Below are 72,089 nucleotides of genomic sequence, written 5' to 3'. Positions count from 1 at the left end.
TTGCGCCTGTTTCAGTTAAACAAAATAAGTGACAGCCATTCACTGACTACTTCCTCAGGTCAATGCCTTGACCAATCAGGGTCAAACTGCCTGGTTTCAACTTCAAACAATGCTTGGCAGTTAACTGTCAGTCACCGTCACTGATGCATTCTCCATGACAACGCCTCTAGCAATTAGAGTCCACTTGCCAACCAAACAGGATTCTCTTTCACATACAGTATGAATTGTTGTCTTCCCCCTGTTTTGATATTCTTGCAAAGTGTCTCTTTTTTCAACAATAATCAAGTTTTGTACTACCAAATGACTATTTGCATCCCTGAGCTGGGGAGGTGATGGCGTAGTGGTATTGTCACTGAACTAGTAATCCAGAGACCCAAGGTAATGCTCTGGGGACCTGGGTTCAAATCCTGCCATGGCAGGTAATCGAAAAATAATTCAATAAAAATCTGGGATAAAAAGTCTAATGATGACCATGAAACGACTGTCGATTGTTGCTCATTAATACCCTTTAGGCATTACTCTGCTGTCTTTACCTGGCCTGGCCTACATATGGCTCCAGATCCACATGACTCTTAAATTCCCACTCAGGTCATCAACCATTAAAACGCCCTGCAAAGTCCTCCTTATTAACAGCTGGGGCCCTCTGCCAAAATGGGGACAGTTATCTCACAGGCTAATCACAGGTACCACCATCCCTGGGTATGTCCTGCCCCACCAACAGGACAGATGTGTCTGCACAGTGGTGTACAGTCAGGAGGGAGTTGCCCTGGGCGCTCTCAACATCAACTCCCATGAAGTCTCATGGTATCAAAGATGGGGAAAGAAACCTCCTGCTAATTACCACACACCACCACTGGTTGGAGTCATACCTAGCACAAAGGGAGATGGTTGTGGTTGTTCAAGGTCAGTCAGCTCAACTCCAGGACAACACTGCAAGTGTTCCTCAGGGTAGTGTCCTGGGCCCAACCATCTTCAGCTGCCTCATCAATGACCTTCCTTCCACCATAAGGTCAGAAGTGGGGATGTTCGCTGATGATTGCACAATGTTCAGCTCCATTCACGACTCCTCAGATACTGAAGCAGTCCATGTCCAAATGCAGCAAGATCTGGACAATACCCAGGCTTGGGCTGACAAGTGGCAAGTAACACTCGCACCACACAAGTGCCAAGCAATGACCATCTCCAACAAGAGAGAATCTAACCATCGCCACTTGACACTCACTGGCATTACCAGCACTGAATACCCCACTATCAACATCCTGGGTGCTACCATTGACCAGAAAGTGAACTGGAACAGCCATCTAAATAATGTGGCTATAAGAGCAGGTCAGAGGCTAGGAATCCTGTGACAAGTAACTCAAACTCCTGACTCCCCAAAACCTGTCCACCATCTACAAGGCACAAGTCAGGAGTGTGATGGAATACTCCCCACTTGCCTGGATGAGTGCAACTCCCACAACACACAAGAAGCTTGACACCATCCAGGACAAAGCAATCCACTTGATTGGCATCCCTTCCACAAACATTCATTCCCTCCTCCATCGGCGCACAGTAGCAGCAGTGTGTACCATCTACAAGATGCACTGCAAGAGTTCACCAAGGCTCCTTAGACAGCAACTTTCAAATCCACGACCACTACCATCTAGAATGACAAGGGCAGCAGATAGATGGAAACACCACCACCTGGAAGTTCCCCTCCAAGTCACTCACCATCCTGACTTGTAAATATATCACCGTTCCTTCATTATCACTAGGTCAAAATCCTGGAACTCCTTTCCTAACAGCACTGTGGGTGTACCTACACCACATGGGCTGCAGTGGTTCAAGAAGGCAGCTCACCACCACCTTCTCAAGGGCAACTAGGGGTGGGCAATAAATGTTGGCCAAGTCAGCGAAACCCACATAAATGAATGAATAAAAAAAAACAACAAAGACCAAATTTGAGATATCAACAACATAATTCAACTTACAGGTAAGTTAAGAACAGCTAAGCTATCTGTGGAATTTCTCCAAGCGTTTAGCAAACCCAAGGTTGTGCCAGTTTTCATTTCCAAATGTATCAATAATGCTCAAGTGAGACACAGTCCCACGTTTAAGCGAACGTTTATGCAGGATGATATTGAACAGGTTGGTAATAGGGTTACTAATTTACGCTTGCCCTACACTGCGATTGGTCTGAGGTGCGCAAATTTCTTTCATTTTACGATTTGATCCATTTATGCTGCTCTATTGCTTCAATAGGTGAACACACCATAAACAGTGCCCGTTTGAAACACATCCACACCATAAACTCACTTAAGTGGAAGCAGTTTGGCAACACAATTAATGATGAGACTAAACACGTAAGAAATCTCTCTAACCATGTACTCTCAGAAAGCGAGGAGTCTATTCATGATTTCAATTTTGGTGTACCTTCATCCCATATCAAACGGGAAGAGGTATTTGCTGAGTTTGAACTCCTGTACTCCCAATTATCCCGTCACAAACCAGTGTCCGCTGCAGACCCTGAATCCTTGGAAGTGTGCCTAGCTGATCTTGATTGCGAGATTCTGAATGATCTATCTGACTTTCACATGCAACGCAAATGTCCTACAGCGTTGCAAAGCCTTAAGACGAACGTGGACATACACATCAATAAACCTGACAAAGGGACAGGGAGAGTCATCCTTAACAAGTGTGACCATATCAACAAAACTCACGCCATTCTTAATGACAGGTCCAAATTCGTATCCATTGGACCTTCCACTCAACATGACCAGGCCGCCTTGCTCAAAAGCAAGCTAAAAATACGCTTGCTGGACTTGTATAAGAACGATGAGATACCGTGTGATATATATGACAGTGTTTGTCCTTATGGATTGCTGCATCCGCATATGTATGGGCTGCCCAAGACACACAAAAGTGATGTTCCTCTACGCCCTATCTGATCTATGACTGGTGTGACACAACATGAATTGGCCAAGTGGTTGGGCAAGTTGTTACAATCAGTTTTGACCAAGTTTCCCACATACACAGTGAAGGACTCCTTCACATTTGCGAAGGCCATACAGGACTTGCATATCGATAGCAATTCTGTGTCTGTGTGCTCATTTGACATTGCTAGCCTATTCACCAATGTTCCACTTAAGGAAGCCATAGATATTTGCGCGGCAGCACAATAACATGGCAATCTAGGCTCGTCACGATCGGTATTCATTGAACTTACAAACTCGGCAACTCGCGCAGTTGAGTTTAGTTTTAATGACACACTGCCTGCCCAAACAGATGGTGTTGCCATGGGATCCCCACTAGTCCCAGCTCTCACAAACATCTTTATTGGGTCCCATGAGAAATGTGTCTTCGATGGGATGACGGAATCATCCCAGATTTGCATGGTCTGGCAGCGGAACTTTTTACCCGCTGACCGCAATGGCGGCTTTTCACACCGTATCGTCCCAATCCCGCCTTATTAATCATGCGTTCCCAGGAAACACGCCGTTTTGCTGGTGGGCAGCATCCAATTCGCCCACCATGCCGTTAGCTCGCTGTTTCCTCATCCCGGGCATCATATTTAAAGTGCAGCCATTCACACACCTCTCAGCGCTTCCAGCCCAGGACTGCTGCACAGAAGAAATGGCCCCAAAAGGCAAGAAGAATGCAGCCCTCCCGATTCAGTGTCGCATCCCTGGGACGCCTTCTGGACACTGTTGGAGCCCGCCGTGATGTCCTCTACCCCCACTCTGGCCACAGGATGGGCAACAACATCACTAATCCAGCTTGCAAGGCAGTGGCAGCGGTGGTCAGTGCCAAAACCTGCAAAAGAGGACAGCCACCCAGTGCAGAAAGGGGATGTATGATCTCCTCCATTCTGCCAAGGTAAGTAACCCTTCTCATCACTCTCAAATCACACACTCACAAACCCATCGCACATCCACAGGGATCTCACTCACTGCCAGTTCAAGGGACATCACCATTCACTCTCTCACACTCACCGTCATTGTCCTCAACCTGTCCATGGGACCACTCACCACCCACACATGCCAGGCACCATCATCTGGTCTGGCAGGCATCCTGCTTACACTCTCTCCATCTCTATTCATGCAAGGCAAGCTGGCTCACAACAAGAGGGAGAGGTCGCAGGAGGAATGCCTGAAATCACGGACTTTGAAAACAGAGCTATCCAGCTGGCCGGCGAGGATCTGGACCAGTCTTGTGCTGATGGTGAGGTTGGCGCTGCTCTACCAAGTGAGGATCCAGCAGTGCAACATCCATCAGACAACCATGCTGTGAGTGATGTGTCCTGTTTCACAGGCCACTGCCATGCACTAATTATCTCTCCTTGCTTTCGCAGATACATCTGCCAAATAGCCAAGAGATTGCACAACCCAGGGCCTCCAATCAAGCCCTGAGAGAAGGTCAGAAGAAGAATCTGCTGAAATCCTCCCTGAAGACCCATCACAGCGTCACCCACATCCTCCACAGCGCAGAGACACACACCTCGGTGGGACCTAGCTTTAGAATGGCCTTGGGATCACAATATGCTGAGCACCTCAGACTGTCTGATCCAAAGCAGGTGGCGGCAGGGTCTTCCCAAGTCCCCGGCACCAGGAGGACTGCTGGAGGCCAGAAATTTGCTGAGTCCGAGTCAGATGATGAGCCTCTGGACTTGGTCATGTCACAGTTGCTGAAGCTGCAAAGGCAAGATCGGGAACATCAGGAAGGGATGTCCGCTGCACTCCTCAGATTGCAAGGAACAATGGGGGAGTCCGTCCGCTTTCAGTCTGATAGTGCCGGCATGCCAACACACCGAGGTCAACGTTGGTAGGATGGCGGCCACCATGGAGACCTTGGTCCAGGACATCGTTCCTGCACTGATGCACAGGTTGAACTCCATCGCTGATGCCATAGTTGGCCTCCAACAGAATGTACATGAGAGGGGTGCCGGGCAGCTCGATCTCACTCCAACTTCCCCATCTCCTCAAGGAATCAGCCAGGGGCCCTTGGGCATCCATAGGAAGGAGGGTCAGCAGGTGTACACCCTGGGGCCACCCACCCAGGTGACTCCGGGAGTGTCCGGCCCATTCGAATCCCCTCTTCATGTGACCTCAGCAGCTCCAGCTTCACAGGCCGAGGAGGGTGCCACTGCCGCACAGCAGGACCCCGAAAGCAGGCCATGGCCCTCCAGGTCTCTGTCCTCCTGAGGATGCCCGGAGGTCATCACAGACAGGGCGTAGCAGTCAGCAGGCTGCCTCCACCTCCGCTGTGGATGTCGGGGGAGCACCAAGACAGGGTTAGGAAAGTGAGGAAGATGTAACTCTTTCGAGTTATCAACAGTCACAGATTGTAACTCTTTCGAGTACATTCACAGTTCTTGGTTTCCGGGAGTGGGACATGAACCCACAACCTTCTGATTCAAAGGCGAGGGTGCTATGAACTGAGCCACAGCTGACACCTTGCACAGCCTGGGCACAGGTGTTAATCACTTGTACATAATGGTCACTCAGACGTGAAACTTTTCTGCACAAGATAAAGGCAGGTGTCTCAGTCCAGTGTCACATGAGCTGGGACATGTTTATGAATTGTCAGAAATGTGTTTATTTATTTAATAACCTCGTCCGCCCGTGGATGAGGTTTCATGAAAAACACAAAGGCCGCTAGGGCTCTTCGCCCGCCCGACAACCTTAAGGTTGGACGGGCAGCATTGAGAATTAGTTTAATTAGTTTATTAATGGCCTTAACAGGAAGATCGGAAAGATGCACGCTGACGTCGGGACACGCGCCCAATTTCACCGCGCGTCATTTTACGCGTTGATGAGCGGGACCCGCCCCCACACGCCGACAGGAAAATTCTCCCCTATGGAGAGAGAAACATATGAACGTTTTGAGTCAAATATGACTCTTCTTCAGTACTTATTTCAGATCTCCAGCATCCGCAGTATTTTGCTTTTAGTTTAGGGCATAACTTTAACTTGGTGCTTTATCAAACTTGCTGCCTATTATAAGCTCTGATTGATTTCACCTTCCGTTAACTATAACAAGTGGCTAATGCATTAGTGCCCATTTTACCTGAATACCTTTATCCCAAGGACACCGACTACATTTGTAGCACCCCCACAATTGTCGTGAATAAGATTTGCTCACTTTGCACAGAACAGCGAATGAAACTGGTTCCTCACTCATTGCCCTGCACTCTGCATTTACCTCCTGAATCGTTGAGGAGCTGGATATCTGAAGTGTGAAGGGTTAACATGAATGTATAAATTGACATGTTTATATGAACAACAACATTTGAGTTGCATTTAAATAAGCAATCCAACATTGTCAAAACACCCCAAAGGGTTTCACAGGTGCATTATCAGGCAAAATTTAGCACAGAGCCAGATAAGGAGATGTTAGGACAGGTGGCTGAAAGCTTTCTCAAAGAAGCAGATTTTCAGCAGCATCTTAGAGGAGAGAGCGAGGAAGAGAGTTGAAGATAATCAGGAAGGGAATCCTGGAACTTAGGGCCTGGAAAACTGAAAGCACAGCCAATACTCCTGGTGCAATGAAAACTGGGGAATATGCATGAGGCCAGAATTGGAGCAGCACAGAGAATTCAGCGGGTTGTCGTGCTGGAGGAAGTTACAGAGAGGCCGTGAAAGGATTCGAAAACAAGGAAGAAAATGTTATCATGGAGGTGTTGTCAAACCAGAAAGAAATGTAGATCAATGAACACTGGGGTGATGGTCGAATGAGATTTAGTATAAGTTTGGATACAAGCATTTTGGATGACATCAAGTTTACAAAGGGTCTGGTCCTCTGGTCCTGACTGACTTTGAATCCATATTCTGAGCTTATCTCATTAATACCATTTCATACTTTACAGAATCAATTTTAGGAGGACCTAGATAGCCAACAATGCATCACACACAACCTCAGAATATTGAACAATTGCAGGTGAATGCAATGGATGGAAAGTAATAGGCAGCACACCCCCAATTATCCAAAATGTCCTGACACCTTGGAGTCACAGAGAATTCACCTTTAATTAATTTGATGATGAGATGTTAAATGAAGTGTCATCTGTGTGGCACAACTTGCGGATAAACAGCAAGAGTCCTTTTGATGTTCTGGGTTTCCCTCAACCAACACCTACCATAAAGAGATTAATTTGTCATGCTTCATATATGTTATTTGTAGGATCTTGTTAAGAACAACTTGGCCCCCCCACATTGAACTAATTAACAACAGTGCTATGTTAATTCTATCAATTGAGGTTAAGTACATACAGGCGGAGGGCATTGATTGAATGGTTAATTGAACACATTTAAAGACATACTTACGCACATAGGAGTTGAGTAGATTCAGGAGATATATACTTGGAATATTTCTACTCTGTGAAAAAAAAATCTAATCCAAGCAAAGCCTGGCTTTGGATTCTTCCTTCACCAACTGGTTATCATATGCATATCATGCTATATCTGAAAAATGTATTGTTGGATGTGGAATGTGATGGAATGACCTGAGGTCATGGTCTGGCACTATATAAATGCACTTTCCCTTTCTTTTTATCTTTATTTCACTATCTCTTCCTTTTTCTCTCTAAACTGTGCAGTTGAGCAGCTCTTATCTTTCTTCATCTCATCCCCTTTACATTTAGGATTAGACTTGATGCTTCCCTTTGGGTCTTCACCCATGAATATAAAATGATTTTAAAAATTAGGCGTATAACATATGAAGGAAAATGCAAATGTTTTGATGTAGACTGGAGCCAAATTGTGCTCTATCCCCAGCCCTCGCTTTGAACAAATCTCCCATTTAGCATAAGTCTAACAAGGGTCACTACAGTATTGATGCAAGCACTTGCATGGATAATGTTTAGAGTGATATTAATAGATATTTATTTGAATGCAGACCTTGTGTAAAGTGTTGACTCACAGCAGGGATTCTCGGGGTGAGATCTAGGTGGAATTATTGGATAAACTAGGACCAGGTTTCTTTTGTTCCCATGGATCAGTTTTGGGATGGGTAGTGACTATTGGAGAGAATATTTCTATTCTAGTACACTGGTGATGACAGGCCTACAGCTACCTTTGGGTTTGAGTTTCACAAACACATAAAGCATGTGCTTGATCAGCCAGCACAGACCAGCCCAAGTTTCTTTTTTTTTTCCTGTCACACCAAAGAATGAAGCTTTCCTTGTAATTAGAAAATTCATGTGATAAGGTAATGATACCACATAAACTAATAGAGGATTAAAGTTGCTGGGAAGTGACAAGAGATTTTGACCTGTTAGATTATGAATGTAGCTTCTTACAGGCTCCCAGTCATTTTGTAATCCGGTATTTCTTTAGCCCATGAATTTTGTGCTCCTTTAATGTGAGAGTCCTAACCCCATTTCAGGTCCCCTGTTTATAATAGTTGTATGGTGAGTAAAACTCCCTCTACCCCATTCTCTTAATGAATCTTCAGTCAAAGCTCAGGAGAAAACCACCATGTTAGCTCAGTCCCCTCATCCTGTCACCCCACACTGTCATTGCAATATAAGGCAGAATTTAGGGAGCAATTTTATGATGTGGCCCTCTTCCCTGATATGGTAAACTAGTAGAAAGACACAAAGAAAAAGATCTGCATTTATGTATCACCTTCCATGATTCCAAAGCATATTACAGTCAATTAAGTACTTTTTGAAGCAAGGGCCAAACTTTAAGCTTACCCAAAACACATTCACTCAGAGTTAAAATCAGACCCTACGTAGTCAATGTTATAATGTAGGAAACATGGCTGCCAATTAATGTAGCAATTAAACAAGATTCAAATAACCCCTTTTATGTTATGTTGGTTGAGGGCTCAACCTCCTCTGCTGTTCTATGAACAGCACCTGATCTTTTATAGCCACCCAGTAGGTTCCCTATTTAACATCTCTAACAATGCAGCATTCCCTTTGAATTGCACTGGAGTGTTGACCTAGATTTTGTACTCATATGCCTGGAGTAGGACTTGATCCCACAATTTTATGATTCAGAAGTGAAAGTGCTACCACTGAGCCACAGCTACACCCCTGAGTTATTAAAGTAAAAGGTCATGAGTCCAAACCACACAGTAAAATAAAGTGAGATGTATAACAGGTCTCAAATTCATTAACGGCGAAAGCATGAATGACCCTGACTTACTCTCGTTCATTCACATACACCCACTCACCCGCTCACACCCTGTACACACTCAGACACTGAAGACTAAGTGCCAATCACAAAAGTTGGACTGAAGTATGTGTGGAATTCATGAACCAGTTCAGTACTGGAGTAAACATGACACTAGTGAAGGATTGAAGTCGGTATGGTATTAGGGAGATAGGGGAGGACTAAAACATTAGTAAATCAATGTGAGACTTGAGCAAATGTGACATTATTGACCCAGCTGGACATTTATAAATTTCTGGAAACTTCAATGGTCATTGAGTTTTACTCTTTCCTATTGTGGTATTATTATCTGTGGGTTGCGAGTCCAGTGTATTAACCAATAGGCTGTGTGCCCTTTCTCAGTATGTTTAATAGGGAAGAAACAACATTCAAAACCTGTGAAGGCCAGTGAGAGAAGATATCCGAAGCATAAAATCTCCCTTTTCACTCCAGGAACATAGCAACTGGAGTGGGTTATTTCGCCAACCGGGCCTGTTCTGCCATTCAGTTGGATCATGGTTGATCTGTATTTTAACTCCATCCAGCTATCTTGGTTTTGCACTAGGTGGTTATGTGGCTGAGTAGTTTAAGGTGCTAATCTAAGATAAAAACAGAATTACCTGGAAAAACTCAGCAGGTCTGGCAGCATCGGCGGAGAAGAGAAGAGTTGATGTTTCGAGTCCTCATGACCCTTCAGCAGACTCGAAACGTCAACTCTTTTCTTCTCCGCCGATGCTGCCAGACCTGCTGAGTTTTTCCAGGTAATTCTGTTTTTGTTTTGGATTTCCAGCATCCGCAGTAGTTTTTTGTTTTTATCTCTGTGCTAATCTAAGATGTTAGTCTCTTTGGAGCATGCGTTCAAATCACACAGTGAAATAAAGTGAGATATGTAACAGGTATCAAAAGATGAGATGATGACGTTGGCTCAAAGGCTGGTGATTTTGTTGGATTTCTTCACTGCAGAGAATTATGGAGGCTCGTTCATTGAGTATATTCAAATATGGGAAGGTGTAACTGAGGTAGAAGATCAGCCATGATTGTTTTGAATGGTGGAGCAAACTCAAGGAGCTGAATAACTTACTCTTGTATCTGTTCTATGTTCTAACCCTTTATACCATTGCTTAACAGACACCTATCAATCACAGTTTTTTGCATTTTTAATTGAACTAGCTTTTCCTGGGGGAAGAAATTCCCAATTTCTTTTGCCCATTGTGTAAAGTGCTTCTGGACATCAACCCTGAACAGCCTACCTCTAATTTTCAGGTTTTGTCCACTTGTTCTGGTCTCCTGGACCAGAAGAAATAGTTTCTATCTATCCTACCGAACCCTTTAATCTTCTTAAACAACTCAGTTAGATCACCCCTTAGGGGAATTCCCATAATTTATCCCTTTTAACCCCAGTGTCCACCTGGTGAAAAATGGCCCAGGTTGTTAGCCGGCTCCAAGTAGGAGACAGCTCAGTTCCTCAACCTCCCCAACGATGAGATTCATTGGAGCTCCAGCTTAGTGTGTGCAACTCAGTGACTCAAAGAAAACGAGTCCCAAACATCACAGCACAACAATGGGCAGGCGGCAGACAGCTGGCGCATTGCAACTGCCTATGATTTGCCAAAAGTTAAAACCAATCCCCATTGCCTGAGAGAGGTGGAAGTGCTATTCCCACATGCAACAACTGAAGATCTGTCACCACTTAAGTCACTGGTGCATTCACTGAGGGACAAGCAGTGTGTGATCCCTGGCAGTTTCATGTTGATACCTATGGCAGTACTATTGACTTTGAGCCATAGTGCGAAAAGGGCAATGGGATCAGCCACCCTTATACATCTCTCTCAATTTTCATTTTCACCAAAGTTAATGAAAATATAAATGCAAACCACCAATGTCTTTTGCACACTTCATGCTGGAGATCATTGTATTGCCACTTAGTTTCAAATAGTTCTCATCTTAATTGATTTATTAAATATATTGTGACCTGGAGGCATTAACTGGACCTTTTGATGTGTGGTATAGTTAGTTATTCAGTCTCTGCTTTCCAGCATTAGCTGCCTGCTTAGTGTTTGAAGTAAATTGGTCACCGACAGCTAGAGATGGTTGACTTCTCTTTAAATGTACACTTCTGTTGCTTGCCATAGCAACCACATTGTAAACGCAATTAACTGCAGTACGCTGTCTTCATCATTAGTTAATCACCAGAAAAAGGGAAGGAGGTCAATGGCTGGTCAAAGGTTCAGTCACTATAATGTATATCAGTAAGACAGTTTAATTGTAACAGTCACAGCAGTCATTGCTTCTTACATATTAGCTTTTAGCTAATACAGATACATACTTTTTTTTAATTTCCGCTACTTATCTAGTGAAATTTATTTTCTTTTGCAGAGGTGAGGAGTAATGATGGTGAAAAATGAGTCTTTTTGTTTCACTGACACTAATGGCCTTCATGTGTAATAAAAATCAAATTCCTTCTCAAAAGCCTCATGGATTTACTCATCTACCTCTCTTGAGTTCCTCAGTTTTAATGGAGTAGTTGTTAAGTCTAGTTTGTACTGGGACAAGTAAGTGGGAAGCTAGCTGAGAAAGCTGACAGGGACTCATTCTCCTACAAGGTGTATCCAGCCAATAGCAGAATATTTTAAAATATAGTATTGTTCTGATGAAAGGTCAGGCTGGCAGTAGGTATGAATTGGAGTTCCCCAGGGATCGGTACTAGGACCTCTGCTTCTCCTCATCTATATTAATCACCTTTAAAGACTTGGGTGTGCAGGGCACAATTTCAAAATTTGCTGAAGACACAAAATCTGTAGGCATTGTGAACTATGAGGAGGATAGTGATAGACTTCAAGAGGACATCGACAGACCGGTGGCATGGACAGACACATCACAGGTTAAATTTGTTACAGAGAAGTGTAAATGTATCCATTTTGGTGGGAAGGACAAGGAGAGACAACAAAAAAAAGGATACAGTTCCCAAATGGATGCAGAAGCAGAGGAACCTTGGGTACATGTGCACAAATTGTTGAAGGTGGCAGGGGAGGTTGAGAAAGTGATATACAGGAGCCTCACTTTTATAAATAGAGGCATAGAGTACAAAAGTGAGGGAATTATGATGAACCTTTATAAAACACTGATTTGGCCTCAACTAGAGTATTGTGTCGTGTTCTGGGTGCCATACTTTAAGAAGGATGTGAAGGCTTTGGAGGTGGTGCAGAAAAGCTTTATGAGTGGTTCAGGGATAAGGGACTTCATTTACATGGATAGATTGGAGAAGCTGGGGCTGTTCTTCTTAGAGAAGAGAAAGTTGAGAGGAGGTTTTCTGGAGCTGTTCAAGATCATGAGTGATCTGGACAGTGCAGATAGGGAGAAACTATTCCTATTGATAGAAGAGTCAAGAACTGGAGGACAGAGATTTAAGGTGACTGGTAAAAGAACACAAGGCAACATTAGGAAAAACTTTTTAACACAGCAAGTGATTAGGATCTGAAATGCCTGGACACACAATGGAGGCAATTTTAATCATAGCTTTCAAAAAGGAAATTGGATAGTTATCTGAAGATTTAAAAAACTGCAGGGCTATAGTGAAAGGGCAGGAAGTGGGATTAACTGAGTTGGTCTTGCAGAGAGCTGGCATGGATACGAAGGGCCGAATGGTTTTTTTCTGTGCTGTAACCATTCTATGATTCAATGAAGTCAACAGACTTGAAACCCTAACTCCTGTTTCTCTCTTCACCTGACCTGTTGAGTATTTCCAGCATTTTTAATTTTTATTTTAGAATATATGTACACTGTTCTATAAGGTATGGAGACACCTGTATTTTTTCTCCATATATTTGAGCCTATTAAAGGCTATCACTGATGATTATCACTATCAATAATGATACTCAGAAGTAATTAGCACCTTTTAACTTGGGACATAGGGAGCTATCCTATACCAGCAACTTTCCACAACAAGATGAGTGATCAGCCAAGCTGGTTTTAAGTCAGACTGATTAAAGGAAGAATGTTGGTCAGAATGCTGAGATCTTTTACATTGACCTGAAACTCCAGGACAGAAAAGGTGGGACTTTGACTTAACGTCCCACACAAACTGATAATTTTTTCTGACAAATTTGGAGCTTTGTTTTAAATTGAAATCCATTTTTAAGTGATATGGATTAGAGTAGGAAGCACTTTGATTTGCTTTTTATCACTGCCTTGCCAGATCGGTCAGGTGCAAAAGCAAAATGCTGCGGACGCTGGAAATCTGAAATAAAAATAGAAAGTGCTGGAAACACTCAGCAAGCCTGGCAGCATCTGTGGAGAGAGAAACAGAGTTAATGTTTGAGGTTGTGACATTCCATCAGAACTGGGAAAAGTTATAAAAGTAATAGGCTTTGAGCAAATGAAAGGGGACAGAGTAGGAAGAAGAATAAAAGGTAAGGTCTGTGATAAGCTGTTAAATGCTTGGACCCGGGCAAATTAGAATTATCCGTGATTTTTTTTGCTGGATGAATAGGCCCAATTTAGACAGGTTTTTTACAAAAGATTCAAGGGGAAATAGTTTACAATATTCAAATAAAACGGAGTGCCCTAACTGAAACCCCACATTGGAGTGCATGTGAAAGATTCTTGTGTGTCAACCTTGGCTCAGTGCTAGCACTCTGTAATGGGTCTACATTGGTTCTCAGTATCACAGATAACAATGTTGAAAAAAAAAAATTCTTTCGAGTTATCAACAGTCACAGATTGCAACTCTTTCGAGTACAATCACAGTTCTTGGTTTCCGGGAGTGGGACATGAACCCACAACCCTCTGATTCAAAGGCAAGGGTGCTATGAACTGAGCCACAGCTGACACCTCTGATAACAATGTTGAACCTGTATTAGACCTGTAATGACCTTTATTGGTTGTCAGTATCACAGATAACAACAATGGACCTGTATTAACTGTATTAGTGCTCAATACCAGGAGTAACAGCATTGGACCTGTATTATCACTGGTATCAAGAGGCATGAGCTTTGGAGCCATGTTGGTATCAATGTACTGACATTGAGCCTGTGGTTAGTAATCTTCAAAGTGACCTGCTTGCAGTTTCAGAGTAATGAAGGACATTGAAAAATTGATCTTGGCAAACTTCTCACTATAGTGCAGCGTTCAAATATGTGGTGCCATGGGTTCGAAATTAGGAAAATAGTGGGAGATGAAGGAAAGTCGAGCGAAACTTTTATGCAAAGTGAAATACTTTTGTAAATTACTGGGGAAGACCATTAAAGTAAACAGCATGCAAACAGTTCAAGATTCGACAGCAGAAAGGACACATTAAAGATATAATGGGGTTGGAATCAATGAGAGTGAGACAGGCTTGTTAGACTTATATTTTTTCTTGCTTTTAAAAATGATCATGTTCTTGCATTGTGACAGAGAGTGATCATGGACTTGTATTTACACTGGGTTCACGGGTCCTTTATTTATGTCTGTACTGGATTCATTGGAACAGTATCTGCTTCAGTCTCATGGGTACCGCTTCTCAATCTGTTTTGACATTTATGCCATGGGTATTTGCATTTCAAGTTGGTATTATAAGCGGTAGACCTGGACCTGAATTGGAATTGGTAAGATCAATACTGGTGTCAGACCCATTACAGTTTTCTGTTATGGGTTCTGCATATTCTGGATCTTTATTTAATTTAACCGGTCCATTTCCTTCCCTTCAGGTCATGAAATAACAATCACTTTGTAAAACAATCAAACTGGGAATATGCAACTGTGCTGAGCTGAAAAGGTCACGTAACAAGTTACTTGTTGTTCTACTTAGGAGTGTTCAATCTTCAGCATTGTGCCAGAGCCGGTACAGAGGAATCAGCCAGGGCTTAGTTGGTGACCGTCTTACCTTTGAGACACAGGGCAGAATTTTACAGCACCTCCTGCTGGCTGCATTTTCTGGCCCCGCCCCTGCCATGAAGAGGCTGTAAAATTCCACCCACATGGTTTAAGTCCCACTCCAGGGAGATGAGCACATAATCTGCACTTTGCTGTTGGACTGAGACAGCACTGAATGAAATGGTGTCTTTCCGCTGTGATGCTAAGCTGGTCCCCATCTGTCCTCTCAGGTGGACGGAAAAGATTGCTATTTCAAAGAAAAGCCAGGGAGTTCTAGTGTCCTGGTCAATATTGTTCCTTCAACCAATATCACTAAAACAATTATTTGATTATGTATCCCATTGCTGTTTGTTGGACTTTGCTGAGCACAAATTGACTGCCCCATTTCCTACATTACAACAGCGACTAGACTTTTGTTTTTAAAAAGGTACTTTGTTGGCTATAAAGTACTCTAGGATGTCCTGAGGTCATGAAAGGTGCTATGTCAATGTAAGCACTTTCTTTTATCACATTAATCACATATAAACAATCAGTCCTACACTTAGCCTTAACATTTCAGGAAATTGCTCACCCACTCCCTGTGATAGACACTAAATCCATGTGTGCACTGACAGTTAAGAGACAACACAACAAGCATCTTCCAAAGTAGTCATCAAAACACCATTTTATTGATATCAATACCACCAGAAAGCTGAGAAACATTAGTGCAACTTGTTCTATAAATGTATGAAACCTGCTTTTCAACCATCAGGAAACAATGTATAAATAATAACATAGAAAAAGCAGAAAGGACACACATTAACCACAAACATGAAAAACGTGCTGTCACTGCCCAAAATGATCCAAAAGGATTTTATCTTTGTTATATAAAGATGATAAATAACTTAAATACATTTTAAGATTTTATTTACCTACAAGCTGTACATGTGAGGTAGAAAAATAATTTTATTTTCCCTTAGAGCATCAACAGATAAATTAATAAAGCAATGGGTTCTGCCCTGGAATCCTTAATGGTATTTCTTTTTGCATCTATAAAGTATAGCAAACAAGATCATGGTGCACTATGAGGTTTCTTATCAGAGGATCCACAAACCCAAAGAGATGGATAGAACAAGCTTTGACACGAAGTGTGTTACATTTCATAACCCTTTGGTGTTGGTGTTCCAACAGCAAGTTAACCCTAATATCACACTGCCTGCCCTTGTAGTTCTAGGTCGTGTATTTTATTGCGTGGAATCTCTCACTCTTACAATAGCATGCTTGGCATGACGCACTGCCAGTGATCCACTGTGACCTACCATATTCCATTTACTGTTTATTTCAATGGGAAATAAATCAACTGTGTTTTAAGCATCAGGGAGCGACTTTCTTACCTGCCCTGCTTTAAGCACACTGATTAATGCGTTTGCTATAAATTCCCATCTCTGCTATTGTAACGTAGTCCTGGGATATTTTAATATGGTAATGGCGCTATATAAGTGCACATTGTTGTTGTAGTAGTTGCATCCAATTTATTTCAAAAGATATAATTTATTCTAAATAGGTTAAATGCTGTATTAAAATAAGGGACAGGAATTTTACACAAATTTATTAAACCAGGGATCTAAAAATATCACAGAGGAAACTAATCCCTAAGCACTGCTAACCATAAAGACCTTGGTTGAGCAAAGTGTAGAAATCTCCCTTGCCAGGTTTGAAACTGGCCTGCTGCATTATATACTCCTCTCAGTTATTCTTGAGCATATCACAAGCACTTTGAAAAATGCAAGTCCCATCTGACCCAAGATCCACTCATGTGCAGCAAATCTAAAGAAACATAACTTGGAATGGAGTTGGAAATTAGAGGCTTATTACAGCATTGAACACTTTACAACTGGCTGCTGTGCCAAAGCCTATAACCTGCCAGACCTGCCGAGCTTTCCCTGCGTTTTCTGTTTTTAATTTCAGCTCTCCAGCATCCGCAGTACTTTATCATTATCTCTTATCATTAAAGGGGGATTTGAGAAGTATTTGAAAAGGAGAAACACAAAAGGATATGGGGAATGAATAGGGAATTGAGATTAGAACTTGAGGAGCCAATACCATCCCAGGCAATGAGAACACAAATGGCCTCCTTCTATGCTATGAATTTATGGCATTTTGTGCCGAGACCAAAAACCAACTGGCTTTTAGGTTCATCAAACAATTCTCTTGTACATCAGTTGGTTGACTAAAATTGCTAGCAGGTAGCAAACAAAACTTCACAGATTATCCTCGTATTTCTCATTCCCAGAACCGTTCACGATAAAGCAGGATTATGCTTATTTGAAACTGTATTGGTCAAGGAGTGGCACAAATTCCTAAGATCAACAGAGATAGGGGAGGCCATTCGGCCCATCCTAGCTTTTCCATTCAGAATAAGAAACTTACATCTCCCCATCACACTGACTTTTAATCAGTCTAATGTTTTTTCCTTTTACACTATCCTTCCCAGAGACCATTCCAAGCATTCATCGCCCTATTGTGAATAAGGTCATCCTGGCATCTGCCCTAAATTGTCCTTTTTTTTTTTAAAAACTAGGCTCTTTGGTCCTACTAAGTTATAAAGTGCTATTAAATCCTAATAAATGGTTTGCTGAAACGTATGATTGGATTTGGCGTTCTTTATGCAAGATGGAAGCCAAACAGAGCGGCGGGTTCATATTTTAATTTTAAACAGTAATTGTGTGTGAATTGTACTTGTGTCCACATGCAATGGGCTCTAACTGACAGTGTCAATAGGCAAACAAATGGGTGCACAAGGCCCTCACCGAATTTTCATCTGCTGGTGAATCCATTTTACAGGTGAGAAATAGGTGACTGGGCTGCTGAACATTTCAACTGAGACCAAATGAATCTTCTGTTGTTTGATCTATGAAAACCTCCTGGCATCACTTGTGAATGATGTTACCACAATGACTGAATCTTCCAGGCTCTTTCTTTCCCTAAAACAATAATGATTTAAGAACACTGGAACAGCAGTAGGTCATTTAGGTCCCTGAGCATGTTCATCATTCAATTAGAAAATGGTTAACTTGTATCTTAACTCCAATTACCCACCTTTGTTCTGTTAATAGCCGAGCCAAAAAATATTATGAGTATCAGTTCCTAAACTGTTTTAAATGTTTCAACCGCATTTGGGTGGAGTTCCAGATTTCCTTAGTGTAATGAAATGAATTAGGACAATGGATTTGTTGTTATTTTTGAATTATTTAACTCACTGGTATGCATACATCATTGGAAGCCCTGGAATCTACTGAAGTACATCCATTTACTATAATCTATCTTCTGGCTGCCTGAAATCTAAAAAAAGACACTCCATTATTTTAATTTCTCTGTTTTGTTGGAGAGTGTTGGGTCCAGATCTATCTCTATCGAACTGAGAATAGTGTCCAAAGATCAACAGGTAGCAACTGGAAATGAAAATTGATGCATCTTAGAATGCTCATCAACTGAATCAAATAATGCAAGTGTGCAGAGCACAACTAACACTGCACTTGTCACTAGGCTGATGTATGAAGAAGTCCTCATGAAATATTTTTTCACATTCTATGCATCTCCGCCGCATACCGGATATATACTTAAGTAAAAACACACTTTGATGCAGATTTTTTTCAATGTTACCATTAGAATTCAGGGGCAAAGTTATTTACTAAACTAAGTCTGTTAGTAGAAATGCATCTATTCCAGTTTAGATTAAAAAATAAACTTTAAGCATCTTACAATAGTCTGTAAAAACTTGTAAAATAAACATCAATATTTACATTATAGACATGCACCAATTACCATATTTTAAATAATATATCTTAATTTTCAAAAAAGCCTAGTATCTCTCCATTCCAGGTACTCGTCACTAGTTTTGTCAGCTTGCCTGTATCTTTGATAACCGTGATATAGGAAGGCTCTAGCTTGAGCCTGAAGGAAGCTGCATCTAAATAAATGTTCCACTTTTATTTTTGAGTATTATTAAGTGACAAGAAAAGGTTCACAAATCTGAACTTGGTTTCTTGGAAAAATAAGAAGTCTTCGTGGTGTCTTACTTTTTTCAAGATTAAAGAGAAAATTGATAAAGTTGATCCAAGCAAGTTGCCCCATTGCAGTGATCGACTTGAATATCAGGAGACACAGATTTTAAAATAAGCAAACCAGTAGTAAATTCAAGCAGAATACTTTCTCCCAAGGATAACATATATGTTGGAATAAGACATTTAAATGAACTTCTAAAGATAGAGGGATAGAGAAATAAGGCGAGACGGTGACTAGTATAGGGTTGATTGATCAGGAAAAAGGCAGGCTTGTGTTTACCAGGTCATTCTTAGGTGTTTCTATGCTTGAGAAAATGGCCTGAATTTTGTGGTTTTAATGACAATGAAACTGTCAACTCTCAGCGTAATTAAAACAGTGAGACTGACAGCATCTTCTGTCATCTGGATACGCACAGTTAAATGCAGAAATCCAGAAGTTGATGTCAGTGACTCCTGCTCCTTCACAGGGTGCCCTATTGAAGCAGAAGATGGAAATCTTTAGAAATTAGTTGAATTCACATAAACTATCTCACTGTAAAATCCCTTGAAGAAGCTACACTTTGTTGAATGAGATGTAATTAGGTTTTTAACAGCAAACTAAATCATAATTACTTCTGAACAACTTCTCTGGCCCTGAAAAACACATCTTATACTATATTTGTAGAATGTGAAATTTCTGCATTATGATAAAAGTTTCATAGGTTTTAATGTAATAAAAATGAATTAAGTTTGTTTGTAATATTTCACCATAACCGTATGTGTATGTCCCAATCTTTATCTTGCTCTCTGAAAAAAGATTTTAAAAAGTGAAGGATAATCATTGCATTTTAATTCCTGGTTTGCTGTCCGTGAGAAAAGTTAAACGCGATTGGCTTCTTAACCTGCCTGATGACATCACAGTTGCTGAGAGCAGAACATCCCCTATAGTTGGTTCCAGAATCAAATTAATGCAGGATAGGTGAAATCCACACCGCAGAGATCACAAGACCTTTGTGGGTAGCTTTGCTCAAGGTCAACAGTGAGAGCAGACATTTGCCTGCAGACTGCAAAATCGAGATTTGATAACCCTCTTCTATAGGCAGAACTACCCATTCATGCACTGCAGCCACGAGGACTGGATTTGGATCAAGCAAGTTTTATATGCAGATTCTATTTTTTGTGACAGTAAGATTTGTGCTTTATTTCTCCAGAAGTTACCTTATTTTGTTCTACATTTTGTTAGTTATGATTATTTTTCTAAAGACTTGAGTGTCTGTTAATGCGCAGTCATTTCACCCTCATGAATTTGTGATCATGCCCAGGAATCTGTAGCTTCAGAGAACATTGTTCATTGTGTATGCATTTCATTCACAGAATGCTATGCAGCTGACTGAGTGGCAGGACAGGAGAAGAAACGCAGGGACAAACCTAGATAAAGGTTAATGCTGTCCTGGGGGCATGTTGGTTCAAAACCTGTGCAGAGGTTAAACAACAAACCTCCATCAATCTGACTGCAAGATGAAGGCTCCTTTGAACAATGACGGGCAGAGGAAGTTGCATAGTCCCTCTCACACTCTGTATCATAGGAAGTTTTGTTTGCGCTCCTTATAGGATTGGCCCAAAGATCACAAGTGGTTTCCCCGTTCCCTAGCACTGCACCCACACTTTCAAAGAGAACATGTTCAATCAGTCAGACTACCTTTGTGGGTCATTATTTATCTACTGGTCACTGTTTAACTTAAATGAAATGTAGGAGTGCATTGTAAGGCGATCTTGTGTGGCTTCTTTCAATTTGGCCAGTTCTACCAGTCAACTTGAAATCCCAGTGTCCACTTTTGACTGCTGTAAAGCTTGGATAGATCTGGATTTCCTAATTGAAGTTGCCTGTGTAAAAAGCTTCTGAAATAAAATTCTTTAAATTGAAAGCACACACATTTTCAGTAATGGGGGTTAATGAGACTTAGCTCTAAACTGTCACATGTGTCTTTCCTGGGCTTATATGACTTTGTCTCATAATTACAAGGGACCGCAAACCACAGCTGGAGTTACGATTTTACTTTCTTGTTCTTTCCTTTGCTGTCTGTGTCTTCATTGTCTTAATTTCTCATTGTTAGTGTTTGCAAGTGTAAATCTCTTCTCTTTGAGAACACTGCTGACATTCCACATAGCAGCACCACTGTACTTGACAGTGGCAGGGTCTATGCACCAAGAGACTCTGGGTGTTGTAGCCATGCCCACAGCACATACTTTCACAGTTTGTCTCCTTTGAGCAGACCCTGCCCGCAGTCCCAGGAGAGTATTTACTTGGTCGGCAGAAACTCGGAGAGTCCTCTATGTAAACCAGGTCTGTAGTCCTTGGGATGTGATTCTTTAAGGTATAGCTGTGCTTTTTGGGGCTGATGAGCTCAGTTTCTCCTGTGGCATCATTGGTGATACTGTGGACTCTAACAGCAGTTTCATATTTGAGCTTGAGATGTTTGCCTGTTTCATGAAAGGATGAGAGCTGCTTCCAACAGGTTCTAACTGCGCAGGACCCAGATACACCATGGCATTTACATGTGGTCTTCAAACCACTTTTCACAGCCTGGAAGATAGAGAGAGAGAGAGAGAGAGAAATACAGTGAGTAGGCAAATATATAACATTATCTTGCATGCCAGCTGTGAGAGCCCTATTCTGTTGTGTGATCCATGTTTGTTTGTATGAGGAGCCCCAGGCCTCATTACTTTCTAAGCAACTCCAGAATTAAGTAGCATAGTGGTTATGTTACTGGAATTCCAATCCAGAATCCTACACTAATAACCTCGAGGCAACTGTTCAAGTCTCACTAGGGCAGCTTCTAATTCAAATTCCATTAATAAATAAAAATGGCACAAACAGTTGGTATCGGTAATGGTGACTATATCACTGCCACATTGTTGTTATAAAGCTCTTCTGGTTCGCTGGTGTTCTTTGGGTGAAAGAAATCTACTGATTTTATCCAGCCTGGATGATATATGACAGCAATGTGGTTGACTATTAATTGCCCTCTGAAATATTTTAGCAAGCCACACAGTTAGGGATTGGCAACAAATACTAGCCTTCCTGTCAATGCCCACATGCTGTGAATGAATGAAAAGAAAATGTATTGACACAGCATCAAAAATGAATCAGAGTTCTTTTGAAAGTCGAATACTCAAAACTACATGGCAACCTCACCAATTAGCTATATAACTAATTATATACAAACAGCCACCTTTGCAGATGGGAACATTTATCATTGGCACATCTCACATATGCTTCTCCAATATGTTGGGACATGGGAACTCAACAGGGTCAGATTGAATTCCGTCAGGTTGATAGCATGGAATATCACTGAATCATCATTGGGACCAGGGAAGAATCTCACCAAATTCCTATCTTTGGAAATGTTATGGAATTTTTGTCCTCACTCAGATTAAACTAGCTGAGTCCATGTCAGGATAGACTGTCCATGGCCTGTATGAAAGAGTAAGCTCAATAGATCAGATGGGTTTCCCTCATTCCATTCTTTCTTCTGTCCACATTATATAACATTTTGGGAACTCACAGTACAATATTATGACCATATGACAATTAGTCTTCTTGTAAAATGGCACTTCAGAAATGTACACATTTTGGAGGTTATGTTGATTTGATGCAATAGTGTAGAGCATGTGATAGCAAATTGGCAGCCTGTTTTATATTTCTCCCCATTAAAGGAAATAAAAATTAAGAGAGAGGTGTAAAACAGGCTGTTGCTTCACTATCATCCATCTACATTATTATATAAAGCCAAAATGATCCCCTTGTCTTCACACTGTTTTTCCAGAATATGTTGATCATTAATCCATATATGAACAGCTCTGGATTTCCATAAAATCATTATTGGAAGATTCACATTTAATTAGTTTTTGTATACTAGATGAAAATTAGGCAATGTCTGTCATCCAAATGATGATTTGTGCTCTCAACCCATTTCACATAATTTAATAAGTACAACTAAGGACTGATGAATGAAATGTGAGCACAATGCTATAACCTTAACACACAATGGACAGGGCTGAAATAGAGCAGGTGTGATCTCCTGTTATTTTTGAGGCGGTTTTCTCTTTTTTTCCAGGGTTGAATTACAATACCAAACTTTGATACTGCAAAGGATTCAAATTCAAATCAAGCTAAACCCTGAGATATTTGCCTCAGTTGATGCAGTCACTTTAAACCTTCCTGTCCTTTCACCTTGGGGCCTGTGTTTGAATCTAGCCCACATAAAATTACTCAATCCTGTCTGTAAGGGTCATCAACTAAACTGATTGAGGGCAATTCCAACCTAGTTTAAGCCACCACACTTGAAACTACTCGTAATTTGAACCAACATGCCTTAAATTGGAGTCATACACATATATGTCCTTTCATGATTGGTCTGAAAAATGGAAAAGATGCAATGAGGAGGCGCTTTTTGAACATGGTGAGGGGTTATGGGAAGCATGTTGAAAGCAGTGTACATATTGTCATACCCAACATCTTATCTCAAGGTCATGGTGCTGACAGCAGAATGGAAAATCATCCATTCCAACATTAATATACCTCATCCTGATGAACACCCACAAAGAAATTAACAATGTAAATTTGAAAACTCCATACATCTGGAAAATAAGCTTTTTGAATTTTAACATGTAAATTGCTTATAATACCTTCCCGCACTATTTTAACAGAGACTTTAACCTGCTTCTACCCCTTTGAACAAAAGGCAACAAAGCGATAGTGTCAAGATTCTAAGTTGTAATTTACATGGGATTCCAAAAGGTTTACTTACTTTTTATTTTAGTTAAACCCACTTTGAACAGGTATAGCTTTGATAAACCAGTACGCACAACTTATCCCAGTCAATGGTGGATTAGAGAGGCTTCAAATCCCAAAGTGACCATCTCTAGTTTCCTAAAAGCATTGCAATGCTTTACGCTCTTTGCATAAACATGCTTTATCCTGACTAATGCCTTATTTGCAGTCCTTTGCAATCAGTCAGTAAATACACTTCAGGCAATGTTCCTTATCAGACCGACAGCTAACCTCTGCTCCCAGCCTCGTACTATATTGGTACTTGGTACCTGGTAGCTGCAATTAAAGCACAATGAACCTGGGCTAGAAGGTACTATTAGCATACAAACTTTCAATATTTTCTGGTATGAAATTCCTCTGGCCGTTAATTTAACAGACAGATTAACCCCATGGGCTATATTGTACTAACATCGCACAGCATTATTATCCCCAAGGAGAGATTTGTTGGTATTGATAACTCTTGACAGTTGAAGATCTTGGTGTTTGTCAATTTTTTATTACTTCCCTTTGTAAAATAAAACTGTTTGTAAACTGGAAAGGTTTTAGATTGACAATGATGCTGTACCGACTGAAAAACAATAGCTTTCTTGGAATGCAGGGCACATCAAGCACAAATAATTCAACTTGCAGCAAATATCAAGCAAGGATCCTAGGAATTCTGTATGATTTACCTACATTTTTTTTTCAATGTTGTCGCAGTTTTCCTTCTTAATACTGTGTGCTATGAGTAAAACTGTGGCACGTAGAATTAACTGAGCTTGTGCAGGCTCACACTTGCAGTTCCCCACCAAATGAATTCCTGATCTCAGCCTGAGGGGTGGGTAACAGCAAGCTGAGCCCTAGCATTTTATGCAGCACGGAGACTTTGAAGGAAAGGCAGGAAAATAATTTCCAAACCATCATCTCTTCATACAGCAGCAACTCCTCAAGTTCAAAAAGTTACATTGATCAGGAACCTTGATTGTAGGCGATATTTTGTTTCATCCTTAAAGTACAGCCTGTCTGAAGTTCGAAATGGAGACCTTATGAATGCATACTCGTTTAATAGGGCTTCAGATAACAGGAGCACAGGTCAGGAATTCTATTACAGAGGTCAACAGGTTCAACACATTGTTCTGTTCATTCATTTTAATGGAACAACATGTTGTACGTTGACCCAAATGCCCATCTCCTCAATAGACTTGCAAAGCTCTCTTATCAGCAAATTTGTAAAAGCTGCCCTATAATCAGCAGAGCCAATGTGAGATGGAAGGAGAAGAAAAGAGGACATGTGCCTCAGAGTCTAGATTATGTCAGCAAGTTTCACATTATCACAAATAGTAGAAATTAAGACTGTGTTTTTGAATACAGGTGGACATGACAGAGCAGGAAAAGGGCAAGTTCGGAAGAGGAAAGATGAACAGACAAATTTAACTACTTCACACAGGGAGTGATGAACGCACAAAGCATTGGTCAGAGAAATGGTATCACTGGACAGATACTGTCACCAGGTTCAAATTCAGAAAGGAGTTGATAGTTTCCTGTCAAAAGGAATTGATTGGGGACCTCAGAGATGCAGCTTAATAAAGGAAGAAGTGGTAAGCCGCTGCAATGGGCCAGATGGATAACAGTGGTCATTTCCTTTGTTGAATGGTCCTATGTCCTGTTTTACAGACTCTTGAAGGATCACATGACAAACTTAAATGTATGAGAACCAACACAAGTGTAGTAAAATACCACTGCAAATTGGTCCAAATTGGATTCAGGTAAGTGGTATGAAAATACTCACTGGGATCATTCAGGGAAACAGAAGGGCAGTCGAAATGCAAAGCAAACTTTATAATGCTCCCATGAGTTCCCCAACTAATGTCCAAGACGTTTATACATTTTATTTTTCACTTTTTTTTACTAACATGCTAAACTTGACTTTGGACCCAACTTCCCAGAAAGGGAAGAGGAGTTTTGTAAATATGTACATGCATAGCAGAGCCCAAACTCCCTGATCAGAACTGTTGACATATAGCTTATAAGGGAGCTGCAGTCTCAAACCAATTGTATAACAGTGTAAGCAATCTCTACAGAAGAGGTGGAATGCCTCACCTTGATGCCCACATTGGTATTGTGCATATCGACCCTAGCTCTCAGGTCCTTGCTGGCTTTCCTCTGTCCCAGGAAGTGCTTGATAAATTTAATGCTGTATTTGAGGTTGTCCCCACAGCCGCCCCACTGCCACGCTTCTCTGTTCTCCAGGTCTGGGGACTCGTCACAGGTGCACCTCTCCATGCGGCCTGAGCTACAAGCTTTTGCCAATGAATGTGTGAGTCCAGCTGAGGAGATAGCAAACAGGAAGGCAGTCTCCTTAAACCCTGAAAATGAAGGAAAAAAAATGATTCACACAAAATTGTATTAAAAGGCAGCAGAGCTGGCTCCACATGGATGGGGTCATATATTTCAGCTCATTGTGTGACAGGTTAAAAAGGAACTGCAATCATCCTATTTGTTATAAATTCCTCATCATTTAAAGAGAGAGTTTACTGTGTAAAACTGATGGTCTGAGGAAGCATGAAAACTGTTGTGAGAAGCTCATCACTCCTGTGCTCACTCAACTATACTGGCTTCTGGTCCAGCAATGCCTCAACTTTAAAATTCTCATCCTAGTGTTCACATCCCTCAATGGCCTCGCCCTTCCCTATCTATGTAATCTCTTCCAGTTCTTCAACCCCTTCGAGAATTCTGTGTTCCTCCAATTCTGATCTAATCATCCCTGATTAACTTTGCTCCAACACTGGCGGCCTTGCCTTTAACTGTACAGTCCCTGAGCTACGGAATTCCCTCCCCAACCTATCTTCCCTCTTTCCAGATGCTCCTTTCAGCCTACCACTTTGACCGAGCTTTTGGCCACCTGTCCTAATATGTCTCAAGTGTTGTCTACAACTGCCCCTTGGAATTCCTTGGGATATTTTACAACTTTAAAAGCATTCTAGAAATTCAAGTTGTTGTTGTTGTTGAGTCCCAATGCAGTGATATCAGAAGTTTCATTCTACAATTTTACCAAAAATAGACTACGGACGGGACTTGCCATTCAAAATTTTAGAGTGAGTCTTCGTGATGTCATTGAGTGGAAACATTTACTGCCAGACTGCTCTTGGTAAATAGATATAAAGCAAAATTGCAGGAGCAGAGGGTTTTTGAGAGAGACATCTAGCAACATTACAGTTACATTGACATTTCGTAGATATGAGAAAGAGCAAAAAGAATGATGATTGTTTGATTATAATCGATCAGATGGAGAACTTGAGCTGAACATACCAAATTCAGTTGACAAAGATTGCACAGGTAAGTATAGAGGAATGAGACCATTCAGCCCAACTACCTCACCCACCCATAGAAACCTACAACCTCCCCATTACAAAATCCATCTGCCCTGTGAACAAGGTTTATCTCAAAGCCATATCCAAAAGACCACTCCACCTTACAATCACTCTTTGCATGAAGAAATACTTCCTGAAATTAGTACCGAGCTTGCCTTTTGTATCTTCGTGCCTTTGTCCCACAGTCATGATTTCTTCCCAATGTTGCTCTAAATTAATCTTTACTATGCTACTTATTGGCCTCCATTGTTTTCCTTTAGGATATGAAGAATCAACCATATAATCTGGGCCCAGAGTCAAACATAATCCAAACCTGATTTGGTGACAGGTTCCCTTTCCTGAAGGACATTGATGAACCAGTTAGATTTTTATAATAATCCAACAGCTTTCGTGGTCATTTCCTCTGCTAGCACAAAAATGACCAGATATACCAAATTCAATTTCACAGCTTGCCTCAGTGGCATTTGAATTCACAACCTCTCGGTCGATATCCTGGTATTATAACCAAAATGAAACCATACCCGTATATAAAATATGCTAATTGTGTTGTTTTCTAGTGATAAGCTGTTAAATATCACTCAATAATCTTGCAATGGTAACATTCCAATAATTAAAGATGCAAGCTCATAAAGTGCAATCAGTTCATTTAAAATCCATCCTATCACTACTTTGTGATCTCTTATAACAAGAGATAACACATGCATCCTTTGTCTTTTTAAGTCTTTCAGTCTTTGCTGACAAAAGGTCATCAACGTGAAACATTAACTCTTGACTCTCTCTCCACAGATGTGGCTGGAGTTGTGCATTTCCAGTATTTTCTGTGTTTTTATACATTAGGATTGCTTACTATGCAGATGATTTAGTGAACGTTAGCTACATGGTAATAAGACCCAGCCCTTAGGATGGACAAGACTTCCCATCAGCACAACCAGATGGAATATTCTGCCAATCACTGCCAAATAGTTAAAAGTGCATAGAATTTGCAGCATGGAAACCTTACAGTCCAGCAGGTCCAAGCCAGAGTTTATGTTCCACACAAGCCTCCTCCTACCTTATTCTATCTCACCCTATCATAACTTTCTACTCCTTTTTCCCTCTTAGAGCTTTTCCTTATAGTCATCTATGCTATAAAAACAGCAAGTGCTGGAAATGTTCTCCAGGTATAGCAGCATACGTGGAGAGAGAAATAAAATTAACATTTCAAGTCGAAAATGAATCTTCTTCAGATGGTGGAAGGTATGTAGATTTTCTTTCTTATATTCATTCATGGGATGTGGGCTTCGCTGGCTGGGCCAGCATTTATTGCCCATCCCTAATTGCCCTTGAGAAGATGGTAGTGAACTGCCTTCTTGAACCGCTACAGTCCATGTGGTGTAGGTACACCCACAGTGCTATTAGGGAGGGAGTTCCAGAATTTTGACCCAGCGACAGTGAAGGAACAGCGATATATTCCCAAGTCAAGGTAGTGAGTAACTTGGAGGGGAACTTCCAGGTGGTGGTATTCCCATCTATCTGCTGTCCTTGTCCTTCTAGATGGTAGTGGTCGTGGGTTTGGAAGGAGCTATCTAAAGAGCCTTGGTGAATTCCTGCAGTGTATCTTGTAGATGGTACACACTGCTGCCGCTGTGCTTCGTTGCTGGAGGGAGCGAATGTTTGTGGATGTGGTGCCAAACAAGCGGGCTGCTTTGTCCTGGACGGTGTCAAGCATCTTGAGTGTTGTGGGAGCTGTACTCATCCAGCAAGTGGGGAGTATTCCGTCACACTTTTAACTTTTGCCTTTTAGATGGCTTTAGGGAATCAGGAGGTGAGTTACTTGCTGCAGGATTCCTAGCCTCTGACCTGCTCTTGTAGCCAAAGTTTTTATATAGACTCAGACGTCTACAGCACAGAAGGAGGCCATTTGGCCCATCATGTCCATGCAGGTCAACAAAGACCTGACTACACTAATCCCATTTTCCAGCACTTGGCCCATAGCCCTGGAGGCTATGGCAACACAAGTGAATATCTAAATATTTCTTAAATGTTACGAGAGTTTCTGACTCCCACCATCCTTTCAGGCAGTGAGTTCCAGACTCCTACCGTCCTGTGGGTGAAAGAAATTCTCCTCAACTCCCCTCTTAGCCTTCTACATCTTACCTTAAATCTATGCCCCCTGGTTATTGACCCCTCCACTAATGGAAAAAGTGTCTTCCTCACTACCCTATCTATGCCGCTCGTAATATGGTTCATCCAGTTTAGTCTCTGTCAATGGTAACCCCCAGGATGTTGATAGTAGGGGATTCAGTGATGGTAATGCCATTGAATGTTTTGGGGCAATGGTTAGATTCTCTCTTGTTGAAGATTATCATTGCCTGGCACTTGTGTGGCACCAAGGTTGCTTGCCATTTGTCAGCCCAAGCCTGGATATTGTCCAGGTCTTGCTGCATTTGGACATGGACTGCTTCAGCATCTGAGGAGTTGCAAATGGTGCTGAACATTGTTCAATCATCAGCGAACATCCCCAATTCTGACCTTCTGGTGGAAGGAAGGTCATTGATGAAGCAGCTGAAGGTGTTTAGGCTGAGGACACTACCCTGAGGAACTCCTGCAGTGGTGTCCTGGAGCTGAGATGATTGACCTTGAACAACCACAACCATCTTCCTTTGTGCTAGGTATGATTCCAACCAGTGGAGAGTTTTCCCCTGATTCCCATTGACTCCAGTTTTGCTAGGGCTCCTTGATGCCACACTTGATCAAATGCAGCCTTGATGTCAAGGGCAGCCACTCTCACCTCACCTCGGGAGTTCAACTCTTTTGTCCATATTTGACCGAAGCTGTAATGAGGGCAGGAGCTGAGTGGCCCTGACAGAACCCAAACTGGGCATCAGTGAGCAGGTTATTGCTAAGCAAGTGTCGCTTGATAGCACCGTTGATGACCCCTTCCATTACTTTACTGATGATCGAGAGTAGATTGATGGGACGGTAATTGGCCGGGTTTGGATTTATCCTGCTTTTGGTGTACAGGACATACCTGGGCAATTTTCCACATAGCCGGGTAAATGCCAGTGTTGTAGCTGTACTGGAACAGCTTGGATAGGGATGCGACAAGTTCTGAAGCACAAGTCCTCAGTACTATTGCCGGAATATTTTCAGGGCCCATAGCCTTTGCAGTATCCAGTGCCTTCAGCCATTTCTTGATATCACATGGACTGAATCAAATTAGCTGAAGACTGGCACCTGTGATGCTCGGGACCTCCGGAAGAGGCTGAGATGGATCATCCACTCAGCAATTCTGGCTGGAGATTGTCGCAAGTGCTTCAGCCTTATCTTTTGAACTGATGTGCTGGGCTCCCCCATCATTGAGGATGGAGATATTTGTGGAGCCCCCTCCTCCAGTGCATTGTTTAATTGTCCACCACCATTCACAACTGGATGTGGCAGGTCTGCAGAGTTTAGACCTGATCCATTGGTTGTGGGATCACTTAGCTCTGTCTATCACTTGCTGCTTATGCTGTTGAATATGCACGTAATCCTGTACTTCACCAGGTTGATGCCTCATTTTAAGGTATACCTGGTGCGGCTCCTGGCATGCACTCCTGCACTTTTCGTTGAGCCAGGGTTGATCCCCTGGCTTCATGGTAATGGCAGATATGTCGGGACATGAGGTTACAGATTCTTACAAATATGATGGGTTTTATGCCATTGAAAGGTGAGGAAGAACAAAAGTGAAGGTCTGGGATAGATAGATAGAATCAACAAGAGGGAAAAACATACTTAACCTCATCCTCACCAACCTGCCTGCCACAAATGCATCTGTCCATGACAGCATTGGTAGGAGTGACCACCTTAAGGAGACGAAGTCCCGTCTTCACATTGAGGACATCCTCCATCATGTTTTGTGGCACTACCATTGTGCTAAATGGGATAGATTTCAAACAGATCTAGCAACTGAAGACTGGGCAATCATGAAGCGCTGTGGACCATCAGCAGCAGCAGAATTGTACACAACCACAATCTGTAGCCTCATGGCCCATCATATTGCCCACTCTACCATTACCATCAAGCCAGGGGATCAACCCTGGTTCAATGAAGAGTGCAGGAGGGCATGTCAGGAGCAGCACCAGGCATACCTAAAAATGAGGTGTTACCCTGGTGAAGCTACAGCACAGTGTTACTTGCGTGCCAAACCACATAAGCAGCAAGTGATAAACAGAGCTAAACGATTCCTCCACTAACAGATCAAATTAGATCTAAGCTCTGCAATCCTGCCACATCCAGTTGTGAATGGGGTAAATAAGATTTAAGAGGTAAATGCGTGGCTCAAAGATTGGTGTGGGAGAAATGGATTCCCATTTATGGGGCACTGACACCAGTGCTGGGGAAGGAGAGAGCTGTTGCATTGTGACAGGCTTCATTTGAACCATGCTGGGACCAGTGTTCTGGCGAATTGTATAACTAGGGTTGTATGTAGGGCTTTAAACTAATTAGTGGGGGGGTCGGGGAGGGTTCAATTGAAGGGAAATTTATAAAATCAAAAAGAAACAAAGAGTGCAGAGTTGTAGGGTAATGAAGAGGCGAGCAATAATCAAAGGAAGGTATCAGTGCGGTGGTGAGTAGCGATATAGGTGCTGTGGATTGTGATGTGAAATCAGTTTGGGCAGAAATAAGGAATAGCAAGGGGAAGAAATCACGGGTGGGAGTCATCTATAGCCCCCCGAAGAGTTGCATCACTGTAGGACAAAGTATAAATCGGGAAATAATGGGGGTGTGTAAGAAGGGCGCTACAATTGTCATGGGTGATTTTAATCTGCCTATTGACTGGACAAATCAGATTGGCAGGGATAACGGAAGACGAATTTGTAGAGTGCATCAGGGATTGTTTCTTAGAGCAATACGTTGCAGGACCTACCCCAGAACAGGCTATTTTAGATCCAGTAATGTGTAATGAGGTGGGATTAATAAGAGACATCGTAGTTCAGGATCCTCTAGGGGGTAGCGATCACAACATAGTGGATCTCAAATTCAGTTTGAGCGTGAGCAACTCGGGTCTCAAACCAGTGAACTCAACTTAACTAAGGGCAATTACAGAGGTATGAAGAAAGAGCTGTCAAAAGTGGGCAGGGAACTAGGGGGAAGGTCAGTGGATGAGCAGTGGCAGATATTTAGGTAGAGATTTCATAATGCTCAGCAAAAACTTATCCCGGTCAAAAAAAAGGGCTCAATGAGAAGGTTGAACCATCCGTGGTTAACAAAGGTGCTCAAGGAGAGTATCCAATCAAAATCTAAGGCATACAACGCGGCGAAAACTAGTGGTAGGCCAGAGGATTGGGAACTTTTTAGAGCCAGCAGCGGATGACTAAAAAACTAATAAAGAGGGAGAAAATTGATTATGAAAGTAAATTGGAAAGAACTATAAAAACAAACAGCAAGACCTTCTACGGGTATATAAAAAAGAGAGTAGATAAAGTGAGCATGGGACCCTTGGAGGATGCGACTGGAGAATTGATAATGGGGAACAGGGAAATGGCAGATAATTTAAACCAATATTTTGCATTGGTCTTCACGGTGGAGGATACTATAAACATCCCAAAGATATCAGATAAGCAAGGAGCTTATGGGAGGAAAGATCTTGTAACAGTCTCTATCACGAGAGACAAAGTATTTGACAAACTAATGGGACTAAAGGCAGACAAGTCGCCAGGACCTGATGGCCAAGCCTGCATCCAAGGGTTTTAAAGGAAGTGGTTACAGAGATATTGGAGACATTGGTCGAAATATTCCAGAACTCACTGGATTCTGGGAGGGTCCCAGAAGATTGGAAAACTGCTAATGTGATGCCTCTGTTCAAGAAGGGAGGGAGACAAAACGCAGGAAACTATAGGCCAGTCAGCCTAACATCTGTAGTTGGGAAAATACTACAGTCCATTTTTAAGCAAGAAATAGCAGGACATTTAGAAAAGCTTAACGCAATCAAACAGAGTCAACACGGTTTTGCGAAAGGGAAATCATATTAGACAAATTTGCTAGATTTCTTTGAGGATATAACAAGCAGAGTTGATAAAAGTGAAACTAGTAGATGTAGTGTATTTGGATTTCCAGAATACGTTCGATAAGGTGCCACATAAAAGGTTATTGCACAAGATAGGAGCTCATGGTATTGGGGGTAATGTATTAGCATGGATTGAGGATTGGTTAACACACAGAATACGGAGAGTAGGGATTAATGGGTCTTTTTCAGATTGGAAAGACTTAACTTCTGGAGTGCCAGAAGGATCAGTCCTAGGTCCTCAATTATTTACCATCTATATTAATGACTTGGAGGAGGGGGCAGAGTGTAATGTATCCAAATTTGCTGATGATACAAAAATAGGTGGGAGGGCATGTTGTGATGAGGTCATAAGGAATCTGCAAGGGGATATAGACAGATTAAGTGAGTGGGAAAAAACTTGGCAGATGGAGTTTAATGTAGGGAAGTGTGAGGTGATGCACTTTGGTAGGAAAAATCAAAAGGTAGGCTATTATTTAAATGGAGGGAGTCTCCAAAAAAGTGAAGCACAGAGGGATCTGGGTGTTCTTGTGCATGAAACAAAACGTTAGCATGCAGGTGCAGCAAGTAAGAAGGTAAATGGAATTTTGGCCTGTATTGCTAGGGGGTTGGAGTTTAAAAATAGTGAAGTCTTGTTACAACTGTACAGGGTGTTGGTGAGGCCGCATCTGGAGTACTGTGTACAGTCTTGGTGCCTGTATTTAAGAAAGAATATACTGGCATTGGAGGCAGTTCAAAAGAGATTCACTAGGCTGATTCCTGGGATGAAGGGGTTGACTTATCAAGAACAGCTAAACAGGTTAGGCCTTTATTCATTAGCGTTTAGAAGAATGAGGGGGCTTGACAGGGTTGATGTTGAGAAGATGTTTCCACTAGTGGGGGAATCTCAAACTAGGGGGCATAGTTACAGAATAAGGAAACCGCATTTAAAACTGAGATGTGAAGAAATTTTTTCTCCCAGAGGGTAGTGAATGTCTGGAATTCTCTACCCCAGTGAGTTGTGGAGGCTAGATCACTGAAAATATGTAAAAGTGGAGGTAGGTAGATTTTTGAAATATCGGGGAATTGAGGGCTATGAGGAGCTAGCACAAAAGAGGAGTTGAGGCCTGGGGCAAATCTTATTGAATGGCAGGGCAGACTTGAGGGGCTGAATGGCCTACTCCTGCTCCTATTTCTTATGTTCTTATGAATCAGAGGGAAAACTCTCCATTGGTTGGAGTCCTACCTATCAGAAAGGAAGATGGCTGTGGTTCAATCATCTCAGCTCCAGGACATCACTGCAGGAGTTCCTCAGAGTAGTATCCTCGGCCCAAACCTCTTCAGCTGCTTCATCAATGACCTTCCTTCCATCATATGGACAGAAGTAGGGATGTTCGCTGATAATTGCACAATGTTCAGCGCCATTCGCAACTCCCATACTGAAGCAGTCCATGTCCAAATGCAGCAAGACCTGAACAATATCCAGGCTTGGGCTGACAAGTGGCAAGTAACATTGGCACCACACAAGTGCCAGGCAATGACCATCTCCAGCAAGAGAGAATCTAACCATTACCCCCTAACATTCAAAGGTATTACCATCACTGAATCCCCCCACTATCAACATCCTGGGGATTACCATTGACCAGAAACTGAACTGGACTAGCCATGTAAATACTGTGACCACAAGAGCAGGTCAGGGGCTAGGAATCCTGCAGCAAGTAACTCACCTCCTGACTCCCTAAAGCCTGCCCACCATCTACAAGGCAAAAGTCAGGAGTGTGATGGAATACTCTCCACTTGCCTGGATGAGTACAGCTCCCACAACACTCAAGAAGCTTGACATCATCCAGGACAAAGCAGACTGTTTGATTGGCATCCCATCCACAAACATTCACTCCCTCCACCACTGTCGCACAGTAGCAGCAGTGTGCACCATCTACAAGATGCACTGCAGGAACTCACCAAGGCTCCTTAGGCAGCACCTTCCAAACTCACAACCGCTACCTTCTAGAAGGACAAGGGCTGTAAGACACATGAGAACACCACCACCTGGAATTTCCCCTTCAAGTCACACACCATCCTGACTTGGAAATATAACTCCATTCCTTTACTGTCAATGGGTCAAAATCCTGGAACTCTCTCTCTAACTACACTGTGGTTGTACCTACACCACGTTGGCTGCAGGGGTTCAAGTAGGCAGCTCACCACCACCTTGTCAAGGGCAATGAGGGATGGGCAATAAATGCTGACCCAGCCAGAGACGCCAACATCCCATGAACGATTTTTTCTTTTAAATTCAAGGGTGGGAGAGATCGAGTGGCAAAGATGTCACGGAACAAAAAGCAAAAGGAGTGCTAATGGTTGTAGTCAAGAAACAAAACATTTGTCCATAATGAGCATGAATGGCAGAATAATGGACAGCTCTGTATGAAAAAAAACATGCACGCAAGATTCAGACCAGCACATAACAAAAAAAACAGAATCAAAATACAGTACAGAGTTCGTGGTCTGAAATTGTTGAACTTAATGTCGAGTCCAGAAGGCTGTAAAATGCCTAATCGGAAGATGAGGTGCTGTTCCTCAAGCTTGCGTTGAGCTTCACTGGAACATTATAGTTGATCAAGAACAGAAATGTGAGCAAGGTGGTCAATTAAAATGGCAAGTGACCGACAGCTCAGATCAAGCTGCCGGACTTAACGGAGGCGTTCTGCAAAGCGGTCACCCAATCTGCGTTTGGTTTCCCCAGTGTAGAGGAGACCACGTTGTGAGCAGTGAATACAGGATACTAAATTGAAAGGCATACAAATAAATCACTGCTTCACCTGAAAGAAGTGTTGGACAGTGAGGGGAGAGGAGGTCAAAATGGCAGGTGTTATGCCTCCTGCGAATGCATGGGAAAGTGTCACAGGAAGGAGACAAAGTGTTATGGGTGATTGAGGAGTGGACCAGCATGTTGTGGAGGGCATGGTCCTTTTGGAACGCTGACGGGGGAGAGGAGAGGAGGATGGGAGTTGGTGGTGGCATCATGCTAGTGGTGGCGGAAATGGCAGAGAATGTTCCTTTGAATGTGAAGGCTGGTGGGGCACAAAGCGAGGGCAAGGGGAACCTTATTGCAGTTCTGGGGGTGAGGGGAAGGGGTGACAGCAGAGCAAAATTGCAGGAAATGGGTCAAATATGATTGATGGCCCTGTCAACTCCAGTGAGGAGGGGGGTGGGGGGTGCTAATCCCTGTTAAGGCAAAAGGAAGTCATGTCAGAAGCACTGGTGTGGAATGTTGCATGATCAGAACAGGTGCGATGGAGACAGAAAAATACTGGGAGAATGGAACGGAATGGAGTTTTTACAGGAAGGAGGGTGTGAGTAAGTGTAGTCGAAGTAGCTGTGGGTGTCAGTGGGCTTATAATGAATATTAGTAGACAGCCCATCCCCAGAATCTCTGCACCTTTGCTAGTCGCCTCAACTACTCTATGTAGCAAGCACAGTGGCAAGTTCCACATTGTAATCACTCTGAGTAAAGAAGTTTCTCCTGACACCCTTATTCCATTGATCAATGACTCTCTTACCTTTAAGGTTTCTAGTTCTGGACAACCCCACAAATGGAAACATCATCTCTATCAAATGCTTTCGTAAGTTTAGGTCACCCCTTAGCCTTCCCTTTCCTAGAGAAAAGAGTGTCAGCCTGTTCAATTTTCAAAGCTACTCCTTGGGGAGAATTTTCTCCCTGTCGGGAGGGCTGAGCAGGAGCGGGGGCACAGCCGATCGCCGCCCGCAATTGGCTGCACGCCGCCATTTTGCCAATTAAGGCCCGCCCAGCGTGACACACACCCGGAAGCGCTGAGCACTCCCTGTGCGGGCGGGAGGGGGAAGGAGGCTGAGCCGGGGCTTGCGCTCTTTCGCACATGCGCGCAAAAGAGTGCAGAAATCCCCCTGAGGTAGGGAGTTGCCTCAAGGAGTTTAATTTCATTTTGAAAAATTAAAATAAAGAGAAAAAAAAAATTTCAGACATGTCCCCTCATGTGACAATGCCAATGAATTTTAATGAAAAAAAAATGTAATTTATTAACCCTTCATGAAACCTCATCCCGCCCGTGGATGAGGTTTCATGATAAATGCGAAGGCTGCCTGGGCTCTTCGCTTGCCCATCAGCCTTAAGGTTGGACGGGCAGCTTTGTTAATTATTTTAATTAGTTTTTAAATGGCCTTAAAAGACCTTTGACCGTTCAGCGGGTGCGCAGCCAACCCTGGTCCACCCCCGCTCACTGAATAGAAGATTCAGGCCCTTTGAGTTTTTCAGTCACGGTCTTTTTTTAAAATTTAATATGAGAAAGCATTAATTCAACTCTTGTTTGTAGCTCACTTCCAAGTGCCTATAATTCTACATATTAACCCTATGAACCCCCCAATTGGATAATACTCAAAAAAAACAACCAGTTTGTTATGATAAGTTGCTGAGCTCCCACTAGCTCATTCTCAATATCATCCTTTTGCATAATATTTGTATAAATGAACACATATTTGCGCAAATCTTTACTGCACTATTGTTTACATGGCCTTAAGGAGATTTGTGACTAAAATATGATGTAATTTAATTGGTCTCCATGTTCTGAAATAATCATACGATTTACATCAGAGTGTCGAATTTATCCATTCAGAACAACAGTTAAACACTAAAGAAAGACTTACATTTATATAGCACCTTTTATGATCACTCTCGAAGTGCTTTACAGCCAATGAGGTACCTGTACCATTGAAGCGTAGTCACTAGCAGCAGCCAATTTGTATACAGTAAGTTTCCACAAACAATAAAGTGATAATGATCAGTTAATTTGTTTTGTTGATTCATTCATGGGATGTGAGTTTTGCTGGCATGGTCAGCATTTGTTGCGCATCCTAATTGCCCTTGAACTAAGTGGCTTGCTCGGTGATTTCAGAAGCAGTTTAGAGTCAACCACATTGCTGCGGGTCTGGAGTCACATGTAGGCCAGACCAGGTAAGGATGGCAAATTTCCTTCCCTAAAGAGCATTAGTGAACCAGATGGGTTTTTATGACAATCAATGATAGATTCATGGTCACCCTTACCTGAAACTTTAAATTCCAGGTTTTGTTAACTGAATTTAGATTCCACCAGCCACCATAGTGGAATTTGAACCCATGCCCCCAGAGGATTAGCCTGGGTCTCTGGATTACTCGCCCAGTGACATTACCTGTACACCACCATCTCTGTTTTTGTGATGTTAATTGGGGTATAATTATTAGCTAGGACACCAGGGAAACTCCCCTGCACTTCTTAAAAATAGTGCCATGGGATCTTTTACACTCATCTGAAAGGGCAGATGGGGCCTCGGTTAAACATTTCACCCAAAAGATGAAATCAGGCACCTCCTCAGTATGGTTGGCCTTGACTCTTGTGCTGAAGTGGGGCTTGGACCGAGAACCTTCTGACTCAAACGCACAAGTGCTGCTAACTGAGGCACAGTTGACATATGGATCATTGGACTCATTTATGTAACTGGAAACTTTGGAGTCAAATTCAATTTTGCTTTTTTATATCTTAAAATGGGTACAGTATTCATGAAAAATTATTCAACAAATTCTTTCTGATTTACTTATGGCCATATCAAATCCTTTGCACTTATCACTTATGCATGACATCACCATGAGAAAAAGACAAACTATTATTTAGTTCATAAAGACACTGCCCCTTTAAGGCTTTCACTTTTATAGTTAACTTTGTCCAAAAAAAAGGGGGAAACTATAAACCAGCTATTGATCAATAGCTCTATGCTCCTTCTCTAAACATGGCAATGTAAAAGAGTAGTAATTTTGTTACTATAAGGATTTAGGTTTACCAAAGTTTACTTAAGCTTTGGTACATGTTTGGGGACTTGTTCTATATTCCTGTAAATGCATTGCCTGTTGCAGCACTATCTTGCAGACTAGAGAAGTCCCAGATTGCATTCTTAGTTGCAGCAGAGCCAGCTGGTCTCAGCCAGGTGTGTGGGAATGGAACAGTTGACCTCAGCATCCCCAGGCTATGCAGTGGGCAATAAAACCTGCAGGGTTCCTGAACCTGATCACTATCCAGTGACCCCTGCCCCTGATGGAAAGCACACCTGTGTAAGGATTTCCAGAATGGCTGATGCTTACATGTCCAAATAACCCGCAGACATTCTTCCTTGGAAATTGCTGGGGTCCCACTCTGCTGTCAAGAGTGGAACCCCGCCCATCATTGACCAAGGCCAGAGACCCTGTCCCAAATCCCAGGGTGGGCTGATTTCCATAGTCAGGCCTGTCTGCCAGTGGCTGCAAGGGCACACCAGCTGTAGTCATTCCTATTCAAAACTGCCTGCCCTTTTAAAGTAGAGTGGAGGGCCCCTGAGGCCTAAAATGAATGAAGCATTTGTTTTAAAAAACGCTTCAGATGCCACAGGAGCCAATCCCAACGAGAGAAGGCAATTGATCATCTCAAGCAGTCAGGATCCAACTCATATTCTGGACACCACTCAATGCCCCACACTCCCCAGCCCCCAGACATGAAGGGGGCATGTCCTCTCCAGCCCATTAACTGTGGAGGCTCTGTGGCTAGAATCACGTGAGGAGAATGATCATTCTAGCATGGTAGGGCTGTTGGCTCCTATAGAATGGCAGCCCTGCATGAAATCATTGCATTTATGAGAAGAATGGAAGAGGATTGATAAGGGAGACCCAAAAGCTGGGCAGTGTAAAGATTTAACTCATTGCTGGGGAGGATCTCGAGCTGTTTCTGAAGTGACTGACAGCGCTGGCGAGGGGTGGGGAGGGGTAAATACACATTCACCTTTGACAGAATCATGGCACAGCCTCTCGACAAGAACGTCACTTTGGCATTTCAATCCTGCTTACTTGCTTGTCGTGAAGGATGAGGAACACAGGGCTCAGTTTACGCCAGTTCAGGTAACCATGTAAATTGTTAGAAGGCCAAGATACAAGACATGTTGTTTGTTAGATCAGAGCAGGGAGAGGGGTGGGGGGGTAGTGTTGGAGCAAATGTTTTCCTCCCCATTCATTAAGTGCTCAATTTTACCCACTGCGGGGGTAGTTGGAGATACCATCCCTCCCAGGCTACCAATCACTATGGTCAGATTCTCAACAGCCTTGGTAAAGGTCTGACAAATTGTCCATCCACCCAATCAGTCACGGTTAGTGAATGATCCCAGGACGAAAGGCTGAGGGTTTTTTTCTCACAAACAATATGATAATCCAGCATTTTAATTTTCTTTATGTTAATAAAACAAAAAAGGACTTTCCTAAAACTAATTTTCAACCAAAATCATCATCATATTATGCTTTGGAATAATTCCAAATTAGAAAGTTGGAACTCAAGAACACAAGAAACAGGAGCAGCAGTAGACCATATGGCCCATCGAGCCTGATCCACCATTCAATATGATCAGGGTTGAGTTGGGCTTCAACTTCACTTTCCTACCCACTCCCCAAATTCTTTGATTCCCTGAGAGGACAAAAATCTGTCTATCTCAGCCTTAAATATATTCAATGAAGGAACACCCACAACTCTCCAGGATAGAGAATTCAAGAGTCACAACCCCTTGAGTGAAGTAATTTCTCCTCATCTCAGTCCCAAATGATCGGCCTCTTATCCTGAGACTGTGCCCCCATGTATTAGATTCCCCGACCAGTGGAAACAAATCTCTCAGCGTCCACCCTATCAAACCCCTTCAGAATTTTGTATATTTCAATGAAATTGCCTTTCATTCTTCTCGACTCCAGAGAACATAGTCTCAATTTACTCTCATTATAGAACAACTCCCTCATAACAGGGGCCAATTTAGTGAACCTTTACTGTACCATCTCCAATGCAAGAATATCCATCCATAAATATGAAGACTAAAATTGCATACAATATTCCATATGTGGTCTCACCAAAGCCCTGCACAGCTGTAGCAAGACTTCTTTATTCCTGTACTCCCAATCCACTTGCAATAAAGGCCAACATGTTATTTGCCTTCTTAATTGCTTTTTTTTTTAAAAACTCATTCAGTGGGTGTGGGCTTCGCTGGCTAGGCCAGCATTTATTGTCCATCCCTAATGGCCCTTGAGAAGGCGATGGTGAGCTGCCTTCTTGAACTGCTGCAGTCCATGTAGTGTAGAGATACCCAGAGTGCTATTAGGGAGGGAGTCCCAGGGTTTAGATCCAGTGAAGGAACGGCGATATATTTCCAAGTCAGGATGCTGTGTGGCTTGGAGGGGAACTTGCAGGTGGTGCTGTTCCCATGCATCTGTTGACCTTGTCCTCCTAGGTGGTAGTGGTCATAGGTTTGGAAGGTGCTGTCAAAGGAGCCTTGGTGAGCTGCTGCAGTGCATCTTGCATATGGCACATACTGCTGCCGCTGTGCACCAGTGGTGGAAGGATTGAATGTTTAAGGTAGTGGATGGGGCATCAATTAAGCAGGTTGCTTTGTCCTGGATGATGTCAAGCTTCTTGAGTGTTGTTGGAGCAGCATTCATCCAGGCAAATGGACAGTATTCCGTCACACTCCTGATTTGTGCCTTGTAGATGGTGGATAGGCTTTGGGGAGTCAGGAGGTGAGTTACTCTCAGCAGGATTCCTAGCCTCTGACCTATTCTTGTAGCCGTAGTATTTATATGTCTGGTCCAGTTCAGTTTCTGGTCAATGCTAACTCCCAGGGTGTTGAAAGTAGGGGATTCAGTGATGGTAATGCCACTGAATGTCAAGGGAGATGGATAGATTTCTGGAGATGCTCATTGCCTGTCATTTTTGAGGCACGAATGTTACTTGTCACTCATCAGCCCAAGCCTGAATGTTGTCCAAGTCTTGCTGCATATAGACACAGACTACTGCAGTATCTGAGGAGTTGTGAATGGTGCTGAACATTGTACAATCAGTGAACATCCTCACTTCTAACTTTATGATAGAAGGAAGATCATTGATGAAGCAGCTAAAGATGGTTGGGCCTAAGACACTACCCTGAGGAGCTCCTGCAGTGATGTCCTGGGACTGAGATGATTGACCTCCAATAACCACAACCATCTTCCTTTATACAAGGTATGGAAAGTTTTCCCTCTGACTCCCGTTGACTTCAGTTTTGTTAGGGTTCCTTGATGCCACACTCTGTCAAATGCTGCCTTGATGTCAAGGGCAGTCACTCTCACCTCACCTCCTGAAGTGTTTGGACCAAGATTGTAATGAGGTCAGAGGCTGAGTGACCCTGGCAGAACCCAAACTGAGCGTGAGTAAGCAGGTTATTGCTGAGCAGATGCCACTTGATAGCCCCACTGATGACCCCTTCCATTACTTTGCTGATGATCAAAAGTAGATTGATGGGGCGGTAATTGGCCGGGTTGGATTTGTCCAGCTTTTTGTGGACATTTGTTACTGGACCTGCATGCTAACTTTCTGTGTTACTTGTATGAGCACATCCAAGTCTCTCTGAACATCAATATTTACAAGTTTCCCACCTTTGAAAAATATTCTGCTTTTCTATTCTTATGACCAAAGTGAATAACCTCACTTTTCCATATTACACTCCATATATCATCTTGTTGGACTGTCTTTATTCAGATTACAAAACAATAATATGGTTCTAGGCACCCATTACAATTTGAGATGTTTTGAATATTGACTTCTCTTTTGCTTTTCTTCTCAATAATTCTCCCTCATTTCTTAACAATTGTTAAGATGCTATTTCACTAACAACCACGGCCTAATAGTGCCTCAGTCAAGTGTCTATTTTCCTGTATGAGTCTAGCCCATTGAATATCAGCTGATTGCTAATCAGGGAACTCATCCAGCCAAAGTCAATCCTATTCTCACCTGATATCCATGCCCATCTGCCTTTCAGAAGGGACCATTCAATAGTGATCATGAGCTGGCATCCAGGCAGTTCCCCCCACCCCACCACACTTTCTATTCCAGGGTTGCTGAAATCAACTCTACAACACCAATGGCTGCCCAGCATGACATCTGCTAACCCAATGCAGACTGGAAGTTGAATATGGTACCTTCAAGTCAGTATAGTATAGACCCCCACACAGTGGTACATTTACCCACTTGACCAGCAAGGGAGCTGTTTTTAGAATTTATTACAGTCCTAGAATAGAATTGAGGGACAATTGATTTATTCACAAAAAGTTTATTTCTTTCCGTTTGATAAGACATTAGGTCATTTAACTTCACCGCTGAGATTGGAACACAACAGGCAATATAGGATCGCCTGCAGATTGTACGCAGTGGCTAGTATTCAATTCTATTGACTTCAATGTAACTGAATATCAGGCACTGCATATAAGGAGTGGTCAATCCCATACTGTCTGTGCTGTGGCATTATCCAAAATGAATTTCTATCTGTTCATAAGAGCAAAAGTTCATAAGAAATAGGAGCAGGAGTAAGCCACTTGACCCATCAATCCTGCTCCACCATTTGATAATGTACAAGGATACCCAGATCCCTCTGTACTGCAGCATTCTGCAGTCTGCCTCCATTTAAATAATATTCTGCTTTTCTATTTTTCCTGTCAAAGTAGGCAATATCACATTTTCCCACATTATACTCCATCTGCCAATTTTTTATCCATTTACTTAACCTACCTATATCCCTTTGCAGACTCTTTGTATCCTCTTCACAACTTACTTTCCTACCTATCTTTGTTTCATCAGCAAATTTAGCTACAATACAGTCTGTCCTTCATCCAAGTCATTAATATAGATCATTAATAGTTGAGGCCCCAGCAATGATCCCTGTGGCACTCTACTAGTTAGTTTGTCAACCTGAAAATAACCCATTTATCCCAACTCTCTGTTTCCTGTTAGTTAGCCGATCCTAATGCTAATATATCACCCCCAACACGATGAGCTCTAATCTTGTGCAGTAACTTTTTTTAAGTGGCATCTTATCAAATGCCTTTTTGGAAATCCAAATACACTACATCTACTGTTTTCTTTTATCCACCCTGCTTGTTATATCCTCAAAGAATTCTAATAAATTTGTCAAACATAATTTCCCTTTCACAAAACCATATTGACTCTGCTTGGTTGTATTATGGTTTTCTAAGTTTTCTGCACCACCTCCATAATAATGGATTCTAGCATTTTCCCATTAACAGACTAATAGGCCTGTAGGTATTACATTTGTAGTTTTCCAGTCTGCTGGGACCTTTCCAGAATTTAGGGAATTTCAGAAGATTAAAATTAATGTATCTACTATCTCTGTACCCACTTCCTTTAAGACCCTAGGATGCAGGCCATCAGGTCCAGGGGACTTGTCATGCATTAGTTTTCCCAGTACTTTTTCCTCTAGTGATCATGTGTTTTGAATTCCTTCCCCAATATTGTCTGTTGCTTTCCTATTATTCTTGGAATGCTTTCTGCATCTTCTACAGTGAAGACAGATATAAAACCTTTGTTCAAAGTCTCTGCCATTTCCTTGTTTCCCATTATTAACTCCCAGTCCCACCCTCTAAGGGACCAATGCTTACTTGAGCTATTCTCTTTCTTTTCATCCTAATAGAAGCCTTGACTGTTTTTATATTTCTTGCTCGTTTTCTCTCATACTTCAATTTCTCCCTTTATATTAATTTTTTATTCATCCTTTGCTGATGTCTAACATTTTCCAAATCTTCTGGGTTACCATTAATCTTTGCAGCATTGTACATCTTTTCTTTCAATTTGATACTAACTTCCTTAGTTAGCCACAGATGGTGTATCCTTCTCATAGTGTCTTTCTCAATTGAATATATCTTTGTTGAGAGATATGAAATATCTCCTTAAATATCTGCCACTGCTTCTCTACCATCTAACCTCTTAACCTATTTTCCTAGTCCACTTTAGCCAACTCTGTCTTCATACCGTCATAATTGCATTTACTTAATTTTCAAACTCAAATGTCACACCCTCAAACTGAATGTGAACCTCAAACATGTTGAACGATTGTACAGGCTTTGGCTCCTCCATTGCTACCTTCTGGATCCCCATACCTACCTCAGTCACAGTCACACCCCATTGTCTCTGACCACAGACCAAATCTGAAGTACCTAACCTAAGGGGTATGGCTGCCTCCTGGAACAAAATATCCAGGTAACTTTCCGTTTCTTTGATGCATCATTACAGTGTCCAAAGCTCAGACCCAAGTTCATCAAGCTGCACAAATTTACTACGGATGAGGATCACACTGATGTCCACCATCTCCCACAAGCTATTGCTATATCACATCAACTATTCTGCCATCTTTATTGTATTTAATTCAACCAATTAGGTTTCAAGTTTAGAAATATCACTGAATTGCTGTCTGGTTATTCCAAGTAGTTTAACTGGTTAAGTTATATAAATGTAATGTAATACTTAGTTACCCCCAGTGTCATCTTAAACTACTGCCCATGTTTAGAGGGATAAAAGTCACCTATCTGCTCATCTAATTAAAAGTATTGAACACTAATCAGCTTCCGGAGGCTGAAAAATTATATATAAAAGCAGCACCTCAATCTCCCTCTGCACCAAATTCCCAAGTTAGCACTTGCACCTCATCATACTCTGTACAATAGTAAAGCCTTTCTACTTTTATAGAGAGCTGATGACTCACACCCAAGTTGCAATGCTAAGTCTGCTTCCTGCTAATGATTCACACCTATTCACTTTCAGGTTACAGGTAACTGCCAGACAATTTCTGTTAACCAGGCTCCTTAACTAGCTTGCAGTTTTAAAGTTCTAAGTCAGTCCGCCTGCTGATCTTAATTATAGTTTGAAAAAAAACTTACCAGAGAGATTGCTACCTGCACCAAATTCCGAAGTTAGCATTTGTACCTCATTACACTCAGGCCTTGTCACACTCTGTGCTCCACACGTTGGACCTTCCCTATTATTTAAGACCCCACTGACAGAACTCCCACCCACCAAGTGCTGCCAGCCAATCAGGCCATCAACTCTCCATTGCTGTCAGCACAACAGGGAGCAGTGGCTGCTGCTGGTAATGTTCCAGAGACTTCACCAGGGATCATCGCTGGATCCCTGGACTTAGGCGAGTGAGGGTGAGAGGGGGCCACAGGATAGGGGAGTTTGGGGGGTCATGGGCAAAGGCATAGGGGTAACTTTCAGTGCCTCCCCCTTCCCAAGGCTGGGTCCTTTGATCAGAGTGCCTGACAATGAGGTAGGCGATTGGCAAACCCAACTGGGTTTGCTGAGAGGCCTTCAAGAGGCACAAGAGAGCCATGCAACTCCCATTTAATCCCTGAGCCACCACTAAATTCTGGTAGGTTCCGGGATAATTAGTGTCAATTGGCTCTTAATGACCCTAATTGATATCCCACCACGAGCAGGTGAGTTTCTCACATCGGCCCCTTCCCGCCTCCGACTTAATCGCAAGTAGTTTTCACGTTATCATGAGACTGATGCGTGGCCCCTCCCATTTTTAAGTGGGTCCGGCTGCCTTGTTCCTGCCATGTTGGGCTGGATTAAATTTCACCCATTAACACTGCTGTCCAGGTCTAACACTGGAGGCCAAAAGTTGAAAGATACTGCTTTTGTAGCCATTGACATTGTTCACCTTGATGAACACAAAGAAAATTGCAGAAAGTACAAAACTTATATAATTAAGTAATGCATTTCCTTGATGCTTTTGAATAGCATCTCATTGACACACATTACAGTAAATGCAATAACTCCTGGTATGTTAGATCCACATTAAATGGTTGTGTTACAGGATAATATAAGCTCTTTAAGCAGATGATGAAATAACTGGAAATTGAAAAAGCAAATATCATGAAATTAGCATCTGATATTGCCTCACAAATATTTAACAGCTTTTATTTGTTCACTATTTTAAATGGTTAATACCTCTAGTCACATATTGCTAGGGCATAAAGTAGTTACTAGACTTATATTCACTAATTTGGAATTTTACATTTGCCCTTCTATTCAATCCTTGATTTTTATGTTACCTAAATTAACTCTAATGTTGCACATAAAAACATGTTCATGTCCAGGAAGATTATTGGTTGAAACTGAAAAACTATGATGGCTCATCTGACCTGAATGCATGGAAGAGAATGGATGGAAGAGTTTCAAGGAGATAAAGCTTCTCTGGAGATTAGAACCATGTTGCTCAAAGATAACTGGGATACCAGAGAGTTTAGCTGTTTTGCTCAGGATGATTCATTAAACATCTCCTCTTCCCTGTTCTGTGATGGGCTCCATTGCCCTCAGCATGCCTCTAAACTGTGGTGACTGGATCTTGTTGGCTTACTTTGGCTGGCCCTGTTTTTCTTTGCGATTAAACAGTAGAGAGCTGCATTGGTCTGAACGTAAATGTTGCCATGTTGTAACTGTGGCATAAGAGCAGTGCCTCCTTCTTTTGTAAAGTTCTGAATTTTCCACTTTGCTGAACACTGCATTTTAAGTTTTGTGCCTTGTGTGTTCTTTTGCTGTTCAATCATGTTTCTGAACTTATTTATTACCTCAACCCTCTCAAGCTCCAATACTAGCTTTCTCTTCATGCTTATATGTCAGCTGTAGATGTTATAATTAAATGTAATAACTACTTAGATGAAATATATGCCTCAGCACCAAACACAACAGCACATCCAATGCCCAGCCACCAATTCGATTGCCTGTGATGCACCAGTGTGGATTGCATGGCACTGATTAAATGATCACAGCCTGAAATCAAAAAATTCCGGATAATAGGTTGCAAAATTTGCAGTCATTGTCGGTGTGTATTTGAATAGCGAGAAAAGAGTAGCAATACAGGGTTAAAATTAAAGCAATATGTGGAAACATAAACAAAATTTATTTAAGAATGATCACAATACCTACTGTTAGGCTTTTTCATATGTTGATTTCTTTCTTTATAGAAGAGACACTTTAAACATTGGAACTGAATTTGCAAAAGCAGTGCATCTCTTTAGGGAGGCTTTTTGTTCCATCATCGTCAGCTCAAACCATTTTTACCCTGTAATTTGCTGGACGATTCATACATTAACGATGGTGAACACCATTAAACTCACTGTATTTGACAACAAATTCTGAGTCATAATATGACCTGATCTACATGTTGGCCCACGTGTTTGACATCAGCATTTTTTTAGCCGCCAGTTTAATTCTACACTGAACCTCTGGCTCTTCCAGCCATAATTTATTGTTATTCTTTCATGGGATGTGGGCGTCACGGACTAGGCCAGCAGTTTTATTGGCCATCCCTAATTGCCTTTGAGAAGGCGGTGGTGAGCCGCTGCAGTCCATGTGGTGTAGCTACACCCACAGTGCTGTTAGGAAGGGAGTTCCAGGATTTTGACCCAGCGACAGTAAAGAAACGGCGATATATTTCCAAGTCAGGATGGTGAGTGGCTTGGAGGGAAACTTGCAGGTGGTGGTGTTCCCATGCATCTGCTGCTCTTGTCCTTCTAGGTGGTAGAGGTCATGGGTTTGGAAGGTGATGTCGAAGGAGCCTTGGTGAGTTGCTACAGTGCATCTTGTAGATGGAACACACTGCTGCTACTGTGCATCAATAGTGGAGGGTCTGGATGTTGGAGATGGTGGATGGGGTGCTGATCAAGCTGGCTGCTTTGCCCTGGATGGCATTGAGCTACTTGAGTGTAAATCAAGACATCTAGTCAAGTGGATAGGATTCCATCACACTCCCGGCTTCTGACTTGTAGATGGTGGACAGGCTTTGGGGAATCAGGATTGAGTTACTTGCCACAGAATTCTAGGCCTCTGACCTGCACTTGTAGCCAAAGTACATGGCTGGTCCACTTCAGTTTCTGGTTAATGGTAACCTCCAGGATGTTGATAGTGGAGGACTCAGTGATGGTAATGCCATTGAATGTCAAAGGGAGATGGTTGAATTCGGTTTTGTTGGAGATGGTCATTGCCTGGCACTTGTGAGGTGCGAATGTTACTTGCCACTTATCAGTCCAAACCTGAATGCTGTCCAGGTCTTGCTGTGTATGGCAGTTCCAATGCATCTGGGTCAGTATCTGGAGAGTCGTGAAAGGTGCTGAACATTGTGCAATCTTCAGTGAACATCCACACTTCTGATCTTACGATGGAAGGTCATTGATGAAGCAGCTGAAGATGGTTGGGCCTAGGACATTACCCTAAGGAACTCCTAGGGTGATGTCCTGGGACTGAGATGATTGACCTCCAACAGCCACAACCATCTTCCTTTGTGCTAGGTATGACTCCAACCAGTGGAGAGTTTTCCTCCAATTCACATTGACTCCAGTTTTGCTAGGGCTCCTTGATGCCACACTGTGTCAAATGTGGCCTTGATATCAAGAACAGCCACTCTCACCTCACCTCTTGGGTTCAACTCTTTTGTCCATGTTTGAACCAGGGCTGTAATGAGGTAAAGAGCTGAGTGGCCCTGCAAAACCCAAACTGAGCCAGTTATTTCTGAATAAGTGCCGCTTGATAGCACTGTCAATGATCCCTTCCAACACTTTACTGATGATCAAGAGTAGATTGATAAGGTCGTAATTGGCCGAGTCTGATTTGTCCTGCTTTCTGTGGACAGGACATATTTGGGCAATTTTTTACATTGCCGGGTAGATGCCAGTACTGGAACAGCTTGGCTAGGGGTGCAGCGAGTTCTGGAGCAAAGGTCTTCAGAACTATTGCTGGAATATTATCAGGGCCCATAGCATTTGCGGTACCTAATGCCTTCAGCCGTTTCTTGACATTGCATGGAGTGAACCGAATTGGCTGAAATTGGCATCTATGATGCTGGGGACCTCAGGATAAGGCTGAGATGGATCATCCACTCAGCATTTCTGGTTGAATACTGTTGCAAATGCTTCAGCCTTATCTTTTGCACTGATGTACTGGACTCCCCCATCATTGAGGATGGAGGTATTTGTGGAGCCTCCTCCTCCAGGTAGCTGTTGAATTGTCCACCACCATTCTGGATGTAAAGGACTCCAGAACGTAGATCTGATCTATTGGTTGTGGAGCTGCTTAGCTATGTCCATCACTTGCTGCTTTTGCTGTTTGTCATGCCAGTAGACCTGTGTTACTGCCTCACCAGTTTGAAACCTCATTTTTAGGTGTGCTTGGTACTGCTCCTGGCATGCACTCTGGCACTCTTGATCCCCCAGCTTGATGTCAACAGTAGAGTGGAGGAGATGCCAGGCCGTGAGATTACAGATTGTGGTTGTATTCACAATTCTGCTGCTGCTGATGGCCCAGTCTTGAGTTGCTAGGTCTGTTTGAAATCTATCCCATTTAGCACGATGGTAGTGCCACACCACATGATGGAGAGTATCCTCAATGTGAAGATGGGACTTCGTCTCCCCAATTACTATGTAGTGGTCACTCCTGCCGATACTGTCATGAACAGATGTACCTGTAGCAGGCAGGTTGGTGAGGACAAGGTCAAGTATGTTTCCCCCTCTTGTTGGTTCCCTCACCACCTGTCGCAGACCCAGTCTAGCAGCTATGTCCTTTAGGACTCAGCCAGCTTGGTCAGTTCTGGTGCTACCTGACGATGGACATTAAATTCCCTCACCCACACCCAGAGTATATTCTGTGCCCTTGCCACCCTCAATGCTTCCTCTAAGTGCTGCTCAACATGGGGGAGCAGTAATCAGCAGGAGGTTTCCTTGCCCATGTTTGACTTGATGTCATGAGTGTCAATGCTGAGAACTCCCAGGGCAACTCCCTCCAGATTGTATACCACTGTCCATTGTTGGTGGGACAGGACATATGGTGTCATCTGGGGCATTGTCAGGTATGATTCCTTCAGTATGTTAGGCTATCACTTGACTAGTCTGTGGGGACAAATGTAATGAGGACTCTAAAGGGTCAACAGGAATGGGTTTGCCGTAGTTGTTGCCGGTACCTGAGGTCGATGCGTTTTTACTTTTTTTTAAATTCCAGATTTTATTAACTGAATTTAAATTCCAGCTCCTGTGGTGGGATTTGAACCCGTGCCCCCATTAGCTTGGGCCTCTGGATTACTGGTCTGGTGACATTACCACTATGTCAATGCCTTCCCGCTGGGATCTGGAATAATGGCATCCCAATGCTGTCCTCAATTGGCCTGAGCCAAACTCGGGTCTTCACTGAGCTAACTGACCTCGGTCTGAGCAGTGGGTAGGATGTGTGGATGCTGGGCTTAGCCATAGTGCTCTTGTGGTTGAATAGCTTAGGCTCAGACGTGGGGAATGAGCACACAGTCAAGGGACTGACAACCTGCTCCTTGTGAAGAGGCCAGTCTCTTCAGAGGGGAGAAAGTTGGAGGGAAAATGAAATGCAAAACCACTTTCCAACTCTGCCCATAACAGTCATTGACATTAATCATTACAACTGTTAGCTGAAGACTTGTTTGCCAAGTTCGGAGACTTTATCATAATTGCTGCCAAGATGACATGCATGTAAGGGCCTGCATGGTTATTTTCTATAGCTGTTACATAGTGCCGCTGTTTCAATAATCTGCTAAACCACAGCAAAGGTATAATCTCGGGGACCGCCCGCTATAATGATATATCCTAAAAATATTATTAATAATAATCCTAATACTTTGGGAACTGTTTCCGCGACTAATTCTTAATACTATTACCCTCGGAATTCTCAGTGAGAAGATATAATTCCGGCGAGGGAGGGGGTGGGGAGGTGCGGGAATGAGGTGTTTAAAACTCTTTCAAGTTATCAATAGTCACAGATTGCAACTCTTTCGAGTACAATCACAGTTCTTGGTTTCCGGGAGTGGGACATGAACCCACAACCCTCTGATTCAAAGGCGAGGGTGCTATGGACTGAGCCACAGCTGACATCTCCAATGAGGTGTTTAAAAAAAGCAATGGGCTATTTCAACTAAATCACATGCAGGAGTTCCCATCATTGAGCATGATTTGGAAATCTGTCACATTAGAGGTTTTTTTTTAACCTGTGTTTTGTTTATTCGATGCACTTCTGGTGTCTCTGTTTTAAACACGAATACATTCGTTTCTACTCTGATTGTGTGTGTGTGTATGTTTGTATTTTCTAAGAATGATATGCTCAGATATTGAGCTGAGGTCAAAAACGTTCAGCGTCCCAGCAGTGATTACGGGGTGTGATCTTCGCTTTGTGCGGTTTCATAACATACAATGAGATTTGAATGCAGAGCAAGGTTCAACCTGGGTATCACTCGATCCCGTGTGCTTAGTTCTCCTGTGCTGCTTTAATGCGGAGATTGGGAGCTCACAGAAAGGCATTGAAGACAAGAGTTAAGCTGAGAACGATGAGTGGCAGGAATAAACCAGGGACTAGATAAGAATCAACTGGGGAAAAGTGAGGCAAAGCAGGTAACTGCAGGGCAGGAAAACGAATGTAAAAACATCAACTCCCCTGGCAAGAGGGGCTTTTTTTTTCTCTCTGTGAGATTGACCCAGTTAAAATAAACCGGTTACCAACTGCCTAAAAGCAGCGCAAGGAACAGAATGGCGCAAGTTTCAATGTTTTGTTTAAGTATCATTGTGTAGACTGTTTACAGGAGTGCACAATTTATTCGCGTGACACTACCAGAAAATGGAGGCGAGGTATGTCTGCGTATGCATGTGTGTGTAATGGAGCGGGAATTGGTACGGGGGGAATGGAGGAGAAAATGGGGGTGATTAAAGAGGAATCCCATTCAAACCATGCGAATATCAGTGGGGTCAAGAGTCCACTCTGACGCACCCCTGTTTCATATTTCAGCGACACAAAATATTTAAGACATGGGGAAAGAATGAAGAACATAAAATTGTCAGCAAAAGTTTGTAAGATGTTATAACTCTGAGAGATCGGTGATGTCAATGGAAAGTGTTAGGGAAACTATCGATGGTTGGTATTGGAACTGTGCAGTTCCATATCCTCCCAATTGCAGTAATACACCCTTAAAGGCATTGGTGGGTAGTGAGTTCCGGTCAAATTGTCATTTCCAGTAACTACTTTAACTATTATTCAAATCCTCCCCCCATCCCCAGGAATCAAGTAGAAGCTGCCAAATATCCCGCCTGGAGGCCTGTAGTTCTGGCCTAGTGGTTAAGGCGATGGATTCAAAATCCATTGAGGTCTCACCAGGTAGGTTGTGTCTACAGAGTTAATTATCGGTTAAACAGGATACCCGGCATGCTGCAATGCCTGGGGCTCGGAGGATACTTGCTAAGTAGAAATATCCATTTCTATCTGAAGAAAACCTTGGTGAAAATATAAAAACAAACTGGTATAAGCAGCGAGCAGTTAGAGGCAAAATAATAGTTAAGTAAGAGGCAACCTTCAAATCAGACCTTGAAGTAAAATACTGGGTTATGTTAGTTTCGAAAGAAGGCTAACTCTCTCTATCCATATTGCCTGGCCTGCTGAATGTTTCCAATATTTTTGTTTTTACTTCCAGTAAGGGAAGGTAGATGAGTACATGAGGAGAAGAAGAATACAAGGATAGATTGAGCTTCCTAGACCCTAAACTCTGGAACACCCTCCCTGGATTTGTCTAATTAACTGTCCTTCTTTAAAACTCTCCTTAACATCTACATCACCTCTTTAACCAAGCTTTAGGTCACTTGTCCCAATCTCTCTTTATGTGATTCGGTGGCAAATTTTGTTTGCTTAAGGCATTGGGCTTTAAAGACAGCACATAAATGCAAGTTGGTGCTGATAGGTTGAAATAACCCTATAGAATGGGAGGAGGCTCAGGTAGAATATGAACACCAGCATAGATAGTTGGGTGGAATGGATTGTCTCGGTGCTGTAAATTCTACTTAATTCTATCTAAGATCTGTTATTAATGTCCATTTAATTGGCACACTAAACAGCAATGGTTTCAAGCTGTTTGACTACTTTTTTGATACATTGCTGAAAAAAGAGACATTCTGTCAAAGCTTTCCATCATGCACTCATCAGAACAGATTCGCAAGAATACCAAATCTCGAAGAGAACAACAATGTGTACTACATGAAAAGAGAGAAGCAAGCGGCAATCTCTTCTCATGTTGTACACATCGTTGTTCCCTTTGAGATTTGGTATTCTTGTGAATCTGTCCTGATGAGTGCATGATGCAAAGCTTTGACAGCATGTCTCTTTCAGCAATACTTATGTTCTGTACTACCAAGCGACTATTTTTGATATATATTAATGATCTAGACTTGGGTGTACAGAGCATATTCACAAAATTTCCAGATGACACAAAACTTGGAAGCACTCTGAACTGTGAGGAGGATAGTGATAAACTACAAAAGGATTAAATCAATTTGGTGGAATGAGCAGACACTTGGCAGATGAAATTTAATGCAGGGAATTGTGAAGTCATACATTTTGGTAGCAAGAATGAGGAAAGGCAATGTAAAATAAAGGGTGCAATTCTAAAGGGAGTTCAGGAAAAGACTAAGTTTATATCTAATGGTATCCTCAGAGCAAAGAAGAGGAGATTTGATTGAGGTGTTCAAAATCATGAGGAGCCTAGTGTAGATAGAGAGAAAGTGTTCCCATTGGCGGAAGGTGCGAAGACTTGAGGACTCAGATTAAAAGTGAATGGCAAAAGAACCAACCATAGGCATGGGGAAAGGCTTGTAGTGAGCGGTTAGAACCTGGGGAACAACAGGGAGTGTTGGTGGGGGAGTGCCTGGGAGTGTGGTGGGGGAAAATTCAATCGGAGCTTTCAAAGCGGAATTGGATAAACACCTGAAGAGAAAGAAATTGCAGAACTAAGTGCGGGGAGTGGGATTAGCTGAGTTGCTCTTGCAGAGAGCTGACATGGACACAAGGGGCCGGATGGCCTCCTTCTGTGCTGTGACCATGTAATAACCACTCTAAAGTTGATCATTAGTCTATTAGTGCAAAAATAAGTTAATCTCGGGATTTTTAATAATTCAAAATCAATGGACTAAAAGTTTAATGTTCTTGATTTTTCATTGCCTTTTATTGAATTAGTGTCAGCATCATGGGGAAGGAGAGGGGTCCAATCAGGCTCACTCTGAATGTGGATGCTGAGCCCCCAGGTTTCATCTCTGCCCTGGTTGTGTGCCTGTGTGTTTGAGGCGCACTCTCAGGCTCACTGTGCTCTGTAATCCAGTCGAAGGAAATGACAAACTGAAAGTCGGTGATTAAATCGTGCTTTAGAATCGACATCACAACCCATCCCAGTCAGTTTGCTTTATTTTGACTGTGAAATTTCGCCAAGATTAAAGGCGCTCGTTGCGTGCCGGGACTCACATCCGAACGCCCTTTTCCTCTGGGAACCGAACGCCTTTCCGATCTAAAAATATCCCAGTAATTAAGAGAGATTCCCAGAAGCCAGGCCAAGGATGAGTAAGCAAACAGGAGAGAGCCCCGGCAGTCAGAATCGAGCAGATGTCGAATCGATTACTTGTCGATTCTGCCACACTCAACTCTGCCCTGTCCCCTCAAACTCAAAGCAGACTTGGTGGAGGCGATGGTGTCTCTCGTGGCTTTCTGTTGCTCCCCAAGCTCCGTGTGCACCAAACACAACCGGCGAAATAATATGACCACGTAACAGGAATGAAAATAGACCAGCGGAGCAGGTCAGTTTGCGTGTGAAAATCCTCACACACTGAAGGTTTGTGTTTTTTTTCCCAGACTGGCCTGGCGTGTGTCTGCCTGGGAGAGTTAAAGTGGGTAAAAGGTGGACCTGCTGCTACGCAGAAATCAGCACCCAGAGGTCAGCACCAAAAGACTGCTCCTGGTATCAGAATTACAGACAGTCAAGTGTGAAATCAGTTTTCAAACGGCCATTCCCCACACAACCACCCCCACCCCGCCCGACTAGCGGGGTTCCCAACGGTTACAGCCGTGAGATGGAGAAAACGCTCCCCTCCCGAAAATAACGAGGGGCAAGTGGAGCTTTATATCTATAAAGCGTCTCAGAAAGGTCCCGAGCGCTTCAAAGCCAGTACACTACTTGTGAAACTCCGCTATCTGGTATTCGCTGAAGTGAAATCGCCTGTATCCACTCCGTTTGCAAACATTTACTGGTGAAGCTTAATAGATAACACATTATATAATGATCCAACCTGTTGGCTTTTATTAATTATTAATGGTGTAAATCAATAGTAAATTGGATATTAAAGAAAATTACTTTGTTAACCGTACAGCTCTGTACGTGTGAGTATATGTATGTCAGAGATAGTATATGTGTGAAAGAATGTGTGTGTGACAGTGTGTGTCAGAGTATATGTGTGTATGTGTAAGAGTATATGTGTGTGAGAGAATCTCTGTGAGACTGTGTGTGAATGTGTGAGTATATGTGTGCGTGAGAGAGTATGTGTATGTGGCAGTATGTGTGTGTGTGAGTATGTGCATGTGTGAGAGAATGTGTGTTTTTGTGAGAGAGAATGTGTGTGACAGAATATAAGTGTGAGAGATAATCTCTGGGTGTGTGTGAGAGAATGTGCGTGAATATATGGATGTGTGAGAGAGGTGTGTGTGAGAATGTGTGAGAGAGAATGTGTGTGTGAGAGAATATGTATGAGAGTGAGGGAGACATAATGTGTGAGAGAGAAATGTATGTGTGTGAGACAGGATATTTGTGTGTGAGAGTATATGTGTGTGTGGGTGGGAAGAGGTGGGTTGTGAGATGAAACAGACTCTAGCATATTCACCCAAGCGTTGACTCATATATTGTAGTCGCATACAAGGCTCTAAAGGTAGCTCGATAAAAAAAATCTATACACATTGCACCTCTAATGTACAATTTCGTCCACACACCTTGCTTTCTAGACACATAACTGTACGTAATAACAGATCCTCACTCTACGGATCTACGCATAGTTACACATAGCGGGATTAAACTATTCTGTGAATTTATCTAACACCCAAAACCCGAAAAGGGAAAATGTCTCTCTCGCTTTCTCACACACACATATTGTAAAACCACTAGAATGACAGCGGACATTAATATCCGCTGTAGAGCCACAAGGGCGGCAGATTCCACCCTGGGGACTGAGTGAGTCATCACAGATTCACCGGAGAGGCGTGGGACAAGGCTGGAGGTAAAAGGACCGCCGAATGTGAAGCACTCGATCCGGTTGGGGGAGGCTGCAAGAGAGCGGCTGGCTCCCCGGTGAGTAAAGTTGGCAAGGCGAGCCGGCTCAGAGGAGATGAGGCACAAACTCCAGCAATATAGACCCGTTCAGCCACCCGGCCAGGCAAAACATTGCGCCAGTCACAACTCTGCATTCAGGTCGAAAAGCCGGGGCTGTAATTTCTCCCACGGACCTCAATGAATTGTTCTGGGGGGAGGGTGGGGGAGATTCTTGTTTGGGGAGTCAGAGCTGCCAACAGAATCGTTAACAGAAACAAAAGACGTGGCCGGGATGATGTAAGGCGCTCGCGACTTGTGCTTCTCTGCCCCTCCAGTTGGTGTGACCAACCTCTCACATAGAAACGCGCCTTGCTCCAGAGAGGAAACCGTCCAATTAACCCGCCCGGGAGTTACTGACAGGGCTGCTGCACGACTTAGCGAAATGTCCCGTTAACATTTTACACTCTGTTTCCAGATTGCTGGTAAATGGAGATCCATAGCGTGGTCACCTGGTAATAATCTATTGTCTAATATTGCACTCTGTAATATTTTAATGTGTTTCTGCATGGCACACAATAATGCCATATATCTAATGCAATTTACTTATATACTAAAATATATGATTAAAAAAATTCTCCGGCATCCAGCTATATATCTTCTTCAAAATGACACGTGATGCGCTGTAAGGTTCTCCCATTTTGTCTGTAATATTCTACAGTGCACTGAAATATTCTATTTAACGTATTAATGTATTACCTGATATTCGATAATATTATGTAATCCGCTGTAATCTCCCCAAAATATTTTATGAAATCCTCAAATACACCAATGCCCTGTCATATTCAATACCTTCTGATAGTTGACTCCCTATACTCGAATATCATAGAGTACACCATAACCTGTGATACGCTGTGACATCTGATATTCTGTAACGCACTATATTCCGCAAAATTCGTTAATATCTTGCGGTAATGCTAATTAATCTCCTTAATTCACCAAGGTCCCACAGTGTTTCGTTATGTCACAACACACAATAATACTCGGCAATATTATCCCATATCCTAGAATATGTTACTATCCTATAGTGCACAATAATATCATGTGACACTCTGTAATGGTACCTAATTCTCTATAGTCGGGGATATATACTGCAGCATATGAGTTTCCAACCGCCAAGTCAAATAACGCCGGAAAGTTCCTGTTACTATCAGAAGCTGCTTACTGATATCGGGGCTCCTATAACCTTATTCACCATCTCCTTCCCCCAACTCGACACCCCCCACCCCCTCCCACTCACAGATCTTTAGTCGCAACCACCACCTTGCAAACTCCACTATTCCTGTAACATACACGTTATTTGTTTGGCTGATTGTTGAACGAGATTGAAACACTGACATCGAGTATCGACCTTTTATCCGCTCTCTTAAGGGATGTTTGTGAATATAATCAGACCAGTTGGGAATTGCGTCCAACTGGACCATGTGTGGAGGACCAGCGGAGAGGGTACAGAGGGTAGACAGGCCGCTAGCTTGTGAGATCAGAGAGATCAGAGATTGGGAGGAACGAACGTATATAAATCTGGAAATTAAATTGTTCAGTCCTTAGATTGGGAAAATAAAAGAAAACACACGCAGGTAGATACACACAAATACACATAGGTACACAGACAAATACACACACATACAGATAGGTACACAGACAAATACACACACATACAGATAGGTACACAGACAAATACACACACATACAGATAGGTACACAGACAAATACACACACATACAGATAGGTACACAGATAAATACACACACATACAGATAGGTACACAGGCAAATACACACATACAGATAGGTACACAGACAAATACACACACATACAGATAGGTACACAGATAAATACACACATACAAATAGGTACACAGGCAAATACACACATACAGATAGGTACACAGACAAATACACACACACACGGATACACAGACAAATACACACAGGTATAGACACACAAATACACATAGGTACACAGACAAATACACACACATACAGATACACAGACAAATACACACAGGTATAGACACAAATACACACACAGGTATATACACAGAAATGGACACAGAAACACGCACATAGGTAAACGCAAACATACACACACGATACCCACGCACACACACAGGTAAACACACGCGGATACACATGCAGACACACACAGTTATACACAGAAGCGCACACTCGTGAAGCAATTTCCATCGGCACTCGGAGAGTATCCTATACATTGCCACTCATGTTAAGGTCAATAAAATTACATCTTCCCGGAGCTGCAGCAGATTATTCGCTGAGTAAGTTTCTGTCCCAGCATTGTAATATTATAAATGGTGCTGTTTAAAGTTAGTATCGCAGACCGGTAGCAGTTGATGTCACACCTCAGCACGAAACTTCCTTTTTTTTTATGTTTTGTTTGTTCTCCCGTTATGAATGGGTTGTTTTTTTTTACCCCCGATTTCCACTTTGACTTACCCCGCTTGATGAGGTTCCCCCTGCCCTCCAAGCTGCAGTTCCAGCGCTCCGCCCGGAATTGGTAGCGGCACTCGAGCGCGCTGAGGCGGATCGCGTCGCGCAGACCCTCCGCTAAACCGGGCTCCCTTCGGCACAGCCGCTTCTGCCGGCGGAACAGCTTCAAGCTGTCGCACTGCTTCAAGTGAACCTTCCCGGGGCCGGAATCTTCCAGGATGGGAGCGGAAAACACGGCGAGAGGCTCCTTCCCAGTTAAGCTGCTTAAGGTGGAGGGGAGTGGGGGGGTGGAAAAAAAACAGAGAAAGAAATCAAACAGGGAGGGAGGGAGGGCTGAAATACAAATAGAAAACAAAAGACACCTGGCAGCCACTGCACCATCGGGCTGTGAGTTAACGGACTGGGTCAAACTGGTGAGAAACAGAGCGGCACAAATCCACAATGTACACAACTTCACAGAGATACACCATTTGTGACTCTCTGGCATGACTTCATTACCTTTTGAGTTCTATAATGTGTGAAATATTTCAAACCAAATAACTCCTGGTTATTAATCTCTTAAAATGTCGACACATGTATTTAAACAATATTCACTCCTCCGCCAAACAGGGAAAGCTCATTCTGCTCACTCAGCTGAATGAGATATTACTTTGAATAGTGTCAGCAACCGACCCGAAGTAAGGCGACCCAGGGGTGATGCTGCCCGCTGCTGTGAGCAGGGTGATCAGAAAGCCAGTGCTCGGAACTCGGCAGCGCATTTTGTCCGGTCTCTGCCGCTCCTCATCTCGTTTGGCGATGCCTTTGAAAGGTGCCTCTGATCAACGCATCGGCCGATCGCTGCACTAAAGGTCCGGGCCCGGCATGGCACACCCCAGCCACCGTATACAGGGCTTCTTCCTATTGGACTGCCTCCTGCCCACCCAACGGTCCGATTGGCTGGGCGAGGGCCGGTGGGGGTGGGGGGGAGGGGGCGCGGTTTCAGGCTCAGGTGCGTGTGGTCCTGGAACACCTGGAGGGAAGCTAAGAGAGAAGCCTTGGACTCCAAAGCAGGGCGCGCCCTCCGTCATCCTGATGGGCAATGGCAACTCCCACTCACTCTCATGTCGAACTGTTTGGTCAATATAGCAGCAGCTCGAACGGTTGCATTCGCTTGCCAAAGATATTGGAAATGTCCCCCGGTGCTGAGGGACCGCTGTATGGCTGGGGGGCTGGGGGTGGGGGAAGGGGGGGGGTGGGTGAGAATCATTCTCTGCCTGAGACATAAAACCCAAATCCCGAGTTTCTGCTTCTCCCATTCAGCTTGAAGGGCAGGAGAGTTAACCCGGGAGTCGCGGGCAATGTTGTCAAGCAGCTGAATTTGTCCCCGCTGCTAGTGCAGGAGGGGTGTCCCCAGGATAGTCACCGCACTCCAAAAGTAACCCGCTGTGCGGAACGTTCAGAAGCTATTTTGCACCGAGAAGCCGTCACTGTAAATGCAAAACTCACTGGTTTGTTCCCAGTGATCTCAATATTTAGCGGTTGCATGTCCCGTTGCTACAGCAGCCGATGTGAATGGTTTTATATTGTAACTACCAGTCTCAAATCCAGTATTGGGTCCCCACCAGTACCTGCAATTGCAATTCACCTGCCCAGGACTGACCCCATATCTCTCCCTCCCTCTGTTAGAAATGTCTCAACATTTAAAACCTGCTTTATAGAAAGGTCTTGCATGAATATGGCGCAATCACAAAGCGCTTCGCATCTACTGCATTATTTTTACAGTGCGGTCACAATTCGGGTGTAGGCAATCAACAAGGAGTCACCAACAGCAATGAAATAAATGGACAGGTTTTAATGAGCTTGGTTGTGATTTAAATGTTGATCAGGACCTCGGGGGAACGCTTCCCGGGGAATGCCATGAGGTCTTTGAGGTCCATCTGAGTAGACTAACAGGGTCTGGGTTCAACGTCTTATCCCAGAAAGGAAGAGCGCCCGTATCTACAACGGAGCAGCACTCCCGCCGCAGGGCCCTCATGTGTCAACCTAGATCACCTCCGAGCCTCCAAAATGGGGCTTGAAGCCAGCACTCTGTTACTCAAGGGTTGGGAGTATTCCGAGGAGCTGATGGAGACCCTGGGCACTTGTGAAATAGATTGAGATATTGCAAGGAAATTGCAGCCGCGTGAAACTGAACCACTCTAGCGAGTTGCGCCTTCTGTGACTCGGATTTGTGTCATTACCGAACGGGGACCGGCTGTGGCCCCGCTCAAGTTGCGTTGGACAGACATTGGCATATTCCAAGGAATCAATCGAAATACAATTGAACATTTTGCCATCTTTACTGAATTAACCTATTCGGAACACATTCCCCCTCCCAAATGATGGAATGACCCGAGGAGAAAATATTAACTGGTGGCTTTCAAACTGAAATCTACATTTAAATCACTCCAAATTCGAAATTCCTCGGAGAAAGATGGTCATTTCCTGGGATCCCATTCAGTTCCGAGTTCTGTTTCAAAGAGGGGGTCTGTGTGTGTGTGTGTGTGTGTGTGCTGTCCTCGTCATATCTGGAGGGAGCAGCCGCCGCTTCTCGCACTGGGAAGAATATTTTTTTGAAGAGCGATGGGAGGCTGATTGAGCAAAACGAAATAACCAGATTAGAAACGAGAATCTCTTCAAAGCCCAGCTGATCCAAAAGTATTCGTTCCCAATTAAAGTAACTAATTTAGGGGAAAGGGATAATTGGCGTCGATACTTCAAAAAATAAATGTGACATTCTCAGATCTCAAATTATATTCTGAGCATTTTGTAAATGTACAAATGGAAATCAGCCACCCTTGCTCCCAATAATAGGAAGTGAAATTAATGGGAAATGATGATTTCAGGATTGTGATATTCTGTCCGATTAACTCCTATCTGTGAAGATTATTCTACCTTCAGTCTTTACAAGGAACGAACTGGATGTGCAGGAATTAACAAAGTTGAAAATTTTTTTAAAAGCCGTTTATTTTTCGTGAATATCGTGAGCAATCGACGGGTTATCCGTGAAGCCAGAACGGCAACCGATCCAAAAGGGGAGTGTGGAGGGGGCGAACGCGGGAACTAAATTAAGCCCTGACCCTATGCAGGGCACGTAGAGCTATTCCCTTGCCGGAATCTCCTCCGCTCATTATCTTTTAAACCAAGGCGGGCCAGTATTCCTGTTCGTGCCCAAGGGGATTCTGCTCCTGTTGGGAGTAAGGTGCCTGAGAAAGTGCACTTGGAATCGTGAATGAAACCAAAAGTTTACCGACTGGAATTGGAGACAAGCGCCAGACCCGGGAGCTCAAAACGTACCGAGTTTATACTCAGATTGGGTTGGTTCACAAATCGCTAGTTGGGTAAATATTTCCCACTTTTGTGCGATTAGAAGGCTGACTTTTTAAAACAGTTTTAGTCAGAAAGGCTGTCAGGGAGTTGATCAGAGAGTCACCTGCCCCCAATGATATAGATAGAAATATGAATGTACAGGAGGGGAGCCTTTCAAATATTTTCCCATGGGTTCTAACCTTCCAATCCATCTAAGTAATGTTGTCACGCGGTTGAAATCTGAGACAGAGATATTACATTTAACGATTACTTTATATTTTGAACACCCGGGGTACGTTAAGTCGATCTTATTCTCTAAGGGCAGTTTTCCTCGCTCGCTCCCGCAAGACCTGGATGCTGAGAGCAGATTTGCTTTTGAATTTCGCACGTTGCAACTTAGACAATTGGAAAAGTTAAAAGTCCGTTTCCAGGTGTCGCTTTAAATTTGGAGTGGTCCTTTCACATTTCGGGACTGCGCGGGGAAAGTGAGCATTTGTGTTGAAGCGAGCTGGAGAGTGCGGGATAACTGGACCAGCCTCTCATCAGTCCGCCAACAAGTTTAATGATGTCATGGATATTATTTAGAAACAATTAGCATAATTTAGGGCATTTGGGAAGCGGATAGGAAAAGTTGGCTAGAACGTCGGAGTATCATTGCAGGATGGCTGGGAGAAACGATGGAGGAAAGCGTAAATATACAACCCACCGTGTGAACCCTTTTACTCCGTCTTAACCTGTGAGGGGAACAATAGTTCTGGAGTCTTATGCAGTGAAATCGTAAACACGGATACACGATACTGTAATACTGTAATTCCACTCCATCTGCCAACAGTTGCTATTTCTTCGTGTTTATGGAAAATTAACTCACAAAGTAATTTCAGGAAACACCCTCAAGAAATATCAAACAAATCCTCTCAAGTTACGAATAGGAACTTATGCTGCTAACAATTCCTTAAAATGTGCTGCATTATCCAAGGAGACCCGAGTCGATTAGAATATCACGATAACGGATTGATGAGTTTTCAAATATCCGTCCTATTCATGTGATAAGTTGCATCCTCAACATATTTTACAATGTCTGGCTTTAAACTCCAGCATAGGGACCAGAAGGAATAACGCAGGCGAGAACGGGTAATGCAAGGTGGACTGTGTACTCAATGTGGGCAGACTATAGTGAAAGATGCACAGTGTGCAATAGAGAGGAATCGGGCTGACAGGAAATTGTGCTACTTGCCTGGAATAGAGTTGGCCGATGTGGTCCCTGGGGGAAAGAAAACAGAAATGTATTTATACATCAAAAAATGACATTAGCTGGTGATACAAGATGTTCAATAACCCATTCTATCACTTTTTGCAAATCTACTTCTCACCAAGCAAATTGAAGTTTTTGTGCCGATCCACATTTGACCCTGTTCCTTCAGTTTGTCCATAGCACACTCTGTGAACCGCAGTTGGCTAAAAGTATAACATTTCACACTGCGCTTAGCTGATTATTGCATATTCCGGGTAACCATTGCTATCCACAAGGAGACAACTGCTAGTTATAGTCAAATTATTGTGTTTAACATTCCTATTATGATACCTTTGGCTAAACCTAGTCCACTAAATTTAGGTAATGCCATCTTCTGGTTTATGGGCGGTTCCTCAACTGAGAATTCTCTTTCACTGTCGTTGACCTCACTGTGTCCTCCCCATTACCCACACTTCTGCTCTCACCTCTTCCCCTCGCTCCCAGATCCAGGATCCCTTCACCTGTCATCCCACCAGCCTCCACATTCAATAAGTCAGTGATATATTTCCAAGTCAGATGGTGAGTGGCTTGGAAGGGAACTTGAAGGTGGTGGTGTTCCCATGAGTCTGCTGCCCTTGCCTTTCTAGGTGGTAGTGGGTTTGCAAGGTGCTGTCTAAGGAGCCTTGGTGAGTTTCTGGAGTGCATCTTGTAGATGGTGCACACTGTTGCTACTGTTCGTCAGTGGTGGAGGAAGTGAACGTTTAAGGTGGTGGACAGAGCGCACTGCTTTGTCTTGGATAGTGTTGAACTTCTTGAGTGTTATGGGAGCTGCACTCATCCAGCCAAGTGTAGAGTATTCCATCACACTCCTGACATGTGCTTTGAAGACAAACTTTGGGGAGTCAGGAAGTGAGTTACTCACCACAGAATTCCCAGCCTCTGACCTCTTCTAATGGCCATGGTATTCATATGGCTGTTCTGGTTCAGTTTCTGATCAATGGTAACCACCCAGGATGTTGATAATGGGGGACCCAGTGATCATAATCCCATTGAAGGTCAAGGGGAAATGGTTAGATTCTTTCTTGTTGGAGGTGGCCATTGTGTGGCACTTGTGTGGTGTGAATGTTACTTGCCACTTTTCAACCCCAGGCTAAATGTTGTCCAGGCCTTTCTGCATATGAATGGCTGTGGATACTTTGATTTTAATCTTCCAAAATTTCCTAGATTCTGGAAATGTCCCAGCAGATTGGCAAACTCCAAATGTAGCACCATTATTCAAGAAATGAGGGAGACAGAAAGCAGAAAACTGTAGTCCAGTTGGTCTAACATCAGTTATTGGAAAAATACTAGAATCTATTATTAAGGGGGTAGTAGCAGGGCATTTAGAAAATCAGATTACGATCAGTCAACATGGTTTTGTGAAAGGAAAATCATGTTTGACAAATGTATTAGAGTTCTTTGAGGATATAACAAGCAGGGTGGATAAAGGGGAATCAGTAGAAGTAGTGTATCTGGATTTCCAAATTCGATAAGGCATTGGATAATGTGCCACATAGAAGGCTACTGCACAAGATAAGATCTCATGGTGTTGGGTTGATATATTTGCATGGATTGGGTCTTGGCTAACTAACAGGAAACAGAGTCCGGATATATGGGTCATTTTCAGGTTGGAAAACTGTAATGAATGGAGTGCCACAGGAATCAGTGCTGGGGCCTCAACTATTTACAATCTATATTAATGACTTGGATGAAGGACAGACTGTATTGTAACCAAATTTGTTGATGATACAAGGATAGGTAGGAAAGATATTGTCAGGATGATACAAAGAGTCTGCAAAAGTATGCAGATAGGTTAAGTGAGTAGGCAAAAACATTGACAGATGGAGTATAATGTGAGAACATGTGAGGTTGTCCACTTTAGCAGGAAGAATAGAAAAGCAGCATGTTCTTTAAATGGAGAACAACTGTAGAATGCTGCAGTACAGAGGGATCTGGGTGTCCTTGTACAGGAATCACAAAAAGTTAGCATGCAGACACAGTAAGTAATTAGGAAGGCAAATGGAATGTTGGCCTTTATTGCAAGGGGAGGTGAAGTATAAAATAGGGAAGTCTTATTACAACTTTACAGGGCATTGGTGAGACTGTACCTTGAATACTGTGTTCAGTTTTGGTCTCCTTAATTAAGGACAGATATATTTGCATTGGAAGCAGTTCAGAGAAGTTTCAGTAGACTGTTTCCTAGGATGAAGGGCTTGTCATATAAGGTAAAGTTTGTGCATGTTGGGCCTATGCTCATTGGTATTTAGAAGAATGAGAGATGATCTTATTGAAACATATATAATTCTGAGGGGGCTTGACAGAGTAGATGCTGGGAGGATGTTTCCTATCATGAGGAAATCTAAAACTAAGGGGCACAGTTTGAAAATAAGTGGTCTCCCATTGAAGACAGAGATGAGGAGGAATTGCTTTTCTCACAGGGTCGCTAGTGTTTGCAATTCTCTTTCCACAGAGGGCAGTGGAGATTGGATCATTGAGAATATATTCAAAGCTGAGTTGGATAGATTATTGATCGACAAAAGTGTTAAGGTTATTGGGGTGACTCTGTGCTATGGGCCATAAGGGTAAAGGTGCCTTTTTGTGGCTGTGGCGTTCTGCTTGGCGCAGCCAAAGATCTGAAAGTGCACTTGGAAGGTGAAGCATGATAGTACTCAGAGATCCAGGGGAAAGGAATCTCCAAAGGCAAGATTGAAACCCTGGAGGTGGATTCTTGATGAAGCCCTCCAAGTGGGAGCAACTTTTGGAGAGAATTCCAAGGTGAGTTCTTCAAATGTGGAGATTGGAAACCCTCGTGAGGAAGACAAAGGGTCAGTGAGTGTCGTTGTCTCATGGTGTGACAAGTGTCTGGGTGGGTTGTTGAGATAGCCATAGAATCTGTTTTGGTCGCATCTGTCATATACTTTGGAGTGTGATGTGTCTGACCACAGTTTGCCAATTGGTTCACATGCACTGTATACTTACCCTGAATATTAGAGTACAAGATAGATATGGTAAATTGTTTTATCTTTCTGAATTTGTATGTGTCTGTAAAGATATAGCTGGGGTGAAGGGACAGTGAATATTTGAATCATTTTCTTGTGTTTGTATTGAGATCTTTCCAAAATTTTAACCAGGTGTCATATATTTCATTTTTCTTGTTTTAATAAATATTTTATACTTTGTGTTAAGAAAGTCATCAGCAGACTCCTGTGAACTTGTTAAATAACTTTTCTCCACGGTTTCTAAAAAATAAGTTAGGATCCATCAAGCCAGGTTCCACTCTGGAACGTGACTTGTCCAGTATTAATATCAGTTGGGATTGTAACACAATCCTTTCAGGTGAAACAGTAATTTGTGTGTACCACTTTTATGTGAGTATGCTGTATTCACTGCTCACAATGTGGTCTCTTGTACACTGGGGAGATCAAATGCAGTTTGGGTGATTGGTTGGCTGAATACCTCAATTCAGTTCATAAATGTGACCCTGATCTTCCAGTCACTTGTGATTTTAATCCTTCTTCCCACTTCCAATTGGATCCAACTGTCCTCCAACTCCAGTACAGTTCCAAGGAAACTTGATGGAAGCTTGAGGAGTGAAACTGGTCTTTTGATTATGCAGTTTACAACCTTCCAGTCTCAACATTGAGTTTAACAATTTCAGATCTTAATAACTGCTGCAATTTGTTTGGATGGCAAGTGTTGGTAATGGTTCTGTTGTTGGCATGTTTAACTCTGATAGATCCATCTTTTGTATCTTTTGTCCCATTATTATTCATTTTGCCTTGCATGCTCATCCTTTTTGACATTTAACTTCTCCTGCCTTCCCCCTATCACTGTTCCCTTTGTCCTTTCCTTCTCTTCCCTCCCTATTTCCCTGTCTCCATATTTGATTAAATGCTGTTACATCTCTATTTTTTTCTGGTTCTGATCTGAAACATTAACCATAGAATCACAGAATTATTAGTGTTAGAAGGAGGTCATTCAGCCCATCGTGTCTGCACCGACTCTTTGAGCATTTTAACTTAATGTCAATCTCCTGCCTTTTCCCCGTAACCCTGTACACTGTTTCTATTTAGATAATCATCCAATGCCCTCTTGAATGCCTCAATTGAACCTGCCCCCACCACACTTCCAGGCAGTGCATTCCAAACCCTAACTACTCGCTGTGTGAAAAAGCTTTTTCTCACCTCGCATTTGCTTCTTTTTCAAAACACTTTAAAACTGTGCTCTCTGTTTCATGATCTGTTTATGAGCAGGGACAGTTTCTCCGTATCTACTCTGTCTAGTCCCCTCTGGTTGAGAAAACTTCTATCAAGTCTCCTCTTAGCTTTCTCCTCTCCAAGGAAATCAGTCCCAACTTCTCCAATCTTTCCTCATAATTGAAGTGTCTCATCCCTGGAACCATTCTCGTGAACCTCTTCTGCACGCTCTCCAATGTGTTCACATCCTTCCTATAGTGTGGTGCCCAAAACTGCACACAATACTCCAGCTGAGGTCTAACCAGTGTCTTATATAAGTTCATCATAAGCTCCTTGCTCTTGTACTCTGTGCTCCTATTAATGAAGCCTAGAATACTGTATGCTTTAGAAATAGCTCTCTCTACCTGTCCTGCCACCTTTAATGACTTATTTACATATACACCCAGGTCTCTCTGCTCCTGCACACCCTTTAGAATAGTATCCTTTGTTTCATACTGTCTCTCAATGTTCTTTGTACCAAAGTGCATCACCTCACACTTCTCCACATTGAACTTCATCTGCCACCTATCTGCCCACTCCACCAATGTGTCAATGTCCTTTTGAAGTTCTACACTGTCCTCCTCACAGTTTACAATTCTCCCAAGTTTTGTGTCATCCACAAAATTTGAAATTGCCCCCTGCACACCAAGATCTAGATCATTTATATATATGAGGAACAGCAAGGGTCCCAATACCGGCCCCTGGGGAACTCCACTACAAACCTTCTTCCAGCCTGAAAAATACCCATTAACCATTACTCTCTGTTTCCTATGCCTCAGCCAATTTTGTATCCACATTGCTACTGCCCCTTTTATTCCATGACCTGTAACTTTCCTCACAAATCTGTCGTTTGGCACTGTATCGAACGCCTTTTGGAAGTCTATATACACTACCTCAATGGCCTTGTGCTCATCAACCATCTCTGTTACCTCTTCAAAAAACTCCGGCAAGTTAGTTAGACATGATTTTCCTTTAACAAATCCATGCTGACTCTTCCGAATCAATCCACATTTTTCCATGTGACTATTAATTCTATACCGAGTAATTGTTTCTAGATGTTTCCCCACCACAGAAGTTAAACTGGCTGCTCTGTAATTGCAGGGCAGATCTTTACAACCTTTTTTGAACGAGGGCGTAATTTTTGTGAATTCTCCAGTCCTCCGGCACCTCCCGGAATCCAGGGAACATTGAAAGATTATTGCCAGTGCCTCTGCAATTTCCACTCTCACTTCCTTCAATATTCTTGGATGCATCTCATCTGGTCCCGGTGCCTTATCAACCTTAAGTACCGACAGCTTATCCAATAACCCCTCCTTATCAATTTTAAGCCCTTCTAGTGACTGAGTTTCCTCCTCTGTCACCATGGCCTGGGTAGCATCTGCCTCGTGGGTAAAGACAGATGCAAAGTATTCATTTAACACCTCAGCCAAGCCTCTTGCCTCTATGTGTAAATCCCCTTTTTGGTCTCTAATCGGCCCTACTTCTTGTTTTACTGTTTCTTTCTCTACAATGCTGTCTAATCTGCTAATTTCTTCCAGCATTTCCTGCTATTATTTTTGATTGCTAATATTCATGGTATTTTGCTTTTGTATTAAGTTTATGACCTTAACTTGTTAGTCTCTTGTTCTACTGCCCAGTTTCCACTGTAGACCGCAGACGACTATTTAGTAACATGTAATAGTGCCTCGGTTAATCGTGCTGCATCCACTGGTATAAATTTACTTATCTATCTGTCGACTGGCTAGACCTGCAACATTACCTGTAACATTGTTTTGAGTTAATTTGGATATCAGAAGAGGCACGTTACAGATTACTGGCTGCAAATTCATTTTATTTATACAATAAGCACTCCTCATTTGTATATGTTACAAAGGAATATATACCATATATCGGGATACATATATATTGTCTTATTTAGAGTCATTGGTGTAGTAAATGTCCCAAGGTTTTTCACAAGCGTGTTTTCAAGCAACATTTGACACTGAGCCACATAAGGGATTATTACAACATGGGGTCAAAAGCTTGGCCAAAGAGGTAGGCTTTAAGGAGCGCCTTAAAGGAGGAAAGAGAGGGAGTGGTTTAGGGAGGGAATTCCAGAGTTCCAGAATTCTAGATAACTGAACGTGTGACCGCCAATGGTGGAGTAATTAAAATTGGGAATGTGCAAAAGTGCAGAAATGGAGGAATGAGGAGATCTCAGAGGATTGTAGGGTTCAAGACAGAGTTAAACAAAAACTGCAGAGAGAAACTAGAATCAAAATAAACAGGGAGGGAGAGAAACAGAGAAATATATAGAGAGAGTAATAGCGAAAGAGAAAAATCAGAGAAATAGAAAGAGAATCAAAAAGAGAAACACAGAAATATCTATATATAAAGAGTGAGAGAGACAGAAAGAGAGAGGGAAATAGTAAGAATGAAACATTGAAAGAGAGAAACAAAAAGATTGAGGGAGAAGAACACAGAGACAATAACAGAAAGAAACACAAGATACAGGGAGATAGAGTTCACAGAATCGTAGAATTGTTACAGCTCCGCAGGAGACCATTCAGCCCATCACATCTGCACCAGCTCTCCGAATGAGCAACTCATTTAGTGCCATTCTCCCACCTTCTCCCCGTAACCCTGCACATTCTTTCTTTATAGATATCAGTCTAATTCCCTTTTGAAAACTTCAATTGAACCTGCCTCCACCGCAGACTTGCTGCATGAAGACGATTTTTCTCATATCGCTTTTGCTTCTTTTGCAAATTACTTTAACTATGTCCCTCTCATTCTCGACCCTGTCATGAGTTAGGGGTAGGTGAGGGCATGGACTTTTGTTTTGAAAACAAAGATGAGAATTTTAAAATCGAGATGTTGCCAGATTGGGAGCCAACGTAAGTCAGCTAGCACAGAGATAGGGCAGACTAGGGCACACGCCTGACCCGATCGGGTATAAAATCATGTGCGATGATGTCGGGCGAGCGTCCCAGCGTCATCGCGCACTCGCGTGATAGTTCGCTTAGTGGGCGCATGCAAAAGTCCAAAGTGTGCCCACCGACAATTAAGCAGGCAATTAAGCCCATTAATGGCACAATTGTCTGCAATTTTTCATGGCCTGTCCAGCCTTATAGTTGGCGGACGGACAAATCAGCCGGGTGGCCTTTACATTTTTCATCAAACCTCATCCAAGGGCAGGATGAAACCCCCGTTATGAAATAAAATAAAAATAAATATCTGTGGACAGCATTCTTATTAGGTGTGCTTTCAGGTGCTTGATAATGATGCATGAACATTTTTCTTTGCAGCTTTTTATACTTTTATTTCATCATTTGCAGGTCTGCAGCTCCCTGAGACAGCTGTCTGCCTTCAGGGAGCTCTCTCCCAGAGCACACCCCTGCCCATGGTGATGTCATCACAACTCGCCCCCCTCCCGCCCCCACCCCAGCAGCGCTGAGCTTTTCAGTGCACATTTCATACTGGCTAGCCATTAATTGGCCAAGCCAGCATGAAATCGCGGTTTGGGGCCGATCACGGTCGGCGGTCCATTTCCCGGCCACTCCCAAGC

At 42.8% G+C, this 72,089-nt stretch overlaps 1 protein-coding gene across 1 annotated transcript; it reads right to left on the bottom strand.

Moving 5' to 3' along the window:
• Window positions 1-19,565: 19,565 nt before the first annotated feature.
• On the bottom strand, window positions 19,566-60,718 carry LOC144668061 (protein Wnt-9b-like). Its single transcript, XM_078529821.1, has 4 exons — window positions 60,383-60,718; window positions 59,717-59,970; window positions 25,926-26,191; window positions 19,566-21,596 (listed from the first exon to the last, which is right to left on the bottom strand). Exons 1-4 carry the CDS (start codon window positions 60,466-60,468, stop codon window positions 21,123-21,125), a joined length of 1,080 nt encoding a protein of 359 aa, XP_078385947.1. The 5' UTR covers window positions 60,469-60,718; the 3' UTR covers window positions 19,566-21,122.
• Between the last annotated feature and the right edge of the window lie 11,371 nt (window positions 60,719-72,089).

This window comes from Cetorhinus maximus, chromosome 25 (genome assembly GCF_964194155.1).
Source record: "Cetorhinus maximus chromosome 25, sCetMax3.hap1.1, whole genome shotgun sequence".
NCBI lineage: Eukaryota > Metazoa > Chordata > Chondrichthyes > Lamniformes > Cetorhinidae > Cetorhinus > Cetorhinus maximus.
This window is presented reverse-complemented; position numbering and strand designations above follow the sequence as displayed.

Excerpts from the sequence above, each read along its gene's own strand:
- LOC144668061 (XM_078529821.1), bottom strand. The coding sequence starts at position 60,468 with ATGCGCTGCCGAGTTCCGAGCACTGGCTTTCTGATCACCCTGCTCACA. Across the intron at positions 26,192-59,716 it reads GGGGAACCTCATCAAGCGGG|GGTTTAAGGAGACTGCCTTC; the intron begins GTAAGTCAAAGT and ends CTTCATTTTCAG. Across the intron at positions 21,597-25,925 it reads ATACCAATGTGGGCATCAAG|GCTGTGAAAAGTGGTTTGAA; the intron begins GTGAGGCATTCC and ends TCTATCTTCCAG.